At 53.7% G+C, this 69,409-nt stretch overlaps 2 protein-coding genes across 4 annotated transcripts; both read right to left on the bottom strand.

Annotated features, from left to right (window-relative positions):
• Positions 1–17,879: 17,879 nt before the first annotated feature.
• On the bottom strand, positions 17,880–21,352 carry HSPB8 (heat shock protein family B (small) member 8). Its single transcript, XM_058037077.1, has 4 exons — positions 21,318–21,352; positions 20,567–21,224; positions 19,466–19,529; positions 17,880–18,625 (listed from the first exon to the last, which is right to left on the bottom strand). Exons 2-4 carry the CDS (start codon positions 20,943–20,945, stop codon positions 18,466–18,468), a joined length of 603 nt encoding a protein of 200 aa, XP_057893060.1. The 5' UTR covers positions 20,946–21,224; positions 21,318–21,352; the 3' UTR covers positions 17,880–18,465.
• A 2,359-nt stretch (positions 21,353–23,711) lies between these two features.
• On the bottom strand, positions 23,712–68,994 carry SRRM4 (serine/arginine repetitive matrix 4). 3 transcript variants are annotated; one of them, XM_058036770.1, is made up of 13 exons: positions 68,838–68,994; positions 50,922–51,065; positions 48,590–48,670; positions 47,586–47,657; positions 46,257–46,283; positions 45,743–45,793; positions 43,019–43,111; positions 41,875–42,037; positions 33,262–33,599; positions 31,517–31,723; positions 31,173–31,283; positions 30,001–30,147; positions 23,712–29,408 (listed from the first exon to the last, which is right to left on the bottom strand). In XM_058036770.1, exons 1-13 carry the CDS (start codon positions 68,966–68,968, stop codon positions 29,168–29,170), a joined length of 1,806 nt encoding a protein of 601 aa, XP_057892753.1. In that variant the 5' UTR covers positions 68,969–68,994; the 3' UTR covers positions 23,712–29,167. The 3 variants fall into 3 exon arrangements, with proteins under 3 accessions (XP_057892753.1, XP_057892754.1, XP_057892756.1); XM_058036771.1 differs by having other exon boundaries at positions 41,875–42,031; XM_058036773.1 differs by lacking the exon at positions 45,743–45,793.
• Between the last annotated feature and the right edge of the window lie 415 nt (positions 68,995–69,409).

Genomic DNA, 69,409 nt, shown 5'->3' with positions numbered 1-69,409 from the left:
TTGCTGCTCCAGGCCAAGACCTTTTCTTCCTCCTGAGCAGAGCCAAGCAAACCCTAAATGGGCACAAAATCCCAAGGATTCAGCACTTGAGTGGCTGCTGGCACTGTTATCCTGCTGTTCCCAGGTGGATCTGGGACCACAGGTGCCTCGAGTTTGCTGTTCCCACCTGCATTTGCTATCTCAGATCCCTTGAGTCTACAGTTTTTAAATGCATCTGCTACTGGCATTGTTCCAGAACAGGAGCCTTGGTGTTTTTAATTCCCTACGTTATTAAAGCCAGTTGTTCCTCAGTTATGAAAACACACACAGCTGCCCAAACTCTGAAGCAAGAGTTTTTAATTTTCTAAAGGGTAGCCCAGCAGAAGGATCTGCAGCTAATTAACACTACATGAGGTCTCATTCCCCTCAAAAATAGAAACAAATCCTGAGGGGCCAGGACACCTTACACCTAACCAGCCTCCTGGGGACAACCCAGAACTCCTCCTTTGTATTTATATGCCAAATAAAACATATTCATATCTATTTCCAGCTGCAGCACCACCTCCCCTGCCTGTAGCCCTCATGCCAAGGGCCTCCCACCACCCAAATTCCAGGGACTGGGATGAAGTTTGCTCATCCCCTCCTGGGGCCAAGGGGGCCATGCATGAGCACAAGTGGCCACAGACCTGCCAAGGGTCACGAGGCTGTGGCAAAATGTGGAATAGTTAAAAATTTCCTTGGGAAAGGATGCTTTTATGTTTGATAATTATATATTTTCAAGTCTAATCAACAGATACGAGCTAGTAACCAAGCTCATGCATTAGGAAAAAAATAACCAAATTAGCAGTTGGTGGAATTGCCTTGTTAAATTTAGGGCTTGACATGTTTCAGTGATCTCAGGTTTAGTGGGAGGTCAGCAAGGCTTGGGGGAAATGGATGCCCACTGATAGTGGACATAAAGAATGTAAAATTCATGGGTTATCTGGCAGAGCTCCCAATATAAGGAATAAACCAATAAACCCAACTCAGCAACTGTGCTGGAATCAGCTCTGGGGTCTCCCTGTGCCCCACAGGGCAGAGCTGCAAGGGGGTTCCTCCTGCCAAACCCACACAGGTTTGGTTTCTCCAAGCATGAAGGTCACCTCTGGAGAAGGATTTTCTCACCTTTCCTTCAGCTGAGGGCCAAGCTGGGCTGTCCCCTGCCTCAAGCTGAGGCACACCAGAGCTGTGGCCAAGGGACACGGCCATAAATGTGTTTTGCCTTTAGATCAAGAGAATTTCATCGCTCCACAACACTGATGGAGAGCCCAGCAGTTAAAGCACTGAGAAGACCCGAATGTCATGATAATAGTAAGGGAAATATTAATCAGTATTTCAATTAATTAAATATAATGCTTGGCTACTCTCCCATGTGGCAGCTTGGGGTACAGGACAGAGCAACCCCAACCCCCTGGTGCTGCTCAGCCCTCAAGAAAACCCATCAAACCTCACTCCTCCCACGACTGTTTTCAGTAAAAGCCTTTTAAATCCCACTCAAACCTTGTCAAACAGGCTGTAACTGGTGCAAATGAAAACTCAAGATGAATTTAATACTGTACCTATTCAGCCCTAAAATACAGGGCCGATCAGCAGCAATAGCACATTATTTGAGGTATATGATTTCCAGCAGATTGGGTTTTTAGCCTGTCAAGATCACTCCAACCATCTGAATCCTGTGAGTTCTCCAAAGGGACAAGGTATCTGAAAACATCTCCTCCCTCCCCCCTCCCTGGCTTTCCTCTCAGCTCTGAGAAAAAACACCCTTGCTATCATTGCCCTGCATTTTAATCTGTCCAACTTGTCCTTGCTATTATAACTTTTGGTTTAGAGGGATGTGAGCAGACAGGAGAAGCAGGGAGCCACAGTGGGGCTGCGGGGCTCCAGAGGCTGCAGGAGAAAGCAGTGGGCATTTGCAGCTGGGCATGTTCCCCTCACCTCATTTTCTTCCCTGGCTTTATATTGTCTACAGGCTGATTTTTATCCTCAAACCTCATGCATTGCTCTGCTTTTCTTTTCAGGAAAAAAATCCTCAGGCATGTGGGGGTCAAGGCCAGAGACGCTCGCCCACTGACCTGCTAAAGTGAGGAGCTGGAAATGCAATTTCTGCTACTTTCCTCATTGGAAGCAGTTTAATCATAGATGTTTCCAGCTGGAAGGGAATAATCTGACACCCAGTGTTTGAGACAGCCACAACTTGGTAACAATGAGCCTCTGAGCACCTGCTGGTGTTGGACATGGGCGCACAGGAATGATTTCCACTGAAAGAGTGGAGAAAGAAACAGTTTCAATGAATCCCCTGATGCAAATGATGACATCTCGTCTGGAACTGGGATTTCAGCTCGAGCAGCCTTTGTCTGCAGCAGGGTGGAACCTGCTGGGGCTCTGGCTGCTGGAGAGGGGGAAGCCAGCTGGGACAATCCTCCCTGCATCCCCTGGAGCTGTGAGTGCATGCAGGAGCTGCACAGGGGCAGGTGGGCACACAGGAGCCACCCCACAGCCCTGCAGGCACCAAGGCTGCAGGCCTTGCAAACTCCTTCCTGGCAAGGCGTTCCCTCTGGAGCTCACATGCCCGTGCCTGGCTCCTTAGTGCCACATCCACAGACATGAGCTCCCTCCAAGACACAGGGGGATGCATTATTCAGAAACAAAAATACCCCCAAAGATGGTTGATAAGTTTATGGTTTTGGAGACTCTTCCCCTATTTTTCTCCCACAGCCCACAGAAGTTCACAGAGCTGGGTGGGATCTCCCAGCTCTTCCCTTCCTCAGCTCCATTTCTCCTCCACCCTGTTCATCTCTAGTCCCATTTTCAAGCAATACTCCAATAACAACAGGTTTGCATTTGTTTCTTTTTTCCTTCTGTGTCATTTCTCCATCCAGCTTACAATTTTGGCGGCAATTTAACAGCCTTTACAAATTACATTCCTATCTTTTTCACTGTTATTGTTAGAGGAGAAAGTCCCATTTTTCACTGTGATCTTTCAGGTTTCTGCTGTCACTGTATTTAAGAACTTTTTTTTTTTTTTTTGTCCTTAGCTTTTATTTTCTTATCCCTGAAGGGCAGCCTTGGAAATTCAAAGCTGTTCCCTGCCTATCAGTGGATCTGGTATTCTCTTTTGGCAGTTCCACAGTGACTGTCTCTCTTCCTTCCAACCTTCCACCTCAATGACACCTTTTCTCAATAAATTACCCTTTGTCTCTTGGAGCGATGGTTCCATTTGTGACAGTTTGGATGTGTAATAGTTGCATCCCAGTGGATACCTCCAGGACTGTCAACTAACAGGCCAATACAAACCCACTGGTGCAGAAAATAAAGAGATTTATGTATTTTGGACTTTATTTCCTCCCTGGTAGTCGAGCTGCACTCTGCATTTTCAAAGTTTCAGTTTAAAAGGTGTGGTTGCTCCTTGTCAAAAAAAACCAAAAACACTCTCCTGGATTGGAGGGGTGACTGAATTCATGGCAGAATTCCCTTTTTTGCAACACGACATCCCTTGGGATCCCTGGAAAATGCCTCAGAGCAGCCAAACCCACCTAGCCGTGCCTCCCCACACCAGTGCAGGGCTTCATGGATTGTTTATGCTAGAGAGGAAACATTGATTTTTGCAAACATTTCCTAACAATAACAACAGGGATCGATTTGTGCTGCTGTTGCTCATGGTTTTGCTAATGGGGGAGAAACGTGTGGAGCAGCAGCTTTGAGGTGTCCCTGGGCTCCCTGTGGGAAAGGAGGGATCCTGGGGGACACACTGACACCCAGCACTGCTGGAGGAGGTGCAACAGATAAATCCTGAGAAATCTGGATGCTCACACCCTGCTCCCATCACACAACAATAGAGATATCCAAGCTCACAGCTGGAAGCAACACCATCCTCCCTGGCTCCTGCAAGCTGCCCGAAAGCAACAGATTGAACATTTTTATAGGAGTTGTCAAGATCCAGCCCTTGGCTTTAGCAGCCTGGGACTTTCTTCTCGCAGCCCTGCACCTTCTGTCTCCTTTCCAAACACCAGACAAGCCAAACATTATTTTCCAATCCCAGCATCTGGCACAGAGCTCTGGGCAAGGCTCTCAGCCTGTCGCCGGTGAGATAAATGAGCCCGTTTCAGCGGCCGACTTCATAAAAGTATATGAAAAGTAGTTAACAAAAGGGTACTTCACAAAGAGGGGAATGCAAATGCAACCTCCTAGATAACTAATTAACTGAAGGAGGCTGACAAAGGGGAAGCAGCTTCCCATCTGTGGAAAGAGATGTCATTTTGTGGAGGCTTTAATTAGTTCTGCCCCGTCCCGCAGCCATTCACTTGCGGCGCTCGCAGGCTGCTCCTGCTCTGAGCTCCCTGGGCTCTCCAGGTACACAGGGGAGAGCAAAGCCGGGGGAAAAGCTGCTTCACCTTGCTAAAGTCCCCACGAGGGTTGTGTTTTCAGCAGGGGCACAAGCAGCAAACAAAGCTGGGGTTTTTTTGGAGGGGGTTTGTGCAGCCATCCAGAGCCACCCAGGGCTGGAGATCACAGAATCACAGAACAGCTCATGCTGGAAAAGAACTCAAAGATCATCGAGTCCAACAATTAATCCAGCACTGCCAGGCCCACCACTAAACGCAGATTTTCCATGGAGAGGGGCTTCTTTCATGGGGGCTGTGGATGCCCCATCCCTGGAAGTGCCCCAAGGTTGGTTTGGACGGAGCTTGAAGCAATCCTGCCCAAGGTGTCCCTGCCCATGGAACTCAATAATCTTTATATTCCCTTCCAACCCAAACCATTGTCTGATTTCTCCCCTGCCCCCATCAAAGCTTTCCAGCCAGTTTTGGGCACTAGCATTAGGTTTTGCTACCCCCCAAGCTTTGGGCTGTACCTGCGCTTTGGACTAAGGCACAGCTCACACGGATGGGCTCTCCAGGGAACGTGGCACCTGGAGGGAGCACTCTGGGTCCATCCCCACTGTGCCACTGCCTCCTTCAAGCTGTTCTCTTGCTTTTCCTTTGCTCCTCTGCCTGGGAGGGTCCCTTGGCACCCCCAGGCTGCAGGAGCTCAGCAGGGTTAAGGCTGAGCAGGGCGTACCACGGGAATTAGTCACCACCGGGACCTCAGTCAAGTGTTTCATTTCATGCCCTTTTCCAAAGACACTTGTGCTTGAAAAATCCTGAAGAATTATGAGCTCCCTGCTAACAGACGTGACTCAGAGGGGTGGTGGGCACACGCCACTTAAGTGAGAAGTGTCTTCTGCGGTGTGGGTGAGGAGGAGAGAGGGGCTGCTGACAAAGTGGGTTCTGCAGGGAAAAACACCCAAGTGGCTTCAGTTTGTGCTGCCAACAGCTTTGTTACAGCAGCAGTGGCTCAGATTACTGATGGGGAGAGACCACCAGTGAAACAGCTCCCAGGGGCTTGGCCAAGGTCTGATGTACCACCAGGGCAGCTCTGGCATTCAGTGCATGGAGCAAATCCGTGCCCAAAACACAGAGCAGGACAATGCTCTGCTACCAAAGGCCACTCTGTCCCTCATGGTGCTGTCCTGCCCCTGTAAACACCAGGAACTCACTCAGCAAGAGGTTCATGGGACACTGCCAATCCCCTGGAGCTGGCTTTGGGCATCACGTGCCTTTGCCAGGCATTACCTGTGACCTGCCTGGTTTGTGCAGGGAGCACCAGGAGCACAGATATGTGGGGGATGCCCAAGTCCCTGTGCCAACCTTGGCAGGTCACCGTGGGGACACCATACGAGCAGAGAAATTTACAGGAAAAAAATGACAATTGAGTCATCCCTTCTCAAGACATCGTTTCCCACCTGCATCCAGCACTGGCATCACTGGAAATTACCAGGCTGGGCATTGTCAGCAGCAGGAGATGCTGTGCAGAGTGAGGGGGACCAGAAATGAAGTTTATAGGGATACAGCCTTGAACTTTCTCCAGCCTGACTTCCAGTGCATTACCGGAATGGCAGGGATTGGCTGCCAAGCAGAGGCATTTGGAAACCCTCCCAGCTCTTTCCCAAAGTGGACGAGGAGGAGGAGGAGTTGCCTGAGCTGAGCTGGGTTCCGCCAGCCCCTGTGAGGCCCCCGAGGGACTGGCTGGGAGAGGGGACCTGTGGGACCCGGATGGCTGGGACAGGAACGGTGACTTTGCACAACGCTGCGCCTCGGCGACTCGTGACACTGCAGAGCCTCTCTGGGGCTGGCTGCACCCGGGTATTATTAGACCTGATGGTTTTATTTCTGCTCCAGCCAAAGTTCAGCCGGTGCAGTTTGAGCTCTGATGCTGTGATGGGCGCTGGACGCATCCTGTCCCTCCAGAAACACTTGGTGCTGACAGTCACCATGTCTGTCCCCCACGTGCCACCACCCAGCCATGCAGCCTCCCACAGCAGGGGATTTCCTAATCCTCCTTTTGTTATGGCTAAAAAACACGAAAAGCAATGACCATAAGTGATACTAAGCCAGGGCACACAGGGCACAGATGATATAATGCTCCTTACTTACATTCCCTGGGGAAATTTCCCTCCCCACTTTGCAGAGTTTGAGCTCTGAGAAATCCCTTTGCTACTCTCCTGTCAGGGAGGTTGGGGGGAATGAAATAAGAGCCTGGAGATCATCTGTGCGAGCTGCAGCACAGCCCTGTACCCCTCTGGGGTCAAGCACCACCTCCCCCTGAGAGTGGCCCAGCCTGGGCTTGCAAAGGAGGGAAGAAGGGAAGAAGCAGGGCCAGGAATGGGCAAGGGAAAGCAGCTGGGCAAAGTGGGCACTGCTGGGAGCCCAGAGAGACAGGGATCCCTCTGTGCCATCCCACAATCTGCTGGGATGGGGGGTTTCTCTGAGCCACTGAGCTCCTGGCAGGCACAGAGCCTGCTCCTCAGAGCTGAGCCTGGGCCCAGCCTGTGAGCAGACATGGAAACAGAGAGGGACAGCCACGAGCAGCTCTTCCATTATCACCATTGCTGCCAGGCCCAGGGAGGCTGGGCTGCTGTCAGATCCTGCTGTCACCGTGACTTTGCTGTTTCCGAACCTTGAAGGGATTCTTCCCAAAGGAGCAACCGCCCCCTCACCCGCTTCCCTTTCCATCCCCAGCTATTTTTATTTCCCTCCTTGAGATAAAGCTACATGTGTGGGGGAGGTATTTACACACACATGAGAAAGTATTGATGCACATAAAAATAACCTGATGATTTGAGAAAGACATTTCACTTCCACAGAGCTCTCTATTCCCCGTTCCATTATAAACAGAAAACGCTGGAGCTATTGAGGCTTGTGGGAGGTTCAGCATTGTTCTCAGTGTGTTTGCACAGAACATTCTCTCTGCTCACACACAGGGTCTGCAGCTGGGGGAAACAGGCACTGGGTATGTGCTCAAGAGGAAAAGAAAGTGAGATTTTTATGTTCTTAGGAAGTCTATGGCTCGCTGTGAAGCAGATACAGCAGAGGTGAATTCCTACAGAATCCCTCCCATATCCTCATTTCATTCATGACACATTTCCAGATGTGTAAGTGCCTGTCTTCACAATGCTTTCCTGTTTGAAATACCTTTTTTAAGGGAACAAGGGAGGAGAAAGGTAAGCACCCAGTGCCTCCAGCCACAAGCTGATGCTGCCTGCTCTCAGCTGTGCCCAGCTGTGGGGGCGATGCAGCATCTGCCCATCCCACGGGGTGTGCAGGGGGAGCAGCAGGGTGTGAGCCCCTGGGCTGCCCACCCCATGGGATGCATTCAGCACCCACTGATCCCAAACTGGGGATCCACTGGGCAAGGCCACCCTCTGAGCAGCACATGGATCGAGGAGGGAGTGAGCTCACACAGCGAGGCAGGCCCAGCCTGGCTCAGGGAAGCATCTCTGCCAAAACAAGTCACTCCTGAGCCCCGGGGCCATGCTCTCGGTGTTCCTACAAGCCCCAGCATGCCAGGACATCACTGTATGGGGCTGCAGCAGCCAGGGAGCAGAGCTGAGCAGCACAGAACATCCCTGAGCTCGGGCTGGCTGCTGCCAGCCTTGTTGTGGCTCTTTTGAGCAGGCTGCCACACGCAGCATTCTTGGGGACAAGAGACAGCCTCATTACATTAACAGCAATCCACCACACGGCATCACTATTATTATCTGGGTTTGTGGGTATAATAGATAACACAGCAGCTCCCCCTCTCCAAAATAACCTGGTGTTGGGAGCAATTTGGAGGGAAGATTGGGATATTTGCAGAGCATCCCATGCTGAGATAAAGGAGGCGGTGCTGTGGCTGCACACCCTCAGCTGCAGGAGCTGAGCTGCAGGATGGCTCCCTCCAAATCACTCCGGAATTGCAGGGAGAGAGAACAGCAAAAGGCAGAGCCTGCCCGGCCAAGGTTGTTTAAAAATACCCAGTCCCAGCCCCCGTGGGCTCTGCAGATCTGCTGGGAGTTGGGAAGCCCACGCTGGGGATGAGCAGGTGCTCCTTGCAGGCTCAGCCCTTTAAAAAAGCTCCTGGGATCTTGCCCAGGGTCTCTTCTCCCAAAATCTAAGCCAGATCCCAGCTGGGAAGCGCTCTATAAAAATACAACCACGTGCCCTGGCAGTGACCTCCCCTCAGTGTTAAGCACAAAGCCACCTCGCCACCCATGGGGAGCACCACCCTGCCTGCCGATGCACCCATCTGCCGGGGTTAAATCCCACAACGCTGGAAAGAATTTTAAAAGGAGTCTGTAAAAATAGCTTGTCCAGAGATGGGCTGGAGGCAGAACTGCCCCGGGGGGACCAGCCTGGATGGGGATGGAAGCAGCAGCTCCTGAGGGGTGCAGGTGCTCCCCATCACTGAGGCTGCCCTCCAGCACAAGCAGGGATGGACAGGGAAGAGGCTACCCGGGAATGCCAGCCCTGCTCCCCTGTCATCCCCTGCATCCTGCCCAGCAGGAGCACAACCAAGGCCGGAATTTTTGCTGCCATTGCTCACGGTGTCCCCTGAGCCCGTCCCCGGGAAGTGGGACCCGTCCGAGGGGACAAACCTGCCCGCACACGCTTCCAGGGCTGTGACTCAGCCCGCCTGGGTAAACAGCCGGGTAAACAGGCTCGTTTTACTTTCAAAACAAACCCAAGGAGCCGCAAAGGCCAGTTCCTCCTCCCCCAGCAAGCACGGTGTGTAATCCTTGGCATTTGTCCCCCGGGTGCTTCCGAGAGGTGCCAGCGCTTTAGAGCCTGGCAGCCGCTGGAGACAAAGCGACAGATTTAGCTCAGGAGCGAAAATGCTGCTCGCTGCGAACGCCAAGGAGCAGGAAAACAAAAAGCACCTGCGAGGGAAATGCCTGCTGCTGGGGAGGCTCTGAAACATCACCTCCGAGAGGCACGGAGAGCCTGTCCCTAAGGCAGAACAGCTCTGGGCATGGCTGCAGTTAGGGGGATTTACAGCCAAACGCTCTGTTGGTGCACGTGAGGGTCTCTGCATCCTGCAGGAGGTGGCTTTCCAAGGAGAAATACAGCTCCAGACATGGCATTGCACTCCCACTGCAACCCCTGACAGCCAAGGTTTGCTTATGGCTCATTTGTTGGAAAAGGCTTTGGGCAGCCCCTGCAGAAACTCCTGTCCCAAAAGGCTCCTTCTTCCCAGGGAGCCCTGACCTGACCCTGCTGGGTTTGGGATCTCTGGGTGTTAAACGCCCCCAGATGAAGCCATTTCCCATAAGGATCCCACAGTTTGATGGCTCCTCTCATGTCATTTCAGTAGCAGGTGGTGGAAGTGTGGGGGGGAGGAAAAACCTATAAAATGTTTAACATCCCTTTAGCTTCGATTTATCTGAAGAGAATTCAAACGGCACAATTTCCTCCCGCCATCTGGGTTCCACTTTAAAAGATGTTTTCTCATATCACTGCAATTTCAGAAAATCTTGTTGTACATCTATGGAAATGCAAGATGCTTCCCCTAAATTGTGCATCAGCGTGAAGCTTTTTAAACCTCAACAGCAGCTATGATATATTTTGACAGCTCCCAGACAGCTCCTGAGAGAATTTCCCTGTTCCTACACTACCCGTGCAGGGGGGGCCCAGCTTTGGGAGCTGCAGTCCTACAAGGCAAAGCTCTCTGCTTGGTTTTGTACCAATTCCTGCTTGGTTTTGTCTTGTGTTGCTTCAGCACTGGGAAGAAGTTTCCCTTGCAGATCTGGCCTGAACACTTGGAGCTGCAGGCGGTGGCACACGTGTTCATCATGTGTATTTCCCACTCAGGCACCCCAAAATAGCTTAGAAACACACTGAACTGCTCCAAAACCTTCGAGACTTCTCAAAGGTCCTGACAAACATCCTGCAAGTGGGGAGTCTGGAGGAGGAGAAAGGTTCCAGTGATGTCCCTGCTGCTCTCAGCCTTTCCTAGGCACCCCAAACAACTGCAGGGAGAGCTGCTCTGAGCAGACAGCCCCAAAAATCCAGCTCCAGAGAAGAGGGAAGGCATTTTCTTCAGCATCCCGCTCCCAGCCCTTAAGCCAGGTGAGAAAGCCACCACAGAACCCAGCTCTGAGCCTTGGCTTTGCTGAGCTCCCTGAGCCTGTGAAAGGATCCCAACTCAAACACGGATTGCCAGCCAGAGGAATGGGTTAACACAGCTCAGCACAGGCCAGGGGTGTTTGGTGTCAGAGTTTAGAGCTCAATAATCCCATAAACACAGCAGAGAACCCCTGGAGCAGCCAGTTCATGCAGGGGATGAGCTGGGACAGGGGGTGGCTGCATGGGGAGAACCACAGGGCTCAGAAATGGGGAGAAACCAGAACAGGGGGTCCAAGGAGCCCCCACCATGGAGCTACCACAGCACTGCTCACCCCAGCACATCCCCATGCTGCCTGTGTCCCACAGCCCCAGGATGGATGGAGGAGTCACTCCCTCCCACTGGGACACTCAGGGAAGGCACACACAGGCATTTGAACAGCAGAGATTTTGGTCTACAGCCAGGAGGTTTGCTTCTTTTTGAAGATATCAGTGATTGTTCCCACATGGCTCCTGCATGGCAAAGAAGGGTCCCATAGGAAAAGCTGGAGCTGACACTGAGCCAGACCCCTGCCACAGACAAGGAAAGTTTGTGTCATCAAAAACCCCCCAGATTTTTGAGGGGTCTGGTAGCTCACTCAGGGCATGGACTGAACTTGGGTTTGGTAAATCTGGCAGATCAAACCTGGATGGATCTAAACCATGATCCTGCCTCATCTTAGAGCAAGAAGCCCTGTCTTGAGCAATTTCTGCCACATACAGTCCAGGGAAATCAGGGAGATTTGCAGTGGAGAAATGGGCTGTCCCTGTGGGACTGGGACCCACAGCACATCACAAGAGCCTCAGTTTCCCCAACAACACCTTGAAACCAGGATGCATCTCTCAGGATTGCCCCAATGCCATCAGAAACCAGCTCCGGGGATCAGGTGGATGCTGGTTCTGTGGTGCTGTTCCCAAATCTGGCTCCAGCAGGATGGAGCCCCTTGCAGTGTGCTGGGAGGAGTTGGAATGCTGAGCACGCCTTCCCGACGCTCACCCTGATTTTCAGAAATTGCATTAAATCAGTATTGCTGCAAATTGCCCTCTTTTTTTGGCTCCAGCTTGATGTAAAAAGGAAAACAAATGGAGTTTTAAAATGCAGCTAATCAAGGAGTTAAAGAGAGGTTAATCCTAATGGATTAATCAGCTCACAGGAGGATGGGAAGGAGGCTCGGGTGAGAAAGAGCAGGGAAGCAGCCAAGCCTGGTTCCTCCTCCCAGGGGTGATGGAAAGGTTCAGGGGGAGCATGGAGACATTGGTGATAGTCCTTCTTCCACCTGGCTGCACCCAGCATGGGGACCACAGAGGAGTAATGTGTCCTAGACTCAGGGATATCTTCCCTGAGGAAACAGAGCCCTCGATGCATCTGTCATCATCCCCTGAGGAAAAGGCTGAGGAGGGTTTGCCATCACCACCCTCAGCTACAGAAACCAAGAGGTGACAAAACCCAGGACATGGGGAGGCCCTGAGTGGTGTTAACCCCCCTGCAGAACTCTGGGTGGGATTGGGAAACGGGTTTTGAGCAGAGCAAAGCCATCCCAAGGCTTTCAACCACCAGGGCTGCCCTGACCCCCCTGCAGGGTCCAGCCACCGAACCCAACCATCCTCCTGCCCAAACCTTCAGCATCCTCCTCCCAGCACAGCCAGGCATCCTCCAGGGGACAAAGCCTCTCTCTTGGCAGCTAATTGGGCTTAGACATAAGAAGGGTTTGAGCATCATTAGTGGCAGAGCAAGCAAGGAGGTTTAAAGAAGGTTATTAATGATATACACGCTGTATACAGCAGCATCATCACCCCCAAAAATATTAGATCCATTAAGTATCATTATCAAGGCCTGGAGCTAATCATTTAAGCTTAATGAAACCAATACATTTCTGCAGCAGTGCTGATCCCTCAGAGGGAGGTGGCAGCCAGGGAAGGCTCGAGGAGCAGTGGTTTCACTGCCCTGCTGGCTCTGGGCTCTGTGCTCCCCAGAGCTGAGCCCCCTTCCAGGTGCTCTCAGCAGTGATTCTCCCTCTTCAGCATCAACCTTCTGCTTTGGCAGCTCACAGATCTGCTCAATGACCACAGAATGGTTTGGAAGGGAAAGGACCTTGAAGACCTCCTGGTTCCAAGGGCAGGAGCACCTTGCAGCCTGGCCCTGGCAGGGGACTCAGCCCACACCTCCCTCCCCTCCTTGTTTTGAGCAGTTTTCTCTTTGGAGGCCGGAGCAGAAATGATTTGGAGCCAAGGCGGCTGCGATGAGCTCACTGCTAATTATGCAGAGAAGTCATTTTGCTGTGGCTGTGGTGATGAAGTGATAGGAGAGGAGCAGAACCCCACAGCCACTCTGTGCATCACAAATTGAACAGAAATAAACCCCAAAGTGAGCAAACCAAACCCCCTGACCTCTGTGAGCCTCTGTGGGTGCTGTGCTGACCCCAAACCCACTGCAATCAGGGACAGGCAGCTCAGGCTGGGACACAAAAATGCCATCACCTCCCCTTCCCTCTTTGTCCATCTGTGTTTTCCAGCTCCCCTTTCCTCTGTTCATCTGTGTTTTCCACCCTGGTCCCAGCAGCAGGATTACTGCTGCAGAAGGACTCACCATCATTTTAAAGGGGAGCTGGGGATTGGCACCATCCTTATTAAAACCACTCACTCACACCTCATTTTACCTTCCCACTGGAGATGATTTAGCTTGATTTATTCTAATTAGTTGTAATTTATTGTTTTAATGAGCTCTTCTGCAGGCTTTTTGTGCTTCATAACCACCCTCCTTGGCTGCGACAATGCATTTCAAGGAGGTCTTTTAATAAGGAAAGGTTTCCAAGGCTGCCTCGGATAGGGAGGTTTTTGTTGGAGTATGAAAGGATCAAAATTAAGGCAGAATTTCCCTCTCCTCCAGGATGGGTTTGCTGGGGAGCATCTGGCTGGGAGCAGGAGGCTGCCCCTCAGCACCTCACCCACATGGCAAGAGTCTCCTTAATTATCAGCAGCATTTGCAACTGGGTTTAAAGACTGACAAAAGAAAACAAATAGGAGGAAACTCTCCTTCCTCTGGCTGCAGCTCTGGAGCAGGGAATTGGGGCCTGGAAGGTGCAGCTGCAATTCTAAGGATTGGTCAGGGATGCTCAACGCCAGGGTCACCCACACTGCCCACCCAGGAGGGTCTGTGCTGCTGGAGGGGGCCAGGACACGATGCCATGATCAGAATTAATTCACCCACAGAGATCTCTCCTCCCCTCCCCTCTGCTGGGATGGGTGAAGCTGCAGGAACTTCCTGAGCTGCTCCCAGGGGTGGCTGGGCCATTTCGTGGCTTTCCAGCCTTTAGTTTGGAAGGGAGAGAAAGGCCATCTGGTCAGGTGGGTTATTTCTGTGACATTGGGTTCGTCCATTAGAAGAAAAAGTAAGTTTTTCCTTCTCTGTCCCCACAGCCACCGCGTGGCCAAATTCCCTTTGGAGACATCCAAAATGAAGCAGATGAGATTTGCTTTGCAAGTAGAGACAAAAAACTTCGCGAAAGCAAAACCTCCAAAGGGGGAGAAACTCCCAAAGAGAGAAACATGAAAACCCCCAAATGGCTTCAGCTCCAGCACAGAAACACCTGGGTGCTCACAGGATATTTTCTCTGGCTTGAACAGAAGCAGCTGAGATTTGTGTGAGAAATAGTGAGAAACCCTTGGGGAGCCAGGGATGCTCCAGAGGGCCCTGGGAAGGGAAAATCTCCTGGAAGTGTCACAGCAAATCCCCCGTGCAAACCCAGATGGAGCCGGAGCGGGAACGGAGTCAGGGGAGAGCCTGGGGAGCTGCACGTGGCCTGGGGGCCCTGCAGCCCCAGGGACTGAGGAGGAGGAGGATGGAGGAAGCCAGGCTGGGCTCCTGCATGTGCAGAGGCTCCCAGAGGGGCTGGAAGGCACAAACAGCCCCATGAAACAACAAAGGGTCTCTGTGGGCACCCCAGGACCCCACAGCAAGATCCAACAGGGAGCAATGAGACATCAAGGGTGTGCCAGTCCATGGGCACAGGAGTCAGTGATGGTGATGCTCCCCAGAGCAGGGATGGCCACAGCTCTGCCCAGCCACCTCCTGCTCCTGCCACAGGGGCTGGGCAGCTGGAAAATCAGATGAACCCTGTTCTAGGAGAAGGGACCGGGTCTCTGGAGGTGCCTGGTGGATCTGGACAGCTCTGGAGCTTCTTGTGGATTATTTACCCAGCTCCACACGCTGCCAACCAAAATAAATCAATTCAGCTTTTGCTTCCATTTTAGGAAAATGAATCCTCTGGGACAGGCTGGGAGCTGGTGCCCTGCTAGGAGCCACGTGCTCCCCATCCCAGCCCTGGTGGGGTGCAAGCAGGACTCAGAACCCCTCAGGCCCCATGTCCCTGCCTTGCTGGGGACAGACAGCAGGACACAGGCAGGAGCTTTCCTGAGCCTCCTGCCACCCTGCAGAGTCCTCCCACGGCTTGGGTGACCTTTTCCTTATCTCCTCACGTCCTTCAGCCCCTCACAGCAGCAGGTCCTGCAAGGGCAGTTTCCCATGATGCAGCCCCTTATCTCATGGTGCTGAGCCCTCCCCACCAGCCCATTCCAGCCCTGTGCTGGCAGCACTGGTGATCACCCACTTGTGCTGCAGGAGGGATCACCAAAAATTTAACCCAAACCACAAAAGCTGCATGGACCACATCTCCCTCCAGCTGCCCAGGAGAGCTTTGCTGGCACTCCTCAGAGGGAACCTTGCAAGCTCATGGTCCTGGGATGCATCAGGAGCTGCTGGGTTTCCTCCTCAGCCCCAACCCCAGAACTGCTTTTCTGGAACAGGCACTCTCCTTCCTCCTGCCCCACCAGTTACAAATTGCCCAGCATTCAAACTACTTAATCCCAGCAGCTCTTTCAGATCTGTTTGCGTATTTGATCAGAACTGGCTTCTAAGAGAGAAAATAAAATAACAAAATCTTCCAAGCGCCTGCTCCTGTCTCCTCCCCATGCAGGATGCTGTGTTGGCAGCATTGGTGCAGCCTGGGAAAGGCCACATTAGGATGGCTCCTCTGTCTCCTCCAGCAGTGAAAATCATTTGGATGATGTGGATATTGGGGAGTCTAAAAAAAGGGAGCACTCTCCCCCTGGAATGAGGGACAGGGCTGGCAGGGAGGTGCTGCTGTGGCTGGGCTGCCCCATGCAGTGTGAATTGCTGATAATCACAGCCCTGCCCTTCCTGCCTTGAGTGAGAGAGGTCCCAAAATGCAGAACCAGGATCTCAGCCCCTCCTGGGCCCCCTCAGGCAGCCCCAGGGTCAGACCCACCCATGGGATGCCCTCAGTCACAGGCTGTCCCTTAGAGCTGTTCTAAGCCACGAGCCACGATGTGTTCTGACACACCTGATGGGCTGGAGCTGCCCCAAACCCACAGATGTGATATCACTGCACAGAGGCCTCCACTGCTCAGTGCTGTGGGGCTGGAGGCTCCAAATCCACACCTCACACACGAAGGAGGGTGAGCACACTGCTCCCAGCGCCCACAGCCCCAGCTCTGCTCCCCTGGAGCCCCAGAAAGGCACAGATCCCACCCCTCTCCTCAGACACAGGGGAGAGGCTGCTGCAGGAGTGCCCCGGTGTTTCCAAACCAATTTTTGCATTTTGCCCCAGTGTTTCCAAACCAATTTTTGCATTTGCAGAAACGCCACCGGGGATTACTTGTTTAAAACCTCCTTCGCAGGGGTAATCAGATCATACTTGAAAAGAGCCTCAGGATCTGCAGTTACAATTATTTCATTAGGATGTGATACTCCAGACCATCCAGGAGCTTGGGAAGCTGCTGTTTGCACAGGCCCGAGCACGCTGCCCAGGGAAGAGGTCCTTAGTGCTAATTGCCAATGCCAACCCCAGCCATTAGGAAATTATTGCTAATGCAGCTGACAACAGCTTTTATAAGACTCTATTAAGGAATTCATCAGAAAGCAGAACCAAATAAAGCAAAAAGCTATTAAAGAAAAACAAAACTCACCCCCAAAGTGCGGGATCAGCAGGAACAAGAAGCAGGAGCTGTTGTGTGAGTGCAGCAGCCCCAGAGCTGAGCCCGGGGCTCCCTTTGTCCCAGCACTAGTGTTGCATCAGCCTGGGGCCCTCCCCAAATACCCTGGGATGGGAGAGTGGCTCAGCTGTGGCTCATTCCCCCTGGCAGCTCCCTGTGGAGTCACAGCTGGTCCCCTGCACCTGCAGCCCTGCTCAGGGAACCATCCTGTGCCAGACAGGGGTGCAGGGCCAGGATATGGGTGCAGGGACCTCCAGACAGGGTGCAGGGCCAGGATATGGGTGCAGGGCCAGGATATGGGCGCAGGGACCGCCAGCCCAGTGCTGGGCCTGAGCGTGTCCCCAGGAACCCCTGGGGTCCTTCTGGGAAAGGGGAAAACACCGAGGTTGGGCCTGGGGATATTTTTTCAAAAGCCTGATAAAAATAACTCTCTGAAGGGGTGAGGAAGAGGAAGGACAATTTGTGCTGGAGACGAGGTGTCACCCACAGGGCCTGACAGCTCCAAGTGGCACAAGGACACAGGGCTGGAGCAGTGACTCATGACTTTTTGGCGTTCCATGCCGCTGTGGGTATCGCATTTCGGGGATTATATTTTATTCATAAAAATTGCTGTGCTCACAGCCCTGGCTGGCAGAGCCACAGAGGCTGAGCTTGGGGCTGGCTCTGCTCTGCACCATCAGGGGGTCCCAGCTGTGGAGCAGCTGCTGGGTGTTAAATACATTCTGCACAGCTGGGTGAGAGTGCCCAGGTTCCCCTGCTCGACCTGGCCCGTGGGTGCCTTGGTGGCACGAGGTGCTGGGCCAGGGCTTGCAGCACGTGGTGGGTGTTGTTGGTAACCACCTCCCAGAGGAGCCACAGCAAACATGTGAGGCTGTATTTTTAACTCTGAGGTCCTGCTGACATGGAAAACCGGGTGCCTGGCCCAGGTGCTGCAGAGATTGATGGAAAATTTCCTGCCTCCCATCAGCAGCTGGGCTTTGCTAAGCCAGGCACTGCAGTGGGTGACCAAATGGGGCTTTGCCCCAGGAATGGTTTTAGGAATGGTTCTAGGGCTGTGCCCAGAGCCCAGCAGACACCATTTGGGAAGTGCTTTCTGTGCAGGTGGGAAGCTGGCATGGTGGGATGGATGTGGTGATGGGGCAAACCCAACTTTCCCAACTCACAGCCTGGCTTAGCATCTCCAAGCAGGAAGAACATTTTCAACCCCCTGAGGCCACGATGAGCCCATGGTCCTTGCCAGGCCCTCGTTGGTACAGGCATCCCACATATCTCTCTTGTCCTTGCCTTCATGGGGATAACCTGTGACAAGCTGGGATGTGGCACACAGTGACGTTCCCCTTGTCCCCACCACCCTCCCACAGCCCCACCGGCTCAGCTGAGACAAGCAGAGGCTAAGAACATCAACTGGGTTTTATTCCTCAGGTCTGACAAGTAAAAGCACAAATTCTCTTTGGAAATAAGGAAAAAAAAAACCAACACCAAAACCCCAAACCAACGTTCAAAGCACGCAGACCGTTTCTCAGGATGGAGGCCACGCCGCCAGACGCGTGTCCTTCCAGAGATGTAGTTTAAAAAAAAAAAAAAACCACCAACTCATGGAGGAGAAAAGACGCAGAGCTACAGGTTTCCATGTCAATTTTAAAGAAAAAAAAAAAAAAAAAACAGGCCCTTTTTTTGCTATTGTATTATAAATATCCCATCCGAGCGACTCGGAACAAACAATAACCATAAGGAGGAGCATCCTTTCTGCTTGGCCCCGTGGGCACAACATCTCTGGCGGCACTCAGGGCGCCAGAAGCCCTCGGGGGCGGTGGGCTGGCACCCGGTGCGTGCCCCGGCTCTCGGCGGGGGTGGCGGGTGCTGCCATCATCCCTGCGAGCCAGCGGCACCCGTCACCCTTGCCCGAGGCTGTCAGGATGCCGCAGGGACCGGGGGAAGGGGAAGGGGACGAAGGGACGGGGGTGCCGGGGGTGCCGGCTCAGGTGCAGGTGGCCTCCTGGCTCTCGACGGGGATCTCGCTGCCGCCGCTGCCCTCGCCGTACTGCTGGTAGGGGGGGATCTGGGGCGCCTCGATGATCAGCAGCCCCTCCGGGGACAAGGAGGCGAACACCGTGATGGGATCCACCTCGTAGGGCAGCCTGCAGGGGGGCAGGGGAGACGGGACGGGTTAGGACGCTGCGTTCCCGGCGCATCCCGACCCTTGGAGCCCAGGGGGTGGCAAGGGTGTTCTAAGGGGGTGGCAGCAGCCCCGGCGCCCCGGCAAAGCCTCTGTTATTGCTGGAGAGCCTGGGAATGTGCGGGGGGTATTTGGAGCGGGCTCCTGGCCCCGCGGGAGCTCTGTTTAATCTCCCGGCAGATGTGTTTGACGGGATGTCAGCGCCGCGCGGGGCAGGAGAAAATCCCGGCCAGCCTTGCCCGTAAAAGGAGCCCGAGCGCCCGGCAGCAGCGAGCCCCAGCCTCCCCGCGGGAGCTCGGGACGCACAGCGCTCCTCCAGGCTGGAAAAGCAAAGCGGAGCCGCTGCCAGCCGAGGAAACCCTTCCCATGCCCTGGGCTCCGGTGCTTTTCGCTGTTCACCCCGTGCGAGCCCCGCGGGTGGGACCTGCCCCCCGCGTGGGTCGGGGCTCGCCTTGGCGGTGCTGCTGCCAAAGCGAGCCGCGGGTGAGGCACGGCGATAGCGATCGCTCTGACATCATGGGGATGCGGGGATGCGCCGGCATGGAGCCCGCCCGCCGTGCCCGCTGCTCCCGGGCTCGCCTCCTCCCCGCTCCCCTCCTCCCCACACCCCCGGGCATGGAGAACACTGATAGAGCCTCAAAAAGGGCCTCCTCCTCCTCTCTTTCCCTTGGGAGATCACCCCGCGGCCCGGGGAGGCCAGGCAGGTGCTGCAGAGGAGCAGATTTTGGGATGGAACAGTCCCTGCGTGTGTGAGCTGGGGCACGGGGACTGGCAGAGCTCGGCCGGACCAGCCGGTACCTACTGGATTTTCTTGGTGAAGTTCTTGGAGACGATCCCTCCTTCCACCTGCTGCTCCTCGTGTTTGCCTGCAGGGAAGGCCAACACCCCACATCAGCACCTTATTATTTTTTCCCCCAACAAACAACAACAACTAAACCCAACAGGAGAGTTTTCCGAGCAGCTGTTTCCCTGTCCCAGTGCAAACTCTTTCTCTGGGGAGGGCTCAGGAAGCCTCTCCATGTGGGGAAGGCGATGCTAGACACAGCACAGCCACATTTCCAGTGGAAAACTGGGGTCTCACAGGCTGCCAAGAACTGGGGCTTAAGATAATAAACAAATAATAAAACCATTGTTGGTGGCAGCATTCCCCTTGGCCTCGCCCCCAAGGATGGGCTCTTTCCCACCCCTCTGTCAAGTTGGGTGTTCCTGTACCTGGAGCATCAGCCAGAGGCTGCCTGGACCCCCCCGAGCTGTGGCTGTCCCCCTGTGCTGCAGTGAGCTCCCAACAAACACTCAGAGCTGTGTTAGGTGGCAGCCCCCAGCCCTCCCGGGTGATCCCAGCCCGGAGGACCCAGGGACAATGGGAATGTCACTGCCAGGCTGATGGGACACTGAGGGCAGTCGTGGGCACCCCAAAAGTGCTGGACCCCCCACCCACTGTTCCCGGCATTAATTTACATTTCAGGGATGTGTTTGTGGCTGACCCAGCCAGGCTGGGCTGGGGGCTGCGAGCAGCTGCTCCTTTCCTCCCAGCCTCTCCCTCGGCCCCTTTAAAGGGAATCTCCCTCCGTGCCGACCTCACCCTGGCTATAATTAACCGAGCAGAGCTGGGGCCCCTCTTGGCTGCTGGCTCCGGGTGCTGCCAGCCAGGGCACAAAGCAGGGAGATCTACCCCAAAGGACACGTGTCCTTCCTCATTTTGGCAGCAAACCACCACGGCTTGTGAGCCAGATCCCCCCCGTGACACCCAAACTGCCTCTGGAGATGCCCCAAAGCCCTGCTGCAGCCCTCCCCTGCTCCCAAACAGGGGGTCCTGCCGCCCCCTTAAAACAAAGGCGATTTTGGCACTTTGCGGCAATCCCTTGAGCTGGCAGTGCCACCTCCCCGCCGCCCTGGCTCTCACCTGACACCTCGACGTAGCCATCCTTGGTTTTGACGGTGAGCTCCTCGGGTTTGAAGCTGTGCACGTTGACACACACCTTCCAGGGCTCGCGGAGGAAGGGCGCGGGGCTGCGGCTCTCGGGGTACCCCCCGAAGTGGGCGCCGTACGCGGGGGCCATGGGGGGCGTGCGGCCCAGCCCGGCGCGCAGCGGGCCCGGCCAGGTGGTGGTGAGCCGGGGCCGAGCCCAGTCGGGCCAGTCCGCCGTCAGGTCCCCGGGGAAGGGCGACAAGCCGAAGTCATCGTCCAGCAGGCGCGAGGTCAGGCCGGGCTCCCGGAAAGGGTCGCGGAGGCTGCGCCTGCCGGGGTAGTGGCAGGAGAAGGGCAGCTGGCTGTCGGCCATGGCTGCCTTCCGAGGGGTCTGAGCGCGTCCCCGCGGCTCTCAGCCTCTGTGCGGCTGCTCCTGGCTGCAAACTTCCCCCGGGAGCCTGTCCCGGAGGAGGCGCATCCACGCCGGGTGGGACGCGGGTGCGCGGGGACGGTGCCTCCTGCCCGGCACCAGGTGAAGGACGAGGAGAAAATCAATTCGGGCTGAATCACCGGGAGCCGGAGGAGCGCAGGAAGGACGGAGGGAGCTCTCTGGCCGCGAGAAAACGCTTCCTGTCTGGCTGCGATCCCAGGACTGGGGAGAGGAAAATAAAACTTCTTGTCAGGAGAGAGGAAAAAAAAAAATAATAAACCCAAATATCCTGAGATTAAAAAGCTTCTCTCTCACTTCTCACTCTCCAGCACTTTATGTGCAACTTTCCCTGCTGCTCCTGGGTGAGAGCTGCAATAAATGCCTGAGCCTGGAGCCCAGAAACTTCTCTAACCTTCCAGCCGTTGGGCGAGTACTATTTATATGGATTTCGGAGGAGGGGGGTGTGTGTTTTGCAAGTCCTGCCCTGTCAGCCGAGTATTTTGGAGAGGATGAAACAGCCGAGGAGAATTTGGGCAGTGGCAGCTGACCTCTGCTGAGGATCCCGGCTGCCACGGGGCCGCGGCGCTTCGGCAGCTGCCCCAGCCCCTGCCGCCCCCTCCCGCTGCTCTGCCCGCCCAAAATAGCCCCCAAGCTCAGCCGGGGCTGGCTGCTTTCACCCCGCTGTCACCTGTTAAAAATACCGCGGTGGCGCTGAGCGAGCTGCTCCCCTCACTGTACAGCCGCGTGTCCCCAGGGCACCGCCGTGCCGGGAAATGGGTCACCCACTGCTGGCACCCCCGGCAGTGGCACCCCACGGGGGTGTGTGGGCAGTGTTTGGGGCAGGGGCACAGGGTGAGCCTCTCCGGGATGCCTCTCTGGCCATCTTCACCAGCTGGGCCCGGAGAAGCATCCCCTGACTGCAGGAAGGAGATGGACCCTGGGCAGCAGCAGCGCTGCTCAGCACCTGCCTCCTTCTCATCCTCCTCATCCTCCTCATCCTCCTCCTGGCCCCACCGCATGCCCCGGCCCTGCCGCAATCGCGGTGCGGGCAGGGCGAGGCGTTAATCACAGCCGCGGCCGGGCCCGTAATTACAGGGCAGCGGCGGGAGCGGGCTGCGAGCTGCGAGCTGTGGTGGGAAGGGGCGCGGCAGCAGCGCTGGAGGGGCAGCTCCGAGCCAGCATCACCGGGGCCACGGCCCGAGCCCGGCCACGGGCGGGGAACGGCTGGCACGGATGGGGTCCCCATGGAGGCGGTCCGGGCACGGCGCCGGTGGGCAGCGCTGGAGGATGGGATGTGATCGATGAGGGTGACGTTGGCACTTCCTCATGCCGCATCCTGGCTCTGCATCCTGCTCCTTCTCTCCAGCATCTGCAATTTTTCTAATGGACTCTGTGGAAGTAATTGCAGCTTTAATGCAGCACAGGCCGCTCAGGGATGGAGCCCCTGGTGGCTCCGTGGCATTAATCACGCTGGGGACGGGGAGCTGCCTCTCCTTGGCTAGGGCAGGGCTGCCCCCCGAGCATGGGGACACACAGGGGTCTCCCTGGGGTCCGGAGGGATGCCTGGAGGTGCCAGCTGAGTACTCCTGGTGTGGGGAGGCAGCTGCTGCTGGAGGGACTGAGCATCCCCGTCCATTCCCTTGTCCTGCTCGGCTGCCTCTGCCTGCCCGGGGACTCCTGGTGCCCGTGGGTGACAGTACAGGGGCAGTCCTGGCGGTCACTGACACACAGCATGAGCTCAGCTGGGCACAGATTGGCTGGGGAGCAGGATCGCCCCAGCAGCCAGCCCTGCCACCCCCTTGGGCAAACAGCAGCGCACGGGGTGAGAGGGACAAGCCCCGAGGAGGTTTCAGGCAGTCCCACGATCCCGCCGTGTTTCCAGGAGCCTCACAACATCCCCCATCCCACATTGCCCACATAGCTCCAGGCCATCCTCCCTCCCCGGCCAGGAATTCTTTCTGTCGCCTTGTTCATCCCCATTAGTCACACGTCCCCTCCTCCCGCCTGCTCTCACCCTCTCTGGGCCATCCCAATTTAGCTCCTGTTGTCATTCCAATCCTCCCGGCTGCCTCCCACCCCGAGCCACCCCACATCAGCTCTGGGAAGCCTGGAGTGCCCTTGCAGCCCCCCTTCTCCTCTGGGTTGACACACACCTGGGGATGCTGCCCCGTGTCCCCACCTGTGCCCTGCCCAGACCTTTCCTGGGTGCCCATTTGAGCCCTGTTGAGGAGCATGGGGACATGGGGACATGGGGACATGGCCCAGTGCTGCTGCTCCCCTGGGGGACTTCAGGGTGCTGGAGAATCCCCACTGCCCCTGGCAGCTGCCCAGAAGGTGCCAATGGCAGGAGCCTGTGGCTTGGGAACTCTGTGCAGGAAGGGAAGGGCACAGCCCCGAGGAGAGCACTGGTGAGCCCAGTGTGACCTCCAGGGACAGATGGGCACATTTCTGCCTTGGGCTCCCGGTGCCTGAACAGGGTGGGGGGATCCAAGGGCCTGGCAAAGGGCAGCAGGAGCCTGGCCCAGCAGGAAAGCAGAGCTGCCAGAAATACTAGCCCACAACTTTTTTTTGCTTCAGCCAGTGCCGTGAGGAGCCAGTCCTCAGCAGCTGGGAGTGGAGGCACATGCCCTTCCCTGCAGAGCAGCTGAAACAACCCGAAATATCCCACCGCACGCACTTGTATGCAAAAGGAACATGATGCAAAGGAAATACTGTCCAAACCTTTATTGGAACCTTTTTCTAACCAGGCTAACAACTCAAACACCCAGGAAGACTAAAGGATACAGAACACAAGTGGATGGAGAGCAAGGGGAGCTTTACAGTGAACTCAAACCAACAGATGTGCCGGTGTCGGTGGGGGTGGAATCAACCAACAGGCAGAGAACAGAGGCACCATTTCCCTCCTGGCTTTTCTCACATCTGGGCTTTTGTTCTACATCTTTTGCTCATTCCCCGAGTTTCAAAGGTGGAGAGCTGCCCTGGGTTGGTGAGGGTGTTGTTCTCTGGGCAATAGCCCAAAAGCTGGGGTGCTTGACCATGACACTGCTGCTTTGGAGACCCTCCCAGTCATGTGTAAACTGCCAGGTTGCAGCAAAGCGATGAGAATGATTTATTCTCTGGTGAAGAGGTAATAAAACCCCACTGGACACTAAAGGGCAAAGTCTTCCTTTAGGCACCTGAACCTGCCCCTTTCTCAAATACCCCAGGAGCCCGAGGCTGGGCACCAGCAGCCCAGCACTGGCACTCACTGGCTGGCACTGGAGCTGTGTCCACACTCAGCAGCACAGGCAGCTCTGCCCCAGGAGCACAAACACCTCCCTGAGTGAGCAGAGCAGTGGCTGCAGCCTTGGTGGAGCGATGCTGGGGCAGGGTGGGACTTTCAGCACATCTCATTTTAGCTCTTCTCAAAGCTGGGGGAGGATGCCTGCAGCAAGTTGGACACAGCAGGGGAGGCCTCCCAGCCCTGCTAGCTACTGAGCTCACATCAGGGAAAAGCTACTGCCACAAAGCCTGGGGAAGGGGGCAAAGCAGGGCACAGCACGAGGGTCTCAGGATGGGGCAGGGTGGGCATCCTTCCTTCCTGGTGGAGACCACGGCCAGTCACTTCCATCCTATTCCCTTCCTCCTCACTGATCCAAAGGGTGACAAGTGTCCCCAACCTCCAGAGGGAAGAGGGGACCAGCAGTGGGAGATCAGAGAACTCCAGGGATTTTTGGTGATGGCAGCCCTGTGCCACATGGCAGAGGAAGAGGAGCAGGGTTATTCCTCCACCAGAGCTGGCTGTCACCTCTGAAGTCCCCACTCATTTCCAGGGGGATCTGATTTGTCAACAGAAGCTGCTTCAAGGAAATGGAGAGTTTTCCCCTGCCTTGCCCATCTCCATCACAATGAGGTTCCTCTCTAAGTACTGGTGGTGAGGTCCAAATGAACCAAATTTACCTTCCTCTCTCCAACATATCTGGCACCACTTCAAAGGCTCCTGCCTTCATGGACCCAACAGCATCACCCAAATAGCTTTTTTAAAGTAATGCTCAATAAATAGAAGAAATAAATATTAAATAGAGGCCAAGTCCTCTCAGCCTGTTCAATATATGTACAATGCATAGCAAAATAACAGTGATTGGCTGTTGCAGACAAGTTTGGTACAAATTCAGTCCCCAAAACAACAAAAACATTGAGAAAATTGCAGTTAACATAAAGCAAAGCTCAGCCGAGTGCTGCAACCGATGAAGAAAGAACAGAAGAACAGTGATTTGAAACATCCCTTGTCTTTGCTTCCCAGCAAACCTGCAGAAATGGTGTTGGATTTTCTGGAGCGTGGGGTTGGGACGGGGGGGACAAACCCAGAGCCAAGGCAGGTCCAGTGAATGGGAAGAGTTGATGGCTCCAGGGTCAAAGGGACATTTGGGAGTGAGTGCTGTGACATGGGCTCTGCCAGGGAAAGGCAGCAGGGGTGCTTGTGGGATGATTCAAAATCATGGCTGGGAAAGAGCCTTTGAGTGTGAGACTCCCCAAACCCAGCCCAGATATTATCCTGATGTTGTGGCCAGCCCTGAACACCCCTTGTGTGCCTGACCACAACAGCAATTCACCAACACCAAAGTGACCCAGCTGCTTTTCCTCCAGGTGAACCTGCCCTTTGCAGGCAGCACCTGCAGCAATCTCAGATGTTGGATGCAGAGCAAAAAATCCATAAAAGCAGTGAATGAGAGAAACAACTTAAAAAAAAAAAATTTAAAAAGCACTGGCAAAAGGCACAGAGACAGAAAAACTCACAGCTTCACACAAACCCACAGAAACCCCATCTGTCCACTAACAGGAAGGGTGTACTAAAGCTTGTACTAAAAATATTAAATAAGTTAAAAAAATAAATAACACCGAGGGAAACTCACATGTATATGCACATGTGCACACACACACATACACACAGAGCCTTGATCAGATCCGTCACCAGAGGCTGGATTTTGCAAGGACCTTCCGCGGGGATCGCTTTCTCACAGTCTCGTCTCCTTTGTTTTCCCATGGGTGGGTCAGCGCGCAGGGATGAACGCGGCAGGGCAGTCCTGGCATCCGCGGCGGTGGCTGCGGGAGCGGGCGGGTGTCGGGCTGAGCGCTGCCGGCACAGCCAAGGCAAACAGCGCGGGGCCAGCTGGCTCCCGGCCGCTGGTGGCACCGCCACGCAGACCCTCGCTGTCACCTCCGACGCGTCCCAGACCCGATTCTGCGCTCACACCCATCGCATTCCTGCACGGATCTAATGAGAAACCCGAGATTCCAAGGTGAAAGCGCGCAGATCTGCCCTGCGTCCCTTCGTGTGTCCCGTGAGAGCGCACAGGGACACGGTGGCAGCAGGAGTGGCTGTCACTCCTCCGGCCACCTCACTGAGAGGGGCCACAGCTGTAAACCTTTACACGAGACCGGCGGCATGGATACATTTGAACAAACAAACAGATCCAAAAATAACTTAACGTTAGAAAAAAGAAATCAGGATAAATAAATACTGGTCCGTTCTGACATACAATTAAAAATAGAATAATAATAATATTAAATAAATAAATAAATAAATAATTTAGAGAGGTTTACTCCAATGCAAGCCTGCTTGGGAAAACCCCAGGAGCGTTTAGCTGCCACGGACTGTACAGGCAGAGGCAGTCCTTGATGGAGGGATCAGCTGGATGAGTGCAGGAGCTGCCCCACACAACCCCTGGGGTCATCTCCTGACCCACACGGGGTGGGTGCTGCCAACCCTGCCGTGGTGCTTCCATCATCTGTCCCCAGCCACGAGGATTCCAGTCAGTGTGAGTTTGGTATTTACACCAGTTGCACAAAGCCCCTCTTCTTTCCTTTCCTTCCGTGGTTTTGGATCTCCGGGCTCGCTGCTTCCTGCTGCAGCTCCACATGTGCATTACAGGGTGCCAAGGGGCAGGGGGTGCTCCTGAAACACTGGGAGAGCTGGGGAGGTCTGGGATCCCATCACTGCCTTTGGATCTTCCCAGGGAGCAGAAGGATGGGGCATTTCAGCATCAGACTGGGAGAGACTCTTTGGGGAAGAAGCATGAGGTTTTCAGCCCTTTTGAGAGGGAGTTTGCTGCAGAGGGTGGCCAAGGGGCCGCTGCTGGGGCCAGCACAGGAGGGAGGGCAGTGGCATCCTGTCTTTGATCCCTGGAGCATTTGCTCAGCCCTGCCAGGAGCACTTCTCTCTGTATCCTAGAAAGGGCCTTTCCAGAGGTTGGACCCATCCCCACTAAGCCACCAACCATACCAGTGCCCAGCTCTCTGCCTCAGCCCCCTCATCCTCACATTGTCTGCAGCAAGCGGGGTGAGGGATGAGGGTCTGGGAAAAGGGGGAGCTTTGGCCACTGAAGGCACAGGACAAGGGGAGCCAGCCATCAGGAAAGATCCTGGGAAAGAGTCCCTGACATAAAACTTCCTCCTGTACCACCCAGATGGAATCCCTGCCTGTGCTGCTGTACTTTCCAGCAGATAACAGATTTATAGGCTTGCTGAGGCAATCATCCAGTTCCACCACAGCAGCTCATGGCACTCAGCCTTCCTCCCCTTTCTGCTTTGTCCCTTTTCCAGCTGCCAGGGGCCTGTAGGTAATTCTGTAGATGGGGAGTGGGTTGCATTCCTCTCTAGCCCCTCTCCTCCTGCAGATGGTGGCTGCACTCAGCCCTTTTCTCTAACACTTAAACAACACACACCTCCTTGACTCATTAAGCCCAAACTCGTTAATAACCATGCAGGATGGAAGGGGAGGGGATGGAAAAAGGGAGGGAGGGAAGTCTTAAGCCCAAATTAGCGTCTCTAAGCACCCAGGTGTTGTAAGAGAAATAAACTCCTCGGCACCAGCTCAGCCTGTGCTGGGAGAAGCCTTTGTTACCCGGCAAAACACAGTAATTGCGCAGGCAGCTGGGCTGGCACGGAGACAAAACCCCAGGGCCCAGGGCAGCCTGTGGCTCCCTGGCAAAACAGGCAATTAGTGGGGGCCCTTCCTGTCCCCCTGCACTGCTCCAGCCTCCCAGTAACAAACTGGGGCACCGGTGCATCCTGCTGCAGCCTGGCACTGGCCTTGCAGCTGTGCTGCTGATGCTGCCCCGGGACAGCCAGAGGGGCTCAAGGAGGAATTCCAGGATTGCCTGGAATCCTGCTGTGTGTTTTGAGGAAGGGGAATGGGGGTCCCCTGGCTCTTGCAATGCCCTTTTAACCCTGTGTGTTCTGACTGCACCCCACAACTGCCATCTCTGCACCTCCCTCTGGTCCCACCAGCAATGCACTCCAAGGGCAATGCTCCCTGCAGAAGAACCTCAACCCAACCTGTCTGAGGCTCCTCCGAGAGGGGAAGCCCACAGCCCTGTCTCCCCTGCATGGCCTGGCCCTTGGAGCACAGCACGGCACCACCTCCCCTCTGCCTTGTACCCCACCAGCCCCAGGCCTGCTTCAGACCTCAGCAGGTGGTTTGCAAGCAATTCAGTGCTGGGGGGATAAAACAACCCTGCAAAAGGTGCTGCTGCCTGGTAGGAAAGGGCAGGAGAAAGAGCAAACAGGCTTTTTTTTCCCCCAGGAAGTACATTGGGAGGGATTTCTAGCCTTCTATTTATAGCAGGGACTGGCTGACTGGCAAAAAATAAATATTTTCTCTGCAGAGCGGGCAGCAGCTCTGGAGGAAAGACCCAAAGGACCTGGTATTTGCCTTGGTGGGGACAGCCATCCCCCCACCCATCACCGAAGTTTTCCAGCAAACTCCTCCCCAACTGGGTCTGTCTCTCCAGCAGAAGTTAATTTGTTGGTTCCTGGTTTGTCAGAAGAGCAAGGAGCAGAGTTCTTTCCTTTGGACTGCTGGTAGTGCTCTGGAGAGCAGTAGCAATGGGGAGATGGGAGCATCGGGGAGGATGGAGCAGGTCTGAGCTGACAGACCCTCTCTAAAGCACCGACCCTTCTTCCAGCCTGGCCTGGGGAGCTGGGACCCGCTCCGCCGGGGAGGAGGGGCTGCACCAGGCGCTCCAGGGCTCTCACTCGCAGCCGGGGAAGGGGGACCCGGCAGTGCCACCGCGTCAGTATCGGGGATGATTGCTATCGATGGCCAGGTAGGTGGGAAGGAAGCGGAGAATGCCAGGAATGTGGCGGTGACGCCGGCACCCGGTGTCAGCCAGCAGCGGCACTCCCTAACGACGCAGGCTGTCGGAGCTGGCTCCTGAGTCATAGCTCCGGCTCCTGCTGCGGCTGCTCCTGGGGCCCGAGCTCCGGCTGCTGCTCCAGCTTCGGCTGCGGCTCGTCCGGTAGCTGGAGTAGCTGCGGCTGCGGCTCGGGGAGCGGCTGAAGCTGCTGTACCAGGAGGAATAGCTGCCGGCGCTGCTGGACGAGGAGGGGCTGGGACGGTAGTAGGGGATGGGGCGTTTGCGGGCACTGTGGGGACACAGAGATGCGGGTTAGCAGCAGCACAAGGACGCACTTACTGCCAAATCTCCAAAAAGCACTGTTCGCTCTGGGCAATACTCCCAAAAATGTGATTGTGTTTGTTTAAAAGGAAAAAGAGATCAGGTAGCTGACGGGCTTTGGGATTCAAACCACCCACCCCCACAGCCCTGGGGAAATCCCAGCCACTCAGTCTACTTGATGTTGTCCCAAAGAGCCCTCTGCATGAAGGGTACAGTCAATAGTTGACTCTTTCCATTGTGGGACACCTACCACAGGGCAGGGTGAAATAAAAACCTGTGAGAGAATGCTCTTGGCACCTAAGTCCCTGCTCTTAGTCTTACTTAATCTTCTTTTTTCCCTTCAGCTATTGTAAATTGAGACCCTCTCCATCCTCCCTCTGCCTCCAGCTGGAAATGCCCAAGCTCTAGAGGAGGGGTGGAAGGGCCTGCTGATCAGGCTCAGGGAACCCGGTCTCCTGGAGAAACCTCCTCTGGCAAGGGCGGGGACCCAAGGACAGCCCTCACCCCCCGGGGAGTGCCAGCTGAGCCTGTCTCCGCAGGACGGGACAGCATCCCCTTGCCTTGTGATGCGCCGGGCTTCCAGGTGGCTGGGAGAGTCTCTCCGGCGTTTCCTCAGGGGGGAGTAGGAGCGGCGCCGCCGCTGCCGCTGCCGCTGCCGGTGCGACTCCTTCTCGCTGGAGCTGTACTTGTGCTCCCGCTCGCGGTCCCTGCGGAGGCACAGCGGGGGATTGTCACTGCAGGGGCTTGGGGGGGTCAGGGATGAACAGATAACGACCTATGGAGGCACAGATGGGCAGAGGACACTCAGCTCCCAAAGGGACAACTCTAAGTGCTGTGGTGGTGTCACCTCTGAGTGCTCACACAGCTGGACAAAGAGACTGGATAACACTAATGGCATCCAGCAGTGTCTTCCAGTGGCTTTTCACTGCCAAGCCAAGATGGCTTCCAGGGAGGGCCCTGTGTCAGTGGGTGCAGTGTGTATTTAGCTCTTGCTGGAGCTGGCAGGAGCAGCCCTGCCAGCAGGCCCCACGTGAGCTGAGGGCCTGGTAGCCCTGCAGGGCTCTGTAAGCCTCGCCAGAAGGAGTGCCGGTGTTGCTATGGTTTTCTCTTTTGTTAAATTCCCATACACGTCAGCACAGGCCCTTCTGTGCAGCGTGGCTGATTTCATACACCCTGCTCAGTGCCATCTGCAAAGCAACATACTACAGGTCAAGGGCCTGCCTGATCCCTGCATGCTGCAAGTGTTCTCCTCACCAGCACGGGGATTGTCAAAGCCTGCAAGAATCGACCCTGGCAATGTACGATCTTGAGGCTGCAAAATGTTCACAGCAGCACAGGTGCTACCAGGAAAACCTGCCAAAGGCATCTCTAGGGCTGAACTGGGAGGCTGTTTCCTGTGGTGTGTGGAGGGAGTAGAGGTGCCTGGACTGTGTTTCTCTCTGCAAGGCTGTGAGCACCAGCCTCAGGGTATCTGACATCTGCCCTCACAGCAGGGGCCTTCCATGAGCCTGACAACTCTTTGTGAGAGCTGTGACTCTCAAAAGCAGAGTGTCTTTCCCTGCTGCAATCAGATCCATGTCCGACAGGCCTGCTGGCTGTGTGGGCAGACCCAGCTGGAGCCTCGGGCTCTGCCCACCACTCACAGCAGCACGACAGTGATGGAGGCAGGGAAAGTGTGGGGCGGCAGGTGCCACATGGGTGGGCAGCAGATGCCACAAGCAGACAGCTGTACCTGCTGCGGCTGTAGCGGGAGTAACTGGGGCTCCGGCGAGGCCTCGAACTTCTACTCCCAGGACTTTTTTTGCAGGATTTGGAGGAATAGCTGGGGGAACGTGAGGAAGACCTGGAGACAGGAAGGAAACATAAAAGAGTTAAAGATGCTGGAGGGTGAGGCTGTACCAGACTACTCTAAATGATGAGCGGGTAAAGATGTCCCATTCCCCAGGGTCTCAGCCCAGCTCTGCATGGCCAGTTGTGGATCCCACACTCTTACACCTCCCCCTGCAAGGAGCCTGCTGGCTGCCAAGAGCGAGCCACTGCCCTGGGTCACAGAGACACCGTTCCAGCTGGCCCTACCTCCTTGCCGAGGAGCAGGACCTGCTTCGGGAGGAGCTGGGCGAGGCCCGGCGGTGCGAGGAGCGGCTGGAGGCGGGGGAGGAGCGGCCCGCGCTGCTGCAGGAGGCGCTGCGGGAGCCGGGCCTGCGCGGGGAGCTGCGCGCCGCTGAGGGCAGCGGGGTTCGCTTCTTGTCCTCTGAGGAGCCCAGACATGACGGTAGGCACGCTCTGTGAACAGACATTTGGGCACTTCTTGAAGCTGTGGCTGAAGCCCCTGGCTGAGGGGAGCAGCATGCTCCAGCAAATAAATATTCCCATCCTTCCATTCCCTAACTGGAGGTGAAAAGGACCTGTCAGCTCCCCAGGCTCTGTTGCAGAGGACCCCACGTGTGTGTGTTGGAATCCAAGAGCTCACCCTCTGGGCTCTGCCAGGGAGAAGAGGTCTGGAAGAGCACTGTGGCAGCAGCTCATGTGCCCCATGCCCAGCACAGCAGAGGTGTCAGGCTGGCAGAGCCTGGTGGGGCCAGCGAGCAGTGCTGGTGCTGGGCAGGGAGTGAAGTCAAAAGTGCTGGAGCAGGGGAAAGGCAGAGCATGGCAGGGCAAGGGCTGTGCTCCAGCCTGGCTGGGGAGCAGCCTGAGTGGGCACTGAGCAGGCCTGTCCTGTTGCCTTTGGACAGCTGCATGAATTCCTCCTCTTCCAGAAGTGCTCTGGAATGAACTGGGGTCAGAGCCCAGCAGCCAGGGCCAGCTGCAATCCCAGCTCCACCCATGTGAAGGCAGAGTTACCCCACTGGAGTCACCGTGTAAAAAGTGCAGATAGACCTAAAATTTTACCCTCTGACTGAAAAATGAGGCTTATTCTTACTAAACCCCATTACCCTGGCTCCCTCCTGTCACATTCAGTGCTCCAAACCATGTCCTGGCTCTAACTTTCAGCCTTTAGGACCCAAGGGCCTGAGCTGGAAGAGCTCCCTACAACCACAGCCTGAGCACAGCCCTGGGTACCAGCCACCACGCTTCAGTGCCCTCATTCCCAACATGCCCTGGCAAAAACCCAGGAATGGGAGCCGGTCATGGAGGCTGGCAGCTGCTCCCCTCTCCTGAAGATGACCTGTGGCACTGGGTAGTGGTTGGGTGCCCTGTGGCCCCAGTGCAGAGCTGCTGCTGTGTTATCCTGCAGCCAGCCAAGTCCTTGCCCCTCCCTGTGCTCCCTATGACAGATGCTATAAGATGCTATCTTGTCACCCTGGAGCTGTGCTGGATGAGCTGGGAAGAGGAAGGGGCACGCTTGGTTTGGCTCACTGGACAGGTGAAAGAACAGCCCAAAATTATGTTAGTGGAAACAAGTCCCTCTTCCCTTCCCCACAGTAGGCAGAGAGGGAGAATTAGCATGGCAACCCCCAGATGCTCCTTTCACACTGTGCGCAGAAGGACCAGAGACTTTTCTGACATGGCCATGCCCAGGGGAGCAGGGATGTGCTGTGACCACAGCCTGACCCAGGCCCAAACCCTGCATGAGCCACAGCAATGCCAAAACACTGCCACAAGCAATGTCCAGGGATGTGATGGCTGGGTTTTATCTTTCTCCTCAGGCTACAGAACTGGTCCTTGCTGAGTTCTGGACTCCAGACTGGCAAGACCGTGGGTCTGGTTGGCACCTGCCTGCCTCCAGAGCACGCAAAGCTCCCTGCCAGCTCACCACGGCAGCTGGAGCAGGCAGGAGACACAGAGCAACAACGTACCAGCAGCTACTGGTAATCACTGACCTTCGGTCTTGTCCCTGGGCATCTGGAGACAGATTTTCCAAAGCTGTTCCCTTGGTGTGGGAAAAGCAACTGGTGAAGGAATTTCCTGAATCAGAGCTGTTATCGCTGTTGGCCAGTTTGGGCTTCCCGGACGAGAAGGCATGGCCAAAGCCATCATGGACTAGACTTCTTTTCTCCTGGCTGTCCTTTGACCTGGATGAGCTCGTTTGAGTGGAGGGAGGGGAGGAAGTATCGTTTCCTGAGTCATATTCATGATACTCTCCATTCTGGCTGGCTAGGTTGCCAGGCGGGCTGTCTGTTTTGGTAAAGAGGTCAGCAGAAGACCCTGACTGAGAGATCTGAAAGCAAAAAAGCCATTTGGCATTGTTTGAATGGTTTTTGGGGGGGTTGGTTTTGGTTTTACTTTGCTTTATTTTTTTTTTTTTCAAATAAACCCAGAAATTTTACCATCATGATGCACTGAAACAAAAGGAAAGGAAAGGAAAGGAAAGAAACAAAGTAAGAAAGAAAGAAAAAAAGAAGAAAGGAGAAGAAAACAAAAGCACATATCCCTAAAAGAAATCCACAGTAAGAAGAAACTTATTTTCCCCCTGCTATAATAACGGGAAGATTTAGAGATCATGCAAAGAGTATCAGCATGCGGTTCATGTTAAACAAAAGAGTTCAACAAAGTAAGTGGGCAACCAAAGAATTAAAATAACTAACTAAATAAAAAATGTAACAGAGGACAAAGCCCTTATTTAACCTTAAAAAGGGGAGGAAAATAAAGGGGGTATATACATATAAAAAACCTGCATAATCCTTGCAAAGAAAACAAAAATGAAACAAAAAGTTAGATGAGTGAATTTTTTTTAAGCTTCCTTAATAAAGTGGCTGAACCAATGTCACTAAAATAAGCAACAAAAAAACAAATCAAATCAAATTAAGGGCTTCTGTACAAAGCAAAAACTGGCAAATAAACAAGCTTATCACTTTGAAATAAAAAAAAAAAAAAAAATAAAAAGAAAAAAGAGGGTGAGGGGAAAAAAGAAAAATCCCTTTGGAAATAAAAGGTATACAGATATTTCTTTGTGTGCTTTTTACCCCCTGAAGAAGATATAGCTAATGCGCTCAAGTGACCTCTAATAAATTCCCTGGTGTCTTGCGGATAGCATCCACTTACCCATCAAGAACTCCTCCTTTAGTAGGTAAGGTGTAAGAAAAAAGGAAGAGCGGGCAACATAAGTCCATCATTAGAGTCTCAAATTACATGAAAAAAACATAAACCCTCTCTTCAATCCACACTGCCAACTGTTTGCTGCCTCCTCTATGCAAATGTCATGACTGCTTTTTGTCTGCTCGACTGTCTCCCTTATTATTCATTTTTGTTTCCTTCTGCTTTGAATTAGCCTGTCCAGCCCGTTCCTGGAGGCTGATGGCTTGTGCTGAAAGCTGCAGCTTGCACTGAATCCCCCTGAGCTGTATGGAAATGACAAAGGGAACTCGGTGAGGGAAGAAGCAAAAGAATGGAGGAGGAAAAGTGTCCCCACTGTGAGGAAGGGGACAGCAGCCCTGCAGCCCTGCTCCTGCCAGCCTCTGCAAAGGGGTCCAGCCACACCCTGGCTGGGCTGCTGAGCACAACAAGGCAAGCAAGGACCCCAAACTCACACAGACTGACCTGGGCAGGGCTATTCTCTGGGACCCTGAGCACCACCAAGGGGATTTGCATCATTCCAGCATTTTAAGGTTCAGTTTTAACTGCACTGGCATTTACCTGAGCCAGCTCAGGCATGTGGCAGCACTGGGAGTGAGGCTGTGCTAGTGCTAACATCTGCCCTTGCAATGGGGTGAGAATTAGGGCCCAGTGCACACATCTGGACTCTCATGTGGCCTCCTCCTCTTTCACTCAGAGCCTCCACTCTCCTCAAACCCACTCGTGAGGTTTGGTGCAGGGTTCTTAGAGTGTGGACACACAGGTTTGGCTCCCCCCACTCAGGACAGTCCTCCAAACACGTTCCCAGCAAGCCATGCTCCCTCAAACTCGTGCACATGCCCTCATGCCACGCTCTGGGGCACACAATGCCCCATCTATGCCATGCTCTCCACACCAGAGACCTGGGCCATGCCCTCACCAGTCTGGGACCTTCTGAGCCAAAAAACCACATTGCAATGTTGGTGCTATCTCAGGCAGCAGAGGAGACCTGGATCAGCTGTCACACAGCAGGCACAGGGCCAGTCCCTTTGGAAAGTTTAGCTCTGGATTGGATGACTTTTTCATCCCCAGAGGGGCTGCAGACTCAGCCTGTATCATGTTTCACATGGATCTCCTTCATCCTATCAGATGGTGCCTGCACATCCACGCTGCTGCCTGTGGCATTCAGTCTGTGTCCCCAGGGAGGGCTGCTCCCGACCCAGTTCAAGGTGCTAACTGGGACAGGGACAGCTGACTGGGACACAGGTGCTGAACCAGCAGGGACTGAAACCAGAGCAGAGCTACCAACACCCACAGCAGCTCTCAGCACGGTCTGCTCAAGGATGGCTGCCCACAACACTCTGCTGCTCTGAAAACACCTGGAGCTGGAGGATCTCCAAGTACTTTCTGTGTTGCCAGGGAGAGAAGCGTTACTGCTTCTGGGATAAGGGATTGCTTCATCCCAGCAAATCCATAATGGAGTTCCCCATCTCCACCCCACACTAACTTCTAACTGATGCTCAGTCCCAGCTCAGAGGAATCAGAAGCCCCAGCAGCAAACATGGGAAATTAAGTGATCCTTCTTCATTAGGCAACTTGCACCTTCAAAGCAGAAGCCCTGTACAGAGCAGAAATATCTCCCAAATGCTCCCAGCTAGGAATGAGTGGAGACACACATTGCAAATCCTCATTTCAGCATCTGGAACTGCTCCTTGCTTCTTCTCAGCTCTAGCAATTCTCTACAGGTCCTTGCTTACTCCAGCAGAAACTGGAATGTCACAGGAGCCCAAGGGAGCCAAATAGCCAGCTCTGCTTTTCACCAGCTCTTGCTGAAACCCTGATGCCACATCCAGAGCCCCAAGAGATCTGAGCTCTGTGCTACGGACCGCTGCACTCTCCCCAGCCACACTCCAGAATATACAGGATTACACTTTAAATATATTACCAGGAATTTTTCTTAAAAGATGGGTTTTGGTTTGCATTTAAGCTGAAATCTAACCCAGAGACAACCAGCTTTATATCATCTTTAAGTTACAGGCAAAAAATCAGCATGTGAGGTACTCCCTGGCTGCAGGAGTAGGATGAGCATGGAGTGGGCACAGGGTTGTTCCAAGTGTCACTGACCCCAGCATCACACACAGAAATACCTTCCTTCTGTTCCTTCCCAGTTTAAACTGAAAGGCTATTACTGCTGCCAAGAAATACAGCAGTTTCTTGGCATTTCTAAACCAGCTTTTCAGACTGACTGCAGGACCTGGCATCCTTGCTTCTGCTCTGCCTTGGCTGACATCTACCTTCAAAGCAGCAACTGTTGTCAGCCTATCACAAAATCTGTCAAATGACCGGGAGGATCAACAAGCTCCTCTGTAGTTCAACATCTGTGGCAGGAGCACTGGGAAGAGGCAGTGTGGGTATCAGTGAAATATGGAGCTGACAGTCTGGGTGAGGGCTGGAGGGTCTGCGTGGGGCCAGGGGGGACACAGCAACTTCTCAGCCCCACCACCCTGGGGCACCAGGCTGTAACCAGTGGCTTCCTGCAGGCTCTGGGGGAGGTTGTGCCCTGCAGCAGGAGCCAGGACAAGTCTCAGGGTGCTCAGCTTGCCTGCCTGCTCAGACCAATTCCCCGTATTCCCCTCTGGATGATCCTGGCTTTGCTTGTGGTCGCATTTTACTGTGTCTGAAAATCTTGCCAGTCACCCAGGATGGAAACAGAGTACCACATCTAAAAACATTGCACAAAGCTCAATTGAATCACACCATTCTGAGTGATTCTGAATTCTAATGCCTTTTTACTTTTCTAGGGTGGCTTAAAAGAGCCTGCTCTTTCACAAATCTAATTCTCTCTATGTGAACATTTGGATTTCCCCCCCCCACACAACACCTAATAAGTAATCAAATAATCTCAGTGAACTTTGTTTCATCCAGCTTTCAGCAGAGAACATACTGCTGCCCTCAAGGGAACCCAGGATATGTATTTATTGGATTTTTTTTTTTGCTTCAAATCATTATTTAATCAAGATGAGGGGGGAGCAGAAATGAAGCACTCACTCATATTCCAGACTGTAATTCCAAGTGCAATCCCAGACCAAGAGGCAGCGCAGACTAATAGGTTACAAAAATACAATCACTGCTCTTCTTCCAATTAAACTGCACAGCTCCATTTACTGTGCCACAAACAGCCCCGGGGCGAGAGACGACAACGCTCAAAGTTGTCTCAGCCATGCGGGGACAGCAGAGTGGCACAGCCTCACTCAGAGCTGCAGGATTTCATCCCTGGGCCTTTTTTCTCCTGTTTCGCAACTCACTTCAAAGCAGAGTTAATTTCTCTTTCAGAGGGGCATAACGTCTGCTTTTCTCTCTTTTTGCAGGCACTGTGCTAATGAAAGGAGTGAAACACTTGTGTGGGTGACCCCGGCCAGCATCTGCCAGCGCCGCCGGCGCGGGGCCAGCACCTGCTGGGGCTGCCCTGGGGCTCCTCCGCCTGCCAGGGCCGGGGGACACGGCCTCACCTCTGAAAGCCTACCCCAGCCGAAAAGCCAACTCTGACTGAGTACAAAAACCAGAAGTTCTGTAGGAATTCAGTATTTTGGCATACTTATGAGTCCCTGACTCAAGGAACACTGAGTGGGAAGATCCCCCTTTTTTTGGATGGATGGGGAGTTCAGGGTGAGGCTTTCTGTGCCACAGAGCAGGGAGGCAATGGCACAGCTGTCCCTGCAAGCCCTGAGCTTGGGTTATTTGGGACTGGATGGTGACACTGCTGAGCAGCCTGGCTCACTAATACACTGCTGGGGTAAACTCCAGAGAATGCCAAGCAAAGGTTTGTTTCTTTTCAAGGATCTTTTTAGCCTGCTGGGGTGCTGGCATTGTATCCCCACCTCGGCTTGAGCCAGGCTGGCACTGCTTTGGAGCAAGGGTTTGTCCTCCATCACCTCTTTTTGGTACCTGGTGCACAGCCCAGCCCTTCAATGGATACAGGCAATGATCCTTTCCCTCCAGCTGCTGCTCCCAGCACTGAGCTGTGCATTTGTCACACAATAACCAGGGGTAACCTCGTCCCTCGGCTGGGAGGGAAAAACAGGAAAAGGGAAAAAAGAGTACAACTTCCATATTTATAGGTTTTGCCTTTCTGCTCTTGAAGGGCCCTGTCTGCTGTCAAAAATATACTGCCTAGCACTCAAAAGAATCGTTTTTCCTATGTAAGCCAAAACCCAGGCTAGAAAACAGCAGCAGCAAGCTACCATAAGGTTTCCCCCGCCTTCCAGCACACTCTATCCCAGTCCCTGCACAGCATTTCCCCATTCTACCTTCCTGCAGACACAAGCACAAAGACAAACAGCATCATTTGGGCCAGCTGTACCCCACTGAGCTTCACTGGAAATCTGGCTCAAGCCTGTGATAATTTGTGGCATCACAAATGAGTTACAGTGAAAGCAAAGGAGCTGGCAAGGAAAGTGTGTGCACGGTGCAGTTATCTTCATCAGCAACAACAAAGGCAATTAGATCCGTGCCCTGCAGGTATTTATATTGCACTGCTAAAGGAAAGCAGGGTGGCACAGTCATCCATCTGTGTCGGTGTGGAATAAAGTGCCTGCAGCTGGGCAGGGGTATTCTGCACAGAAATAAATGCTGCACATTACCCACAGCCTCTCTGTGCCTGCTGAGGCACAGGCCCACAATCCTGCTCTCCACAGGTGCCTCTTGCTGCTGCACGGGATCAAAGGAGGAGGAGAGGGAGAAGCTTGGAAATTCACTGCCATAAAGAAAAGTAGCAGGGAACTTCGAGGTGTTTCTGCATGTGTACATGCATGTGTGGGTGCATCAGCTTTTGCATAAAGAGGGAAAGAAGCAGCAAGGTAGATGCATAGGCAGGGCATTGTTTTGTGTGCTTTATTCCCCAGCAGTTCCAAGCAGACCTAGTTAGAAATTGTGGCTGTTTCATTACAAAGGAATGAAGACAAATAGGGTGGGGAGGATAGCAGAATTTACCACAAAGCACTTCAAATTTTCAGAAGCAAAATAATGTAGAATAAAAACATCTTGAAAAGCAAAGCCTTTGTTTTGGAAGTGCTACAGCATTATTTCATATTTCCCTGTATCTCTGTGTATTTTTCCCTGATCCTCCTTGGACAGCCCCTTTTCTATGGAGATATGACAGTGCATCTCCCTAGGTAAGGATGGTTTGGTTTGGAAGCCTGTGCCAGATGGAAGGATAGGGAGTGTAACATACCAGCTCTCACAGAGGACTGAAACATGGCATTTTTGAATCCTAAATCTGATTTTTTTCACAAAATCCTTTTTCTCCAGCCTTTTTTTTTTTTTTTTTTTTAATATATGATCAACATATTCTGCAAGAGCACATTTTCATTTCAGGCTGCTCTCAAAGTCTGACAGAACGAAGCTTATTCATAGAACAACCATTTAACTCATGAAAAGGAAAGGCTTCAAAGGGTTGTGTATAGTCATTAATAAATGAGACTAAAGGTTCCCATTCCATTTTTCTCTTGCCAGTTTTGAGTACATGATATTTAATGACCTTATTCAGCAAAATTTCAGGGGCAGCTCTTAACCAGGGGCTTCAATTTGAACAAGTGCTTAAATGTGCTCTTGAATGGTGTCCCAAGAGAATGTACTTCTTTTGGGGACAGGAGGACAGTAGTGGCTTTCATGAGTCATTATGCCTTTTAGTCATTAAAGTATTTGCCTAAGTTATTAACCCTTACTAGAAAGAATACAGAAGTATCCTGATGACTTTGCATCCACCCCCTGCATCTGGAACTATCAAGCTCTTGTCTTTCCTTCCCTGCAGCTTTTCCATTTGCTTCACTCATTTACCTCGAGTGAAGCAAAATGGAAAAACAAGTGCAGGATGCTTGAGTTTAGCTCATTTTAAAGCTTTTAAAATTTTAAATGAGAGTTTATTCTTTCTCAGGAAACAGAACAGCTGGCAGTTGGCCTCACAGGACTTAGGAAGCCTGGCTTCCGAGAGAGGAAACCTAGCACTAATTAAAAACTAGGCTTAGGCTCAAAAGCATTTATGAAAAATACACTGCTTGAACTCAACAACACCCTGGTGACATGATGCAGTCTTTGGCTCACTGTTTTTTTTTGGGGGGGGGGGGGGAGGAGCTCTGAGCTCAGCAACACCCCCAGTTCATGACAATGAGCTCCATACCTTGTTTTTCTTCCTGTGCGTGTGCGTGCACACACCGGCGTGTGGTGTGAGGTTCTGCTCTCCAGGCTGCCTTATAAGGCTTTACAAGCAGTGACTCACATGGCCCCACACGCTCTATAACGAGAGCAAATATGCATATCTATAATGTTGAGAGACAGCTTGTGCCTGTCTGTACCCACGTACAATCCCTGGGTATTTTGATCGGCACGCTGTCTGTGTGGGTGAGTGGGTAGAGTCTCTCCTCTTGCTGGCACCACCTCTCTCCTATCTGATGTAGCTCCTGCGTGTGGCTGAGCTATTTCCAACTGATGACTGGGCCTAAAGGAGAAAACAACTTTGGGGCTTGGAGGACTCTAGTCAAAACACCTCTAGCATTACACATCCACACGTGTGACTATCAGATCCTGCACTACCTCCAGTCCTATGCAGCAATTTCTCTCTCCAGAGTGCCTATCTGATACCAACACCACAGTCAGGGCATCACACCTCTGCTTTACTGCTGCCAGGAACAAAGGGGAAGCATGCCACAGAAAAGAAAGACTGATATCAATCTCTATCTAATATTTCTCTCCATCTCTTGCTCCCTCAATTCATGTATTATATCATCTCTTTCTGTGTATATGGAAAAACATCCCAAGGCACTGAGCCTGATTTTACCCTCAGATGCACATGCAGTTCCCATTAGCATCAATGAGGGCTGCTCATAACTTCCAAATTTGGCCCCTGGGCTTGTCAGTCCAGAGAAACAGTCATCTTAGAAGGATCCTGATAGTCAGAAAACATCCCATGCCAATAATCACCAGCTCATTAAATGTAAATGTTCCTTCTGTATATGTTTGATACCCTTTTTCAGCCTGAAGGACTAAACTTTTGGACGTAAAGACCAGTGAAATAAGTTCACATCCAGCTGAGCAAAGACTGCATAACAAACTCTTCCCTTTAAAATATCGTTTCTGGAGGCCACTTTTTTTTTTTTTTTTTTTTTTTTTTTTTTTTTTTTTTTTTTTTTGTTAAATGTCCTCAATTCATTATTCATAGGCTAAAGACTTTTCAAGTTTTCCCCCTCTCCAGCCCCACCCTTGGTGTGAAAGTGCTGAAGGAAGGAATGACTTTACATACATTGGAAAACAGCACCATGAATTAATAATACAGTTTAACCAAGTTCGTCTAACATCACTATAATTGAGTTATAAAAATTTCATATCAGAGTTCTTGCCCAGATTCCTCTGGCTAGTTCAAGCAAAGAAGGACAGTGTGTAATACTTACTACTTCCTTAGAAGACAGGAAGCTGTAGAGTGGGAGGGTTTGGCTGGCTTTTTGACTGGCCTGAACCTCTGCAGAGGAGCTTCTCTTTGCTGTGATCTTTGAATGGTGCCAGGAGCGCCTTCGCCGTGTTTTACGCCCTTCCTCCCGAGACCTGGCTCTGTGCCTCCAGGAGACAGGAACACCAAAACGTTATTCCTTAGGATTGCACTAGTGCCCTTTCCCAGCTCCACACCAACCCTCTGCAGGTCTGTGCTAGGGCTCTGCGTATGGGAGACCGTCCTTCCACATGACTGCTCTGTGGAGTCATGAGGGAGAGAAAAGGGATGTTTTGCTTTTCTACTTTAAAAGAAAAATAATAATTTTGCATCCAGGCTTTGGACCTTAACCTCAAATTTCAGTTCCAGTGCATGATTTTATGGTGGCTCGAGGCAAGCCATGACCTTCCTGCACCATAGAATGTTCCTATGGTGACACACCTCCAAGAGAAAACACACTCTGCTCTTGCATGAGCACCCCTCCAATTACCGATTGCATTCCTCCCCCCACTGATCCTCAGCTTTTCATAAGAAAATTCCCAGTACTTAGGAGGAGTGAAGTAGGAGAGTGGGGGTGGGCTGTTCAAGTGCTTTCAGAGAACATGAAAAATGAAATTATTATGTGTATAAATGACTTGCTATTGCAGCAATGCTGGGTCTAGCACCAGCATCCACTTAGCCGGCCCCAGGATGCATCTGTCATCCAGAGGAGAGATTTTAATCAGGTCAAAGACAATGACTACAGATTGCCATAGGCAAGTATATTTCCATTGCTAAGACCATGTTTAAGGGTTTCCTGGGACATCAGCAGTACAAAACCCTTGGGCTGGGGAAGGGACACTGGACTGGAATCAGCTGTCATGGGCTGAGCATCAGCAATGGGGATTAGAAGTGACTGTCAGATCAAAAAGCTGTAGCCACTGCTTCCTGAGGCAAAACCCTTCCATGGCCGAGACCACAAACAGCTCAGCCCCCAGCGTGGCACTGCTGCTGCCAGAATGGGAAGTGGCTGTGCACAGAGAGCCTGGGGGTCACACAGGCTGTGGCAGCCACATCCTTGAGCCCAGCAGGCAGTCTGAGGACCCTGAGCTCGGGAGCAGTGCTGTTACCTGCTCCGGCAGCTGGGGGAGTGGGAGTCGGAGCTCTCTGAGCGAGAGTGGCAGTGCCGATGCCGATGGGATTTCCGGGTGCGCCCACGAGAGCTTTAAGAAGCAGAGAAAGAAAACCAGCATTAGGTTAGCAAGTGAGGGATGCAAGAGCCAGCAGCTGAAGGCTGAGGTCGATAATGTTCAAATCAGAAGGGAGGTATGCCTTTTAAACCGAAGAGATTGGTGTGTGAAACGTGGCACAGAACATCAAGGCATGAGAAATTCTCCATCCTTTCATTGCTGCAGTGACATCTTCCTGAGATCTCTGCTAGCATTTTACACACAAGCTATTAGAGGTTGGCTCTGTAGCATGCTGGGGGAAGATTTGTGGACAAGCATGTGGGAGTGCAGCAGCCAGCACCAAGACTTTAAAGAGCCATGTGCTTGTCTTTCATCCTGCAGCCTACCCTGTAACAGCCAGGCAACTGCCCAAGACCTTCCTGCTGCTGAGCCTTGGGGGAAGCACCATCTCTGTGTGCAACCCATCACAAAACTCCAGCCCTCTCCCTAGTCCTTGTTAAAAAGCAAGTGCAGAAGGACAAGCTCCAAGTGACAGAGTTCACTCAGCAGCAGCCAGCCTTCCCCACCCTCTCCAGGTGGGAGCATTTAGCCAGTCCTGTGGGCAGTTCTCATGGATGCTGCACAAAGTGCAGCTCTCCTAAGCACAGCCTGCCTTGTGCACAGTTCCTGCTTGAGAGACAGGACCATTTCCCTGGCTTCTGACAGGTGCCCAGTCACTGCCGCTGCCTTTTCTGGCAGGGCCTGAGGACAGTCCTCAGCAAACTGTGTGCAGGGGACAGAGGGCTTGCTGCAGTTCCTTTGCACCACCAGGCTATTTCTCATGGATTACCTGGCCCTGTTACCTAAGGGCTGTAGTTGTCCATGCCAACAGCTGAAGTCCTGGGTGCAGAAAGCAGGGTGACATGGGTGACAGGCTAGCTGCCACCTTCTGTGTCCCACCCCTCCCATCTTTGTTCACCACAGCAGTTAATTTAGGTCTGGAAGCGTTTCCATCTGCTCAGGCTGGCATGGCTGTGCCAGCAGGCAAAGCTAACTGTGGGTGAGCTGGTGGGAACAGACTGACTTCATGGCCACACAACACAGGCTCTGACAGCACAAATACAACCTGCTTGGACAGCATTTAGCAACTTGCTGGTAGAAAAACTCAGCAAATAATTGCTTGAGAACAGCAAATCTCCCTTAAGACAAAAGGGCAACCTCCAGGGCAATTCCTTCAACTCTGCTTGGCTGTTTTCTTTGATGCCTTTCACACCCAATGATTCTGTTTTTCTTAAACTTTGCATTTTGGGATCCTCCTTTCTTATTTCCATACAGCTAAAATCAGCAGCACTGAACATCTTTCACTCATATGGTGGATTTGTGTGAAAATCCCTGTGTTTGCCCTTCACCCCCTGCTCCAGTCCCTCCAATCTGTCTTCCCTTCCTGCAGAAAGGAAAGCTGGTGCTGTGTGTTTTAGATAGCCAGTTGCTCGATGCAAAGATAAGTCAAAGCAGTGTGATTATAAAAAACCCTCATGGGATCCATCTGATCCACGCCTGGGAGCAAAAGATTTGCAGAAACTGGGAGTGGCTGAGCTCTGATTTGCCAGCAGAAAAATGAAGCTAAAATGCCTTGGGGCTGGTTTATCCCCCAAGAGCAATTCCAGCAGCTCTGGTTCCCTGAGGTCAGGGCACACCAGCAGGACATGGATCTGAGCTTTAACTGCATGGTTAGGCTGGGGAGATGCCTCCTTTTACAGATAACCTAGGGAGCCTCTCTTTTGCCACTGAGGTTCCTAGGTGCAGGGCAGCCCAGCTTGAGGGGAAACTGAGCTGAAACTGTGCCATTTAATGTGCAGAAGTCTTACTGAAAAGGAGACTGGCTTTCTGCATGCAATGGAGATGGCCTGTGAGGCAGTATCACAAGGCCCAGCAAAGCTAATCAGGGGGTCAGTGACCAAGGTTCAGCCCCGAGACTGTGACCTTGCTCTGAAAGCAGGTCAGAAGTCACAAGTTGCAGTTCCCAGAGGACAGAGAATGAAGGGAAAACCAGAAGCAGCTTACAGTCCTAAGGAACAGTTCTTCCTTCCAGTCCTGAGGAACCCCATTTCATACCATGCCCCTCAATCATGTGCCCCACAGATTGTGCTCTGCTAACACTCCAGGGCTGAACCTCAACTCCAGATTTTTGCAAACTCCATCCCCCTCCAAGCAATCCCTTCTCTTCTCTTTGACCCCATTCAGACCCTTGGCTGTATTGTATCTCATGGGTAGGTCCTAATGCAACCTCCTAGAGCAGCAAACCAGGAGTTGCTGAGGCCCTTCCCACAAGGGTGTGCCAGCCTGCCCTTTTGGCAGGACAGTGTTCAGCCTCTCATGCTGCCCCCACCAGAAAAGCTGGAGCCTTTTCTCTGGACGGGGTGGACAAGACTCTGCACATCCGTGCAAGATACACAAAGTACACAAAGAGGTGTCACAAAAGAAAGGCAGAGGAAAGATCTCCAGCCTCTACAAGCCCTTTTCCATTCCAGCAAAACCAGAATTGCTGGTTTTAGCTTCAAAATAATCGTGAGAAATCATTAGAGTTGTGCCACATGTGTTAGCTCCAGGGGCCCCACCACATCAAGCACTTCCTAGCCCCACACTGTGCAGGCAGGGCAGAGAACTCCATGAACCACTACTTACTGTTTTTTGTGTTTTCTTTCTTCCTTTCTCTTACTTTTGGGGCTTGAAGAACTAAATAAGAAATGGCTAATTAATTCGGAGATTTCTGTTCTGATAAAAAGCTGCACAATCACACAATCAATGTTACAGCTCAGTTGCCCAAGAGCATGCAGTAAAAATGAAAGGCATTCATGGTTGTCACAGCACAGGGGGTCTGAGTGTCTGCTGACAAAACTGCTTCATGGGCTTGGCCAAAGCCCTCAAAGGGATCAGCCAACTTGGCGACTTTGCCTTTTTCCATAGAGAAAATGAGTATTTCTTGATAATGTATACACAGATACTGGAATCAGAACTCTTCCAGTCCACACCTGGGGAGTCACTGACCCCAAAACCACATGGAATGGGGGAGACCCAAGGGGATTCCACAAGGAAAAACAGAAGAAATGTCCTCTGCTCCCAATCAGTGAACATCAACCTTGAAAAGACCATTAAACTCTTATTTCTAAGGGACCACCCACACTTGCTCAACTCTTACCTGTGCCTTCTCTTCTTTGATGACAACCTGCAAGACACAAATATGTACACTGAATACAGGGTCTCACAAAATTGGAAATTTGAGTCCAAGTCAATGTGTTTAGGCTCAGACTGAGCACTGAGAGAAGACCTCAGGCAGCACCTGGGCAGAATGGTCCTGCCTCTCCTTTAGGCAGCTGGGTGAGGGAGCAGCTAAAAAATACTGGTTTGCAGTATTTCCCTACTAGTAACTGAGAACATGGTCCTCAGGATAACAAGTCTTTAGAGAGATCAGATACATCCCCTGTCTCTGGTGGGTCCTTTTTCTCTGCTACTGCCTCCAGTTTTGCACTGCATGTAGAGGTGGGCCCATTCCCTGGTTTTCTGTATGAAAGACCAAATAGCAGGCAAGGGAAAAATCTTCTCTGTGTAACTCCAGAGCAGCCTCACAGCCAAACCAGCATCATGGCTCTGTCTTGCCTCCTGGAGCACCATTGGGATGACATAGGAGACACCTAAATGGCTACCAAGGGTTCAAAGCCACAGTCTCTGACCCCGGACTTCCATCAGAAGATGGCATCCACAAAAGAGCATAAGAATTCCTCCTTGGGAAGAAAGTCTTTTAGAGAAGTTCCTATATCTTTGTCTCTCCTTCTCCCTTGCTCTTTGGAGATTCAAGCTCAACTTTTCACCCTGTTATTCCCTTTTGGTAGCTTCTCTCTTTCGTTCAATATATTATAAATACATGAACCTTCTTAGGGAGATGGAATCCACTGTTCTCATCAAATATTGGTTTAACAGCTGAGAGAAAACAGTGAAATATTTGCAATTTTAAAATTTAATCATGCTCTTTGAATTAAAAATGGACTTCAGAAGGGGAAGGTGGAAACAGTCACTGGGGCTGGGAGAGGAGATTGGGATGTGGGTGTGGGGAGTTGGTCTGAGCCGTTTTCTGGTCCTGACACTCTCTGTAGGCTGGGGAGGGCTGGGGAGGAAGGGATGGGGACCAGCACAAGCCCTGAGCACTGATCCCACTGGCATTCCAGAGCATGGACACATGTGAATAGGACAGCAAGGACAGCAGGCTGAGGCTCCACAGACCTCTCAGTGATTTGGCTTGTCCACCTCTGTGTGTCCACACCCCAACAGTTCACGTTTCTCTGTTTGCACTGGGTGGACACCCCATTCCATGCCCTCCTAGCCTAGAGGGACTCGGGCTATGCCTCCTCTTGGCAGTGGTCAGAGACTCGTACCTCTCTGCCCACTGGGACCAACAGCTGCCCAGGCAGCAGTGCCTTCCACCCCTTCTCCAAACCCCCAAAAGCCATTGCATCTTCAAGGAAAAAAATACCTGGTTTTTTTTCGCTTCTTGGAGCTTTTCTTCTTCTTCTTCTTCACAGGTGAAGGGCTGTAGGAGGGAGACCTGAGGGAGGACAGAGAGGCATTAGGGGACTACAGGGCTGCTCACAGCCATGCTGGCCACCCCAACACTCACCCCACCACCAGTGGCATCTCCAGGGCAGAGAGTGGCTGGGGGTCCTGGTAGGAGCAGGATGGGCCGAGGGATGGACCCAGGGATGAGCCTCAACCCAGCTCTGCCACCCTGAGGGGAGGGCAAGAAGATGGCTGCTCCTTCCTGGGCTGTGGAACCCCCAGGCCTCATTCCTCCATCTTACACTGACCCTTTTCCCTCATACCCAGCCAAGGGCTGCCCTTCCCGTCCCCTCACACTGCCATGGCTCCCTCACGATGCTCTTCCCTCACACCCAGCTAAGGGCTGCCCTGCCTGCCTCTCATGCCGCCATGGCTCCCTTGTGACCCTCCTCCTTCACACCCAGCCAAGGGCTGCCCTTCCTGTCCCCTACCACCACCATGGCTCCCTCATGACCCTCTCCCCTCACATCCAGCTAAGGGCTGCCCTGTCTGTCCCTCACACTGCCATGGCTCTCGCATGATCCTCTTCCCTCACATCCAGCCAATAGCTGGCCTGCGTGTCCCTCACGCCGCCATGGCTCCCTCATGCCACCATGGCTCCCTCACACCCAGCCAAGGGCTGCCCTGCCCGTCCCCTCACACCGCCATGGCTCCCTCACACCCAGCCAAGGGCTGCCCTGTCTGTCCCCTCACACCCAGCCAAGGGCTGCCCTGCCCGTCCCCTCACACCGCCATGGCTCCCTCACACCCAGCCAAGGGCTGCTCTGTCTGTCCCCTCATGCCGCCATGGCTCCCCCACACCCAGCCAAGGGCTGCCCTGTCTGTCCCCTCATACCACCATGGCTCCCTCATGATCCCCCTCTCTCCCACCCAGCCAAGGGCTGCCCTGCCTGTCCCCTCACATCGCCATGGCTCCCTCACCTCCTTCTCTTCTTGCGGCCAGATTTCTTTTTCTTCTTCTTCCCCCGAGCCGGCAGCGGCCGCTCCCCATCGCACGAAGGGCTGAGGATGGGGGACAAGACCCAATAAATATTAAAAATAATGAAAATAAACCCTGAATGGGCTCACACGGGACTCTCTGGCATCACCACCTCAGGGACATGGGGCAGCAAGGTCAGTGTTCGTGGTGGGTGTGGGTGCTGCCTCATTACCCTCTAACAAATTATTTAGTCACAGTTTAAACAAACTGTCTAATAAAGATATAACAAGACAGCTCCACCACAGCAATGCTGATTATCTAAAACATGTTTGCTGAGGTTAACGACTCCAAAACAGATTTATAGGTTTTGTTGCTCTTTGTAAATATGCTTTAAATAATTAATTGGCATTTAATTTGCATACAGTAATTATTGCAACCAGATGCATCTAACTATAATAAAGACTTGACATGTGTTAAGTAGCAATTGATTAGAAATATATATATATTTATTGAGACACTATGGTAATTGAAGGAGATATGCATCTCTTATACAGTTGTTAAACCTTGAAAATAAACCCTCCTGCAAATTAATTTCTTCTTTAAACATATGATGCTGAATCGTGTTATGTTTCAATGAAAAGCAAATACCGTGGTTAATTAATTCAGAGCATTGGGCTGAAAAAATGACAGACACTCTGTGGCTACTCATTAACTAAAGCAAATGCTTGTAAAGACAGAGGCAGCTGGTGGCATCCCTAAATCAGCCCAAATCAGCCATGTGCATCTCCAAACAGATCCGCAGGTCCCTCTGAATCCCCAAATGGATCCAGGACCAAGATTTGTGGGGGCACAGCGAGATCCCCAGGGCCTCTGAAAAATTACTGAGAGTGCTGGGTTTGTGCCTCAGTTTCCCCACTTCTCATCCTGCCCCTGGGAATAGCCAGGAGCAAGGGATGGGTGGAAGCAGCCCCATGGCTGGAGAATGCTGTGAGATCTTCACTACAAAACAGGCTAGAAATTGAGCAGTTTTCTGCAGCAAGAACAAACATTATTGCTAATGAAAGTACTAATGCAGAGCAAACGACACTTTGGGGAGGACACTCAGACTCCACCACCCCCCAACACTTGATCATCCAGGGCTTGAATTACCACTGAAATTACATATCATAAAAACTCAATTGCTTAGTGCTTTTAATACACTTTGGGAAAAAAAAAATAAAACCTCTGCAAAATGAAACTGCAGGCTAATGCTTCAGTTGTGAGCTGTGAATAATGAGTGCTTCTGGTGCAGTAAATTCAGTGTGCAAGCACGGCATGGCCCCATGGAGCACCCACATCCTCCTCCTCACTGCTCCTCCCAAGGATTTCACGGATCAGCAGCAGGATGTGGCACACCTTGGTGGCCCTTCCACCTCAATGCAGACAGAAATCTGCATTTTCCAGGATGTCTCATTGTCACTGAGCTCGGACACCTGCCCAAAGACACCCAGGAACATGGCTGGGCACTGCCACAGCCACAGGAGCAACATCTGGCCATGCAGCCCCAGGCGCTTTCTGCAGAGCCCTTCTCCCTCTCCCCAGATAAAGTCTTTTGTCTTTGATGCAGCAGCTTTCTCCCGTGCACTGATCTGACTTCAATTGTTCCTCCGTGATAATAATCAAAGTCTAATTAAAAGTGTGCTTTAGATTATTGTTCTGGTTGGCCTGAAATCTGAAGATATGAAATGTGCTTTCCTGCTCTTTCTTTCCAGCATCTTTAACTGAGCAGAGAGGCTTTAATCCCAGAGACGGTTGAGCAGGCAGGGCTCTGAGACCCCAGCTGCTTCATTTACAACGTCTCATTCATTTTTCTCCTCTCAAGTGGTCAGGGACTAACGACAAGCTGATAACGAGGCTGTGTCCTAATGAAGGCAGTGCTGCTGAGCTGATCTAGCATGGGGAGAGGGGATTTGCTCAGGGTGATTCCCAGCAGACCTGGCAGGCAGAGGAGTGCTGGCAGGCCTTGGAAGACTGAAGGAGGCTGAAGGAGCACGCCTTGGAGTAGAAACAAACTGCAGGTTTGTCCCTGCAAACTCACACAGGGATTTCATGCGATTGCACGCATTTTCTGTGCACACACACTGAGCCATTGAAGCCACTCCCACCTCCCAGAGACCCCAGAGGGGCTGAGCAAACATCCACAGACACCTCCCCTGCCATCCCTGTGTCCCGGGGTAGCCTTGATGACGGCCTTGGCTTGCACCTGTGTGACCTGTGGTGGCCATGGTCCCATCTGTCCCTCCCCTGCCACCCCCCATGTCCCAGGGTGACCCCGCTGATGGCCCTGGCTCGTACCTGCGTGACCTGCGGTGGCCATGGTCCCGTCTGTCCCTCCCCTTGGCACAGCCATTGGTGCTGGCAGGCTCCCTGACCACGCAGCTGCTCAGCTTCTCGGGCCGTCTGTCCTCCGCAGGGTATGGCAGGCAGCTGAGCGTCCCACTGCCGGGGCAAGAGGTGACAAAGAGCCATCAGGAGCCGTGCCCTCAGCTGGGGCCATTCCCCACATCCTGGGGAATCTCCTTTTGCAGGCTGGAGCTGTGCAGCTGGGAAGGAGAGCTGCAGGTTGCTCTCAGTGCTCCCACAGGGCTCTGGAATGCCCCGTTCCCAAGCCAAGCTGCACCCCAGCCCAGGCATGCTGTGCTCATTCTCCAGGCAGAGATGCCATGAGCATCGTGCAGCTGGACAGCACGGGGCCAGATCCAATCCAATGGGAACAAAAACCACGAGCCAGTCAGGACATCTTTGTCTTCACTGTGGAGTTTAGATCACCAGCTCTGCAGATACAGCACAGATTTTGCACTCCGATAGCAAAAAAAATCCAAAATGCTTTCCCATTTCAAATGTGGTTTTCTCAACCTGCTAATGCCTCCAAAACACCCTGCCTCTCATCCTCAACTGGCAGCAAACTTCCTACAAATAAAGTGCTGGGCTTGTGAACACGCCTGGTCCTGCTGACAGCTCCACCTTGAGAACCTGGGACAGCCCAGCAGAGTTAAGGGGAACCACCTGGGCCAGGTCAGTGCCTGCAAGAGCCCTGGGAGCTGGCAAGGAGCAGAGCAAAGGCAGGGAAAGCCTGGAGAGAGTGGTTTCTAAGAAACACTGGGGTTTGTGCAAGCTGAAATGGAGAAAAGAAGCTGCTGAATGGAGAAAACAAACCCAAACAAGTCTGCGTGCAGACACTCAGGAGGAAACTAAATAGGTTTCTAGGCCCCGCAGATATTTATTTCAAAGAACGAAAAGATTAATGAAAAGCCATAAACCATCCCCAGCAGGGGTGCTGAAAACACTGGGGTTTAGTGTCATCCAGAGCATTATGGAAGAGATAAAGCAAACGTGGGCATGTCCAGGCCCAGCCAGGCTGTGGGGTGATACCCAGGGGAGGCTGGGCTCAGCTGGCACTAAAAGTGTCCCCATTTCTTCCCATTACCATTTTAAAGCCAATCCCAAGACTGGGTGTGGGTGCCACTTTAGGGTCAGCTCTGCAAAGTCCCGTGCTGTGTCTGTCACCAGGCCTGCCGCCTCTCCTTGGAAAGCAGCACTCTGGAGCCCTCAGGCCATGTGGATCCCAGCAGAGCAGGGGGAGGCTGCTGGGATGTCCCCCTGCCAGCCCTGCAGCCACACTGAAAGAAGCTTTGGCTGCAGGACCACCAGCCATCACACAGGGCTGTGGAGACAGCAACAAGGGCCATGAGTGTGCTGCACATCTGGGTGTTAAGTGGGGGCAGGAGGGTGGTTAAAGAGCAATGGCACGTAAAAAAAGCCCCAGTTAGGCATGGCCAGATCCTTGCATGCCCCAGGGAACATCCTGCTGCCTGCCTCAGCCATGAATAACACTCCTTGGGGTTGGAATTGGCACAGGAGCGCCTGCAGAAGGGTCACCCCTCTCTTCCCACCTGGTTTTTGTCTCTCTACAAGCATCCACTTTCTCTAACAGCCAGCTCCTCCTTGAAGCTCATTTTGTAATGCCTTAACATTCAAGGATATGCACAGCCAAATAAAAGGGGCAGGGATCAGTGGGGGGAAGCTGGGTGAAATGTTTCTGTTTCATGCAGGAGGTGAATAATCCCTCTTGCTTTAAAAAGTCTGTAATAAATCCCCCAGTCGCTTCCCAACATCTCCATTATTTTTAACCATCCAGGAAGCTACATGGTTAATCATTTTCTGTGTGCCAGCTAATTGGCTTGAGGCCTTTCCCAAACCCCTTTTAAGAACAGCCTTCTGAGGCTCAATCATTAGGATCCATTAAAAACGTCCCCAAATTAATGACCTGTGCAAAGCCTGAGCTGGATGCACTCCAGCAGCAGAGGCAGGGGGATCCTCCCCAGGCTGGCAGCAGGCTGGAACACCACTGCCAGGACCCGGGCACAGCAGGTGACATCCTTGTCACCCAGCCTCTAATGGGATTTCCAGGTCCTGGGGTCAAAACATATTGGCCTCGAGGCAATCAAGGACTCCTGTCCTGCAACGTGCCAGGAGCCATTTCTTCTGGGCTTGGAAGTAATTATTGATGGAAATAATTATTTTCCAATTCCATCAAAGTCTGGCTTCCATTCAACCAAATGTTCTCCTCTGATGGATGCTGAGAGTCACTAATGCTTTAAACTGGCTGGTAATCCCCTGGCGTGGAGCTCCATAGACATTGATTGAAAAAATATATATATATTAAAAAAAAATTTTTTTCTTTTCTTATTGTCTTTCGTGTCTTTCATGACTGATATAAAAGTGATGCAGTTTGGTGTGAATGATCTCTGTGGCCTCAAAGGAGGGATTATCACACCCTCCCTGCTGTTTGTGCCTGCAGCAGAAAAGAAGAAGCCTCTGTGGGTGTTTTTGCTGGAGCTGGCCCAGGGAGAGCAGCGGGGATGCTCGGCAGGATGCTGCTGGGAGCACGGGGCTCACTCAGCCCAGGGGCTGTGCCAGGGGAGGCAGGAGGGTGCCCTGCTGGGGGCAGCATGCCCCAGCACTCCTGGTGAGGCACACAGCCTCTCTCCCCACTGTTTGGTTGCATGTTTGTCCCTAAGGATGCACTCAGTCCTGGCCACGGGCGGGCAGACCAGGACAAGGCAGCTGCCCACCCATCCCACCTGCCCTCCAAGCTTCTCCATTTCCATTTGGCAATTTGATCACTTGCACTTGTTTTTCTCTTCCCTTTCTTTCTCCTGTGCAGAAACTCAGCCTGTCCATCAGACCTGTGCAGAAGCAGCACAGCTGCTCCTGATGGGAGACCCCCACAGCAGGGCACCCGTGGGCTGCCTGCCCCCCACTCAGTGCAGAACATGCCCTGTGCAACCACCCACCACAGCTGGCTCATCCTGTCCCTCCCCATCCAGCAGTCTCTGGTCCAGGAGGGTTTTTTGGGCTCATGGCAAATTTTGCCAATGCTGCAGTGGCTGGAAGAGAAGCAGCAGGCACACAGTGCCCTCAGCACAAGCCTCTCCCAGCCCAGCTTGCCCACCTCCACACTGTGGTGTCAGATTTGGGCTCTCACATGTATTTCCTCTCTGTGTTGGCAGCAGAGGGTCATGATCTATTGCCTACCCCAATACAAGTGATGCAGGAAAGGTCACTGCTGGGAAGGAACCCAAACATCCCTTATTTGGAGGTGGATGAAACCACCACAGACCACTGTGGCCACATGGAGGAGAAGGGATGGGCGGCTCTTTGCTGCTGGCAGTGCCCTGAGGCCAGCTCACTCTGCCTCCCTTGCCTGGGGAGGGGATGTCACACCCAGTGTGTGGGGATGCCATGGAGAGCAGCTAATGCCTGCCCTTGCCCACGGACAGATCCTGGCACTGCCCACAGAGGACAGGACAAAGGCACAAAGCATTTGCTGCCTCAGGGAGCAAACTCCCAAACCATGCCCATCCCTCCATCCTGGGCTGCCATGCTGCCTGCCACAGCCAAATGCCATCTCATCAGGCCATGGCATGTGGCACTTGGGGACGCAGGCTGCTCGGGGAGCTGAGCCCAGTGACACCCATGCCCCCCAGCCCGCAGTGACAGCACTCAGGGGGCTTTGCTGTGCACTTGACATTCCCTGGGTGCTGCCATCCCCTGCCCACAGGCTCCCGTGTCCCAGCCCAGCTCCCCTGGCCCTGCAGCTGCCTCCTGCCACAAACCTTCCATCAATCAGCCTTTCCCTCCAGTAACTCATCTCAAGAGGAGACAAAAGCAGGAAAATTGTCTCCCTGTGACCTTTCAGCTGCCAGACTGTGGCACCAGACCATCTCCCCACTCAGTTGTGTTGTCCCTCACCCCCACAGGATGGACCCCAGCAGTTCCAGCTGTCAGTGGCCTTGTGCAGTCCTTGTGTCCTTCCCAGCTGCCCTGCAAGCAGCAGTGTAAGCAAACTGGGGCTGGACTATGCTAACCAAGCAGTTTTTGGGGATTTTTTTATCCTTTATTTTCCTTTGCACATGCAGCTGGGTTGGGTGCTGGATGCAGAAGCACTTCAGAGACTCTGGGCACTGAGTGCATTTGGCAGACCTGCACTGGCAGCACTTCCAAGGTCACAGGATTTGGGACAGCCAATACAGAAACTTTACTACATTCCCTGCTTCAGCCCTAGCTGCCTTCATGTTCCCATCATCTCTACACCCCTCAGTGAAAAGGCAGGAGCAGCTTCAGCCAACCAAACCCCCCAAATAAAAAAGGCTAAAACATCTCCAATGAGCCTAAAAGCTGTGAATGTTTCACTGGTATTGAATGATGAAGGATGGACACCTTGCCTGGAACTGGGAATATCAGGATATGGCATCCTGAGGGGAGGCTGGAGAAACTCCTGTGCCTGCAGCTGCTTGCACCAGGGATGTTCTTGCCAATTCTCCTGAGTTACATGCAAAAAGTGCATGGACAGGTGACGGAATATCCCATCTTTCCTCTCCTTTCCTCATCTGGAGGTTTTGGCTGTGCAAGAGCGGGCAGTGGTGGGTCAGGATCCCGGCTCTCCCACGTCCCTGCACTCTCTGCCACAGCCACACCACGTGTTCTTCTGCCCTGGGCTCCAGTGAGGGTGATCTGAGCAGCTCAAAGTGTTTCTAAAATCCACCCTTTGGGCTGAGAAGCTTTTTGGCACCGGCAGAATGAGCCTGTGATTTTCTCTCTTGCTCTCTGGCTTTGCTTATCTGATTGAAAAAGAAAATGCTCAGACCATTCCCTTGTCCCCCCAGAGCGAGGGGACAGAAAAGACTGTCATAAAGACATTTCCCAGCAAAAGCTCCAGCAGATGTGTTTATGTAAAGCCCTTTGAAATAAGCACTAAAAATACCTCTTCAAAATTAGGAGATGGGGAATATTGTGAGTGCTTCCCACAAGCACTCACAGACACACACAAACACCCGAGGCAGGTTCTTTGCCCACCTCATTCAACCCGTTATTATTAGTGCAGCAGGAGCCCTGCAGTTTGTTATTGAAAATTATAATAGCAAATCACCGAGATATTTTCCTTGATTACACAGACTCCAAGCCAGTTCAATTTTAATCTTCTCCCTGCTATTTTTTTCCTGTGTATCAGCAGAGGCACCAGCTGCAGAAGGACACGTGGGTTTCTTGAGGCAGTTCAAACGCACAAGAGAAACACAATTCTGTACTATACATTTTTCATAAGATTTTTGCCAGTTGTGACTCTCCTCCCCCTCCTGCTCCTGGGAACCCTGTGTCCTGGCACAAGCCTGGATGCGGCTCCTTTTCCTTCTCGCACTCCAGAAAGGTTTAACGACCCCTCTCGGCACATCCCGGGCCAAAAAAGCAGCTTGGCTCTTTCTTTTCCAGCAGTTGATTTACTATGCATGGCTGGATCAGAACAGAGGAGCTTCCCCGCTGGAGGAGGCCCCGCTGGCGGCGCAGGATCGGTGCCAGATGCTCCGGGGGATGCTGAGAGGGGGCAGCCCGCGGGGAGGGCTCTGTGCCGGGCACCAGCTGCCAGCGGCTCCTGGGCATGGACAGTCCCTGCGCAGGGAAAGCTCCACGGGGAAAGCCAGGCCTCTGGGAATCGCATTCTCGGTGGGCACAGCCTCTCCCTGCTCCCCACGGCTCGGTCTCCTCCTCCCCAAGGAGCCCCATCTCTGTCCCCCTTCCTTGCAGCGCTCCGTGTCCCTTTCCCTCGCTTCCAGCGACCCAGGATGGCTCTGCTGACTGCCTGCCAGCGATAACAGCGAGGAACCTGAGGAATATGGCACACGGTCACATTGTTTCTAAAGAAAACCTGGCCTGCTGCCCCATCTCGAAGGGTTCCTGCGGCATCCTGTGCCTCCCACGCTGCCGGCTCGGCTCGGGGTCCCTGCGGAGCTTCCTGCCCGTCTGCCCCTGCACACTGCCCGGCTCTCGGGGGGACAATCCTGTGCCTTTCCTGTCCTCAGAGCCTCCTCCTTGCACAAACACCCTGCGGGCTCCCATGCCTGTACAGCAGCCAGTTTTCTCCTCCATCAGGAAACACGACAAGAGCTTTGGTTGTTCCAGGTGCCCGCAAATGCAGATGGAAGTGCTTATGGGCTGCCCCACGGCACAGCAATCTGGCACATCCCTGATCCATGGCATAGCCCTAATCCATGTTTTGGGGGACACTAGGCTCCTGGGTGACCCAGAGGTCTGGGGCTGAGAGATGATGCTAAACCACACCATAACCCCACAGCCACTCTCCTCCCAGCACTCCTGGCTCCTCTCCTTGCCATCACCCCCAGGCAGCCTGCAGCAGAGGTGAGCTGACAGCCAGGCATGGGGGCAACCTGGAACAGCCCTTGCAGAGCTTGGGATAAGGAAAAGTCTGGATCTGAGCTTGTTTCCCTTGAAACATTTGCCCACAAGCAGCACAGGGCAAAACCAAGCTGGGCCAAGGTCAGGACCAAGGGGCTGGGAGGGAGCCCAGAGGCTGTGGTTGGGCATTTCTCAACACAGCACGGGGAGCCAGAAGCTGAGGATGATGCTTAATGCTTTAGGAAGGGTTTAACAAAAAAAAAAAAAAAAAAATGAACACATGGATGTCCTAGAAAATAAGGGCTTTGGCACTCCCTGCAATATGGTCAGGCTGGAGAGCACCTTCACACCCAAGGGGCTGCACAGTGCCAGCCTCTGCTCCCGAGACCATCAGATGGGCCTGCATTGTCCAGACCCTGTGCTACTTGGCATGGCAAACAGCAGTGAAATAGTGAATTTGCCAATAACAACTCGTTAAATTTTAATCAAATAGGGAATGGTAAGCACACAGTTACACACAGCTCCTGGGAGCACTGAGATCACTTTAAAAATAAATTAGTAATTAGGCACTTAGAAAGCAGCAAGGAGGTGGCTGGAGAAGATCCACTTGGAGCAGCAATGCTTTCTTTGCCACTCACATAAAGTTTTTCCTCCTCTCCCTTAATCTTCTGTTGAATTGTCACTGGAAAAGGGGAGAACACACTGGAGGTCCCAACACTCAGGTAACTCCAAGAACAAAACCTGTTCATTCAGCTGCCACGTACCTGGAGAGCTGCCCTGGAAATGCCTGGCTGAGCCTCTCTACTGCCCCATCCATCCACCCAGGCTGGGGACAGGGACATCCAGGTCACCTCAAGCTGTTCATAAACCCTGAGCCACCCCATGTGCCACAACACAGGCATGGTGCTCCCTAGGGAACAGCGATTCCCAAGGGCTCAGCTTGAAATGACTCCAACATTAAAAATTGCTCAAATCCCCCAGGACAGACTCAGGAGTGCAGCCAAATGGGTGTCCCCAACTTGGGTGCCAGATGGGTGTCCCCAGCCAGGGCATCACCTGGGCAGCGTCTGGTGAGGAAGGGTTCCTTGGCCATCCCTATCTTTGGGACTTGTCTCCTGAACATGCAGCCCCCTGTGATGTACAGGGCTGCACGGCCAGGGCCACCCTGGGGCCAGGAGGGCTCCGTGACACCGTGAGGAGCAGATGTCCCCACACAGAGAGGCGTGGGCAGAAATCAGCTCCCGTGGAAAGGAATTAACCAACACATTTCTGCTGCTGAGCAAGGAGCCTACAACCATCCCAGCCCAGCAGGGGATGTGGAAAGTGGACTCTAAACTCCCACTCTCATTTACTCACAGGGGTTTTTAATGGCCAAAAAGGGCCTTTTCCTCCCTGTGTGTGCAGGGACAGCTGAGCTGGGAAGCTCCTGAACTGCAGCTTCATGGGTGGGAGTGTTTGGGTTGACTCCAATTCTCTTTCCCTGTAACACCCCCTGGTCCTGTGGGAAACACCTCAGTGGTCAGGCTGCCTGCCCAGGAAGGACTGGTGAGGAGGTTTTGAATAAAGGAGAGTTTCTGGAAGGGAAGACAAGGCTTTTTCTCCTCTCACTGTGCTCCAGGATGGAAAAGGGTGGTATAGCTGTGCCATCCCTGCCACACACAGGGCTATGAGGTGCTCAGTGCTGTGTGGGAGTCAGAGCCAGAAAGAAACCTCCTGTCTGCTCTCAGGTCCCCAACCATCCACACCACCCTGCAACTCTGGCCACTGTTTTAAATCATCCCAAAAAAAGAAAAAAGAGGATATTTGTCCACTTGCTGCTTCCTAGGGGGATGATTTGGAAGAGGCAGGTGAATCCCTGTGGCAGACCCTGCCAGGACAGGCTTCAGAGAATCATTTCAGTTTCCATCCCATCCATCTTTAATTGGGTGTAATAATAATTTTATTGCTCGCTGGGATTTGTGAGGCTGAACTAATATTTGTAAAATGCTTTGCTATCCTCAGCTGAAAGGCAATCTAGAGTGGCAAAGCCCTGGTGTTATTCACATTTGGATAATCCAGAATTATTCATAAACAAAATCAAGATTATGCAAATATATTCATTAGTTCTCAGAATACCTCCAGGAAAATAAGGGAATTAGTTTTGTTAACAATTATGTATTATGTAAGTGTGTGTCTAAGCACGCACAGCCCCGGTGCTGGGGCACGTTCACCTGGGACTCATTCTGGGATCCCAGAGGGCTGGAGAACAAAGGTTTGGCCTGCACAAAGCCACCACCTCAAATTTGGGATATCCTGATGCAAATCACAGCACAAAGCACACAGCCCTGTGCCCTGCCCCACTGACACCCCCAGTGTCCCCTCTGTGCCCCCACGTGTGAGCACCATCCCCTTGCCCCCAAACCAGCCTCCCCTACCCAAATGAGGCCTTCCACAGTACACGCATGGCCAAGGGGCTGTGGATTTGGGATCTGGGGCATCCCCCTCACCCAGGGCCTGCCCTTTGTGCCCTGACACGATGCCAGCTTGTGCCCAGCCTGGCTTTCCACAGCGTGTCACCGTCTGTTTGGGATGTGCTGGGAAATGGGAGATAAAGGTGCAGTGAAAATACTGCATGGTTTAATTAATGCCACATGCCTTTCACTCTATAGGTTGTGTGCATGGTTAATTATTTTTATAAAGAAAATAATTAGTCCCAATCAAGGCAGAAGCTCTCCAGAATTACAGCTCATTAACCGCTCTCACATTTTTCTGTTCTATAAAAAGTCATGTGGTGCTGATGAAGATTACAGACCCTTGGAATCAGCATTAAATACGAATTCAGACAGTGTTACCATCCTATTACCATCAACTGCATCGACTTGGCTTCGGTAATTGCAGCTGGAGATGAAGGGCAGGGATTTCTGTTCCACACAATCTCTGCAAACAAGCACCCTGCCCATCAGTTTGCTGCAAACAATGTGACCCAAGCCCTGCCTTGGCTGAATGCAGCCCTGAGGAGATGACAGCCCCCAAGGAGAGAGGGAAAAGCTCTGGTGAAGATGAGCAGTGCTCAGGGTGGGTTCAGCTCCCATTTGCAGTGGGGCTGCTCCTGCACACAGCAGGGATCACCCTGAACCTGCCCTTTGGCAAAGCCACCAGCCCAGTGGGTGCAAAGGCCAGGAAATGCAGAGGGGACAAGGAGCAACCTTGAGGCAGTGGGAATATCCTCATGGGACATGGGGAAAATAGGGCATGGGGGGATGCTCCTGCAAGCATCTCCCTCTGGGCTGTGCTAGTCCAGGCACGGGTCCAGTTCTATTGAACGTGGCACAGACCTCGCTCAAAGCCTAATTGAAAGAAATCACAGCACATTAAAGGGAGTTCAGGTCAAATCAATACCAAAGTGCTGGGGAGGGTGAGCAGGGGGAGCAGGGCAGTGCCAGCTCTGCAGGCAGGGCACAGGCTGTGTCCAGGGGCTCCATTGCCTGCTCTTCCACCATGGGCAGGCGAGGTGAGACCCCTGTCCTCTGCTCTGTGCAGGACAAACCCGGCAGCAACACAGGCTGAGGGCTGGCTGTGGCAGCCAGCAGTGGGGAGGGAGCCACAGGTCCCTAGGATCCTGCTTTTTAGTTTCCATTAATCAGGGATGGATGTGCCCTGGGTGGCATTCACAGCCCAGAGAGCAGGCAGCCAGCACTTTGGACCACTGCAAAATTAACCCACTCATCCCCATGGCACAGCTCCTGTGCCCAGAGCCCTTGGGGGGACGGGGAAATTGGGGCTCTGGGTGGAAAAAAAGCACTTGTGGTGAACTCCTGAGGCAATGGGGGAGTAGCTACTGCCACAAGGCAGCACAGAGCAGGAGCTAAACCTTCCACTGGCACGTGCTGCCAGCGTTGTGCCTCTGGCTCTGGCCCTGCAGGTGCAGAGATGCTCCACACTCACAGGGAGGGTGGGGATAAAGACAGGGACCCTGGAATCACCAAAACATTCAAAACCCCTCCAAAAGGTAAAGGTGAGGGATAACCATGGAGGCTGCCCCACACACAGGTGACACATGACAAGTTTTGTTGCTTTGGGGTCTTATTGTCTGCAAGTTGCCAGTCTTGGAATTTTCTGGAGAATAAAAACCCCATCCCTTCAAAGAAGTGCTGAAGCCAGTTGTCTTGCTTGTCCCCATCATAACAATCCTGACCAGGCTCTGATCAGAGCAGGGGGGTTTGAAGAGGGCAAATGCTTTAAGGTAAATAAGTTCTCTGAGTTAAAGCACCAGCCTCAGGAGTAGATCTGCCCAAATCCCAAATTGCCTCTTGCACCCTCTGGGCCCCAGCCATCCATCCATGTCCATGCCTTGGCAGAGCAGGATTCCTCTGCTGGCTGCAGCTGATGGAGCAGTGGAGAATGACTTCTGTTATATTTACATGCTCTTACAGATTGGTGTTACACTTGCCCAGCTTTGGTGGGCAGGGGATTGTAGGGCAGCTCCAGCTGACCCACAGATTAATGCAGCAGGAGCTCTTTAACTGTGAAATCTCTCTTAATGCAAAAATATTTCTCTTGCTGGGCAGTAGCTAATTCTTCATCCTGATGGTAATGTAGCTCAAATCCCAGCCTCCTGCCCCACTCTGTTCCAGTCACCCTCCAACACACGTGGGCACAGAGATAAATCCAATACAACCAGCCCATTGCCAAAGTGCCACCAAGTTCCTGCTGGAATTTGATGTCTGTGGCAGTGCAAAGGCACAGAGGCTGTGAAGCCTGAAATGTGCTGGTGTTTGACGCGGGCTGATGGGTTTCATTTTGTCATTGTTGCCTGTGGGTCTCAGAGCATTTCAGCCACCCTGTGGGCTGTGAGATGGGCACCTGGAACCCAGCAGCAGAAAGCCCCCACAGCCCATTCCAGCAAGTGACAGAGAGAAGAGCAGCCCCACAGGCAGCAGGACCCTGCCCACACTGTCCCCTCTGCCCAGCCAGGGGGGAACAAGGAGATGCCCCAGCTGGGGCTGGGCAGCAGCTGCTTCTTCTCCCACTAATGACAATTCATAAATTAAACACGCAGAGCTTAACGGGTCATCAGTGGAGCCCCAGCCTCGCTGCCTCCAGACCAGAGACTCATTTCAGCCCGCCTCAAACACCAGCACAGTTTTTAATAGAGTTTATTTTGCCACTTGCATTATTTTTTGTCAGCCCTTCCTGCAGTCCCTGCTGCGTTGGCAGGGAGCGCGTTCCCGCCGCGTGCGAAAGAAACGGCTATTTTTAAACTGCCCGTGTTTGTCAGCGCTTCCAGCTCGAGTGCCTGCTGGAGAAGCCAGTTCTGCAGCACCCGGTGTCCCACTGAGGGTCGAGTGCCCTTTGCCAGGAGATGGTGGCACAGACGTGGGCACTGTGCCCGGCCACGCTCCCGGGGGTGATGGCCCAGCCCGCGTATCCCTGGCACACACCAAAGCCTGTTGGGGATGCTGTGCTGCTGGGACCCACCACTGCCACCAGATTTCAGGCATCACAACCTCTGTGCCTCTGCAGACACCTCTGAAATCATCAAGCAAGGCTGCAAACACAAGCTGGCTCCCTTTCTCCCTGCCCTTTGCTGGGAATGCCAATCCAGGCATCAAGCCCTGGCCTGTTTTCCAGGTGATGGCACCACCAGGGATTTGGGCCCAAGGGAGTGAGAGCTGTGTGTGGGTCACAGGGAAGAGCTGTGGGTCACAGACCCAGTCCCAGAGAGCCTCTGAGGGCTCATGCCAGAGCAGGGGCTGTGGCAAAAGCCCTGGCACCCTCTGCACTGAAACACTGGTGGGATTTTCTGGCCTGGGCCAGGCTTTGCAGTGATGAAGAGGTTTCAGTGCCCACAGGTAGAAAATGAAAAAATGAATGAAAAAAAAAAAAAGGGAGAGAAAAGGAGAGGGTGGTCATGCATGAAATTATTTCATTTCAGTGATGTGGGGGTGCTTTTGATAAGTCCAGCTTATAGAGAAATGGAGGTGTGGAAAGGTACAGCCACCAGCCATGGAGATGCAGGGAGGGGTACAAATGCCAGGGAAATCTCCCAAGCCCAGGGAGCCTGGTGAGAGAAGGGATCCCTGATCACACAGAAGCTCTTTCTGGGGTCAAGCTGCAGCAGCACAGGCTGTCCCAGATGATGGGGACAGGATGGTGACAGTAAGGAGACACGAGCAGCCACAGGACCTGGCGCTGGGCAGAAGCTCCTTAGCAATCCCTGTCATCAAGGTCATCACTGCTATTTATTATTTAGGGCCTCACATCCCTAAATATTCATTAGCAGGACTTGGTGGGAGGGGTGTGAACACATGCATGGGGTTCAAGTATCCTGCTCTCCTGCCTCTCCAGGGATGGGATAAAAGCAGGGATGGGGACTGGCTGGAGATGGTGCTGCTACCTGAGCCAGGCAAGTATGAACCCCAGCCCTGCAAGACCCTAAACTGTCATACTTCACCGTGACCTGGTTCTCCACACTCCATGAAACAGCCTCACATGAGTGCTGGGATGCTGCTGAGGCAGGGAGGGACCCCATGGTCAGCACAGACCCCACCAGTGCTCCCCTCACAGCATCTGCAGACAGGGAGCTGCCTGGCAGCCAGGCCAATGTCTCCAGCGGGTTTGATCAAGGGTGAAATCAAATATTTCTACAAAACCATCCTCCAGCCAGCCAGTGGAATTGTCCTCCCTTTTGCTGCCTTCCACCTGATTTCATCCCTCATCTAAAGAGATTGGATACGGTGCTTCCCTGGCACGGCAGGGACACCGCAGGGTCGCTTTTGGCCAGAGGTGGGGCAGCAGCAAATCCTGGATTTAGGGAGACCCTCATCCTGTGTTTCCTCAGCAGCTGCTGTGGCCCCTCACTCAGCAGCAGGGCCAGGTTGTGCCGTGTTCTTACGGGTGAGTGTGGGAGCAGGAGCCATGCTTTGGGCCCCAAGCAAAGCTCAGCAAAGCTCAGCAAAGCTCTCAAGTGGACTTTTAGAGGTCAGGAATTACCTGTCCCCAAAATCACAGCATTCCCCAGCAGGGTCACGGTGCCCAGCACCAGAGCAGAGGCAGATGGAAAGGAGGAGGATGAGGATGACGAAGGCTCTGCGAGCAGCAGGGAGTGGGTCCTGCGGGCATTCCCAGCTCTTCCCCTCGCTGAGCCGCCCCCAGCCCCCCGGCAGTTCCGAGCTGCCTAATTAGCTCTGCCTGCTCCCAGCGCCGTCCAGCTGGAGCCGGAGGGCAGGGGCGCACAAAAGCCTCGCTATTGACAGCCCCTCCGAGGAAGGGGCTTTTCTTCTCCCCCTCGCTTTTCTTTTCAAGCCCCTCTCCCCCCTCCTTGGGCCGGGGCCACGGGCTCATTAGCACCGGGGCTCGCAGGATGGAGCAGCAGATGGCAGCCAGGCGGCCCCGCGGAACAGATGCCCGGCCAGCCAGGGGAGATTAGCGGGGCTGGGGGGCAGCGGCACGGCAGGGCTGCCAGCGGGGCTCCCTCCCCGCCGGCACACCCCACACATCCCTGCCGAGGATGGGGGGGCACGCTGGGGAATCGCGGCAGCCAAAGGGAGCCAGAGGTTGGCACGGCCAAAAGTCGCTGCAGAGGCCACGGGAGATCCGCAGCTGCTTTGTGCACCCTCGGAGGATACCGAGACCTCCGGCACTGCCGTGCCCTGGCTGCTCCTGCCGCGTCCCAGGGCAGCGGGCAGGACACGGCACCCAGGACACGGCACCCTTGTCCCAGACTCCTCTCCAAGATCACCCGCGACGGCAAACTACGGCTTAATCCCACCTCAGCAGCGCATCCCTCCCCCTCCGCGCACGGCGCATCCCGGGGGATTAAGGGTTAAAGCACAAATCCCCAGCGCTGCCCTGATGTGACCCACTTAGACCATCTGGCACGGAGGGATGCAGGAGCCTCCTCTGTCTCAGCGGCTGCCCCGGGAGCTGACACCAGCACCCGCTGGCCCAAAAGTGGATTTTGGCTGAGTTTCTGGGGACAGGGCAGTTCATGCCAACAGTACCGGGGCTGGCAGTGAGGCAGCAGGGAACTAAACCACCCCTGAATCGTCCCTCAAGCCCCCACACTCCCACCAGCTCCAGTTCCTGGGACACTTGGAGCATCTCCCACCTGGGGACCCGATGCTGATGGAATTCTCAGCAGTGCTGGACAAGTCAGGCTTCCAGGTGGGACAGGGCTCCCAGCCCCGTGCTGTGCCCGAGGTCACGGCCAGGGAAGAGATGCAGACAAAAGCCCAGCCCAGAGGGAGGGAAGCTGAGCCTGCTCTGGGGCTGGGGCCACAGCATGGTGCTCATACTCATCCCCAGAGGCCAGTGGCACCTTAACACAGCAGATTTTAAAGCATTTTCAGTTCACCAGAGCCAAAGCCCCATCCTCATGGCCCAGTGAGAGACACTGAGGGCACCCCGGTTTGGCAGAGGGGCTCAGGGCAGGGAAGGTGGTCTCTGCCCCTGATCCCATCCCTCCCCAGCACACTGGGCACAAAACCCTCTCAAATCACACTGGGATTTTGCACATGCTGGAGCTATTCCCCTGCAAAGGCAAGCTCTGGGTCAGCCTCAGCCTCCCCTCATCATGCAGCCCCTCACCCTCAGCTGCACAGCAAAGCCCCACCAGGCCCTGTGTGGGGAAAGGTTAATTGGAAAAGCCCCTTTCCCCATCACCTCGGTTTTCCCTTTCACTCTGCAAACTGGTCAATAATCCATTTACTTTGGCAGAGCTCTGCTCTGGGCACAAAGCTGTCTGGGGGCTGGATTTCGTGCCCCCCCCAGCCCCAGCAGGAGGGAAGGTATTAATGCACTCTTTTGTTCCAGGATGAACCGTGGGTTTAGCAAAGCTTTAACCCTCCCAACCTCCAAGACAGCTAGATGGGAATTTAGATGGAAGATGCTTTACCTGCAGAAGCAGCAGGAAGGGAGTGGTGAGGGTTGAGGCAAGGGGAAAAACCATCACTTTGTGTGCAGGTAACCCCGTTGCTGCCCCACAAGGACGCAGGATTGGGCCCTCAGCCATTCCCAGGGCACCTTGCAGGATGCTTTGGGCTATGGACACTGTGGGGGAATCCCTGGCAGGACCCCCATGGTGCAGCTGAGCCCCTTGACACTCCACAAGGGCACAGGAACACTGATGGGAGGTGGGCAGTGCTGGCCTAGAAACCATGGCAGCGTCTCCACTGCTGTGGGAAGCACGGGGCCGGATCCAGGGCAGGGTGTTTGCAGGGGACCAGCTGTCAAGTGTGGGAGAAAACAGCAATCCAGATGGTCATCTTAATATTTCATTTGGCTAACTGGTTTCCCCATCTCCTCTCTGGCACCACAGTCATTTGCTCTTAAATTAGTCGGGAGTATCGTCAGGGAAGGGAGGCTGGTCCAAGCAGTGGCGCAGCGAAACCTTCCGGAAAAACAAACCCAGAGCGGAGCCAGGCACAGAGACCACTACAACAGGAGCTGCTGTGAGCCCCGGGTCTGTTCTCTCCATGGATGGAGAGCAGGAGCCTGGCTCTGGGTACTGCTGGACCAGGAGCCTGGGGCCAGCCTGGGGACATCACCGTGCAGCCAAAGGAGCCGCTGCAAAGCCCCTGGGGGTGTGAGATGTGGCACTCAGAGGTGTGATCCTGCCCAGGCAGCAGCTCCAGCTCCTGGCAGAGCCCCGTGGGATGTGAGCCGAGCCGGCAGCACCGATGAGGAGAGCTGGGAGCTGCAGCATCTCTGTCCCCGCAGCTTTGGTGGCAGCCCCTGGAGCAGCACAGCCCCTCCGTGCCCGGGCAGGGCGAGCACAGCGAGTGCCCCGCGGAGCCTGTGCAGCTGTCACACCCCTGGAACAGCCCCGGGCCGGCAGGACACACTGCCAGGGGACAAAAGGAGCCGGGCTGCACTGACCCGGCAGCGGAGCACAGCCCAGCGTGGGCACCTGGGTCTGCTGGTGCCCACCACAAACCACGGCAAAGCCGGGCTGGCTCTGCTCTGTGCCAAGAGCTCTGCACTGTTTCACTGCCACCGGAGCTGTCACTACCAACAGCAGGGAGCGGTGCTCACATTTGGGAACTTTTTAATGGATCTGCAAACACCCCGAGCCACGGTGCTCAGCCCCACCACGATGTCTGTGCCATCCAAACTGCTGGCTAGATAGAGCCAGGCAGCATTCCTGGCACCCAGGCTGGCTGTATTTCCACAAAATCTGAATTTGTTGCCTTATTACATCTCCAACTGCAAGATATTTAAGCTCACTGAGGAACCTCCAGGCAGGAGTGTGAGTGGGAGCCAGCCCTCAGCCCAGGTGCCGACCCTACCCGATGCACAGATGGAGAAAAACACTGAGGTTCCCCTCTGCCACAAAGGCTGAAGCCCTGCAAACACTGCCTGTGGAAACAAGAATTGTTCTTCTCAACTGGAGGCTGAAGACATGCTTTTCCCATTTTCCTACCTAGATTAATGGAAATCAGAGAGGTTGGAAACATTCAGGCTCAGCAGCTGGGCTGCAGGGCAGAAGGGACCCCCATCCCCACTGTGCTGTGGCTCACAGCCTCCACTGGCACGGGGGGCATCTGAAAAGGCTCATTTCAAAGGATCCCTCTCTTCCCTAGGACAGGCTGAGCCCCCAGGACCCAGCCTCCTGCAGACTGAGCCCCTCTCCCCTACAGACACAGCACCTCCACGAACTTTGGCTGGTTCCCCACAGCAGCTGGGCAGGACCCGGCAGAGGAAAAAGAGAGCAAAGAGAGAGGAGAGCCAGCAAAAGAGTCCTTTGTTTATAAAAGCAGCACAAATAGGGTATTATTAACAAATACTGAGACAATCAGCAAAATAAAGGTGGTCTAAATTAGAGTGTGCATGGCTGTGAGGAAGCCACACAGACCTTTGCCTGTGTGACAGCCTGGCAGAGGGGCTCAAGGGGTACCTGCAGCCCCCTCGCCTCTTTTCACAGGATTCTCTGTTGCTCAGCCTCTGTCAAACAGGGGCAGAACAGGTGCTGGGTGAGCAAAGTCAAAGCTGCTTGGCTATGGGACATGGGGGACACCATCCCCAGAGCTGTCCCTGGCCGTGGCACTGACCAGGCTGCTTGCACTGTGTGTCCCTGGGGGTCACCAGCCTCCCCTCGGTGACAGGGCAGGGTCCGGCCCCAGGGGCTGTTTCCCTTCCCAAGGGTCCGAGGTGAAGGGCTGACACAGAGACAAGGCCACCAGCAGGACACACACCCCAGGGCTCTGCACAACGGGGATGGAGCTGCTCACACTTTCCAGCTAATGCCCCCCACCACTCTGTAGCCCAGCTAGAGCTTTGCAGACCCTCACCCTGCTCCCAGGCTCCAAAGTTTCCCAAACCTGCTCATCTCTGGAGCACAGCACCTGCCCAGGGAGGGGGCTCAGCCAGCCAGCACCCTCAGCCTCAGGCATGGGGAGGGTGCCCCGGCTCCTTCAGCCACGAACAGCTGCTGGTGGCAGGAAGACACGCTCAGGACTCTCCTTATGGTGGGAAGAGAACTAGAGATGGAGAAGGACGCAGGATCTCCCAGACCCCCCTCCCTGCCCCGGTAGCCCTTACCTGGGCAGCGGCTTGCGGGCGGTGATACTGGCCACGATGATGCTCTCGGGTCGCGGCGTGGCCACGGCTTTGAAGGTGCCTCTCCAGAACTTCTCGAAGAGCTGCTTCTCTCCCTGCTGCACGCCGGCCATGGCCCCGGCACCCACGGGCAGCCCCGCCGCTGTCCGCGGTGCTGAGCGCTACATCCCCCGCTCCGCCCGGCCCGGCGAGCCCGCAGCCCGGCCCGCTGCGGGGAGTGCGGCCCCGGCCGCCCCCGCCTCCGTTTTGTGCCGGCGGGGCGGGCAGAGGGGCCGGGCCCGCCGCCGTCCCCTCCCCGGCACCGCCCCCGCCGCGGCTGCGCCCGGAGCCCAGCGCGGGCAGGGGGCGGCTCCGGGGCACCCGCGACCCCCTCCGGCCGTGTCCGCTCCCCCGCGTGGGGGAATCCTGGGGGGTTTCCACCCCCTCGCAGCCCCCGGGACCGGCCGTGCGTCCTCCCCATCGTTTCCTTCCCCAGCCGAGAGGCCGCTGCCCGCTCGCTGCGGGATCACCGCTGCGCTTTGCCCTTGGCGGAGCACGGAGCCTCCCGGGCACAG

Source organism: Melospiza georgiana, chromosome 18, assembly GCF_028018845.1.
Source record: "Melospiza georgiana isolate bMelGeo1 chromosome 18, bMelGeo1.pri, whole genome shotgun sequence".
Taxonomy (NCBI): Eukaryota; Metazoa; Chordata; class Aves; order Passeriformes; family Passerellidae; genus Melospiza; species Melospiza georgiana.
The sequence above is the reverse complement of the archived record's forward strand: the minus strand, read 5'-3'. Positions and strand labels throughout refer to the sequence as shown.

What these genes read in the sequence shown, in the direction of transcription:
- SRRM4 (XM_058036770.1), bottom strand. Translation starts at nt 68,968, where the DNA reads ATGGCCGGCGTGCAGCAGGGAGAGAAGCAGCTCTTCGAGAAGTTCTGG. An exon ending in GGCCGCAAGAAGAGAAGGAG is followed by an intron (nt 47,658 to 48,589) that starts GTGAGGGAGCCA and finishes GTCCTCCCTCAG; the next exon opens with GTCTCCCTCCTACAGCCCTT. An exon ending in AAGAAGCGAAAAAAAACCAG is followed by an intron (nt 46,284 to 47,585) that starts GTATTTTTTTCC and finishes TGTGTCTTGCAG; the next exon opens with GTTGTCATCAAAGAAGAGAA.
- HSPB8 (XM_058037077.1), bottom strand. Translation starts at nt 20,945, where the DNA reads ATGGCCGACAGCCAGCTGCCCTTCTCCTGCCACTACCCCGGCAGGCGC. An exon ending in TGGCTACGTCGAGGTGTCAG is followed by an intron (nt 19,530 to 20,566) that starts GTGAGAGCCAGG and finishes CCTTCCCTGCAG; the next exon opens with GCAAACACGAGGAGCAGCAG. An exon ending in AACTTCACCAAGAAAATCCA is followed by an intron (nt 18,626 to 19,465) that starts GTAGGTACCGGC and finishes GCCCCCCTGCAG; the next exon opens with GCTGCCCTACGAGGTGGATC.